This window comes from Trachemys scripta, chromosome 18 (genome assembly GCF_013100865.1).
Source record: "Trachemys scripta elegans isolate TJP31775 chromosome 18, CAS_Tse_1.0, whole genome shotgun sequence".
NCBI lineage: Eukaryota > Metazoa > Chordata > Testudines > Emydidae > Trachemys > Trachemys scripta.
The window spans coordinates 1127192-1193898 of record NC_048315.1 but is presented as its reverse complement, the minus strand read 5'-3'; the positions used below and the strand labels follow the sequence as shown (position 1 = coordinate 1193898).

Here is a 66707-nt window from a genome sequence, read left to right as displayed (position 1 = left end):
GGGATGGGGTGGCATACAGAACTTACCCCTTTGGCAGCTGTATACCGCAGTCTTTTCTGAATATATCACAGAACCCACTTCTATATTGGTCATGCTACATGCTGTCTACAAACTGCTACTTCCACTGCAGATGGTTTTGGCCTGATGGTGCCACATTGGTATGTTTCCGGATGTACTGAAAGCAAAAGGGCAGTTAGACACTTGAATTTAGCTCTGATTAAAAGTACTGGATTAACAGCTTTCAAGGCCGAAGTTCTCTCTCTGTTCCCCGAACAGGTACAGCATGTGCTCCGGCAAAGCAATTTTTTTCCATACTTCCCTCCAGTGTGCCTCATCCCTGACATGGAAGGACCACTTCTAAGCAAGAGAGAGGAGTTCAGTTTCCATGATCCATTCAGTATCTGGCCTCTCTATGGAGACTGTCCACCAGACAATTAGTTCTAGTTGTGGTGGGTATTTTTAGTATGGATACCTGTCTACCAAGAATTGGATTGAGATTTCCAATTCACTTCACTCACAACACTGAATGGCCATCAGATAAGTAACGACTTTCACTGCCAACGAGAGGAGAAAAGCTTTCCACTCCAGTCTGTCAGCCTGCAGGATCCCTTGAGCCATCCAGCCCCTGAAAGTCATATGAACAAGTATCAGAGATGTTACAATTTTAATCTGACCGGGATGATAAAGATTTGAAAGAAATTACACAGACCATGTCAAGGGGAAGAGGTGGTATCTCTTGGGGTTGTGCTGCCTTTTCAGTAGCAGTGGTTGCTCTTGGTATCACAAAGCCCTTTGATCAGCTCTGCAGAAAGAAGTGATAGGAAGAGCACAGGTGCAAGGAAGCCTGCTTTGTACAACTGTGGTATCTGCAATACAGGCAAATGATTTATGATTGTATATTTCATGTGGCAGGAATGATATTGCCAGAGATAGAACAAGGAAGAAAATCCAAACTTGCTTCAGGGGACAGACGTCTTACAAATAAATCAAATCCTTTTGAATTTTCTGGCAAGTCTCATCAGGACAATCCTGCGGCACAGGGGGAAACTTGGCTTTCTCTTTAGAATCCCAACAGTGACAGCAGCACAACCATTACTGTCTGCCCAGGGCCCACTTGATAGACAACAGGAGAGCTGCTGCCCTGACAGCAGTCTGCACTGGAGGTGTATTCCTTTTGTGTTTGCACACAGCTTGTTCCTTTGACATCCTCTGCGAGGGTCCATCTTAATATGGAGCCTAATTATAGAGACATTTCTAACTACTTCTCACTTTGCTTTATTGAAGAAGCAAAACACCACGTAAAGTCTGAGATTCATGAAATTTTGGCTCCATGTTGATATTGGTATGAACCAAACCAGTCTAGCTGTTCTAGATCAGAATTGGGAAGGTTGTCTAACCAGTTTTGGGCACGTGATCATTGGTGAAAGCCGCTTGGTTGATTTGGGAATGGACATTTGGGGTCTCTGCTTGGTTTAGACTGGGCATTGAGTGAGGGAAAACACTACACTGCAAGTCTGAGCTCAGACACAGAGCATTGTGGGGTGATGGAGCTAGAAGGAAATCCTGTAACACTGCAGTACAGGTCTGACATGGGCAGCAGAGAATAGGGGAGAAGAGGAGCAAGATTTTAATATTATTATTCATAGTTATTTATATTACAGTAGCACCTACAAGTAGCCATCAAGATTCAGGCTCCACTGTGCTAGGTGCTGTACACACATTCAAAGACATGTCCCTGCCCTGAAAAACTGACAATAACAAACCCAGGTGTTCTTCATCACAGGATTGATGGAACCCTTGGATGAGCTGTTCTTTGCCTTTGTTCTTTCTCTTCAGTTTTGTGTCCATTCAGTTTCTCATTCCGGCTCTGACTCAGTTCTTATTCAGTTGAATGATTATTTTATTTTTATTTCAGCAGAAGTTCTGCAATGCAGCTCCTCTGACAAATATTACCAGTTAAACTTTTCTTCATCTCATGTGTTTTCCTACTGGCACTTCGAGGATGTTTTCAGGTGAAAATTGGCACCAAAATCTCTAGATGACAAATAGCTCCACTCAGGAATGTGCATTAGGAGAACTATCTCCAGCCACTAGATGGCACATTGCACACGAATCCGTCCAGGGTCTCTGATTAGCAGCTGAACCAGGGTGAGCAAACTATGGCCGGGGGGGGGGGCCGCATCCGGCCCTTCGGATGTTTAAATCTGGCCCTCGAGCTCCTGCCAGGGAGTGGAGTCCAGGGCTTGTCCTGCTCCAGCTGGGGAGCGGGGTTGGAGGCTTGCCCCGCTCTGCACATACCATGGATCTGTGTGGCTCCCGGAAGCAGTGGCATGTCCCACCTCTGGCTCCTATGCATAGGGGAAGCCAGGGGCCTCTGCACACTGCCCCCACCCCAAGCGTCGCCCCTGCAGCTCCCATTGGCCAGGAACCACAGCCAATGGGAGATGCAAGGGTGGCACCTGTGGACAGGGCAGTGCACAGAGCTGCCTGGCCGTGCCTCCACGTAGGAGCTGGAGGGGGGACATGCTGCTGTTTCTGGGAGCTGCTTGAGGTAAGCGCTACCTGGAGCCTGCACCCCTGACCCCCTTTGATGCCCCAACCCCCTGCTCCAGCTCTCATCCCCCTTCTGCCCTCCAAACCCCTCGGTCCCAGTCTGAAGCACCTTCCTGCACCCCCATCCCAGAGCCCTCACCACCACCCCTGCACTCCAACCCCCTGCCCCAGCCTGGAGCCCCCTCCCAAATCCTGAATTCATTTCTGGCCCCACCTCAGAGCCCGCTCCCCCAGCCAGAGCCCTCACCCCCTCCTGCACCCCTACCCCCAATTTCGTGAGCATTCATGGCCCACCATACAATTTCCATACCCAGATGTGGCCCTCGGACCAAAATGTTTGCCCACCCCTGAGCTGAACTTTACATTTCCAAAGTCTTGTAATATGATTAATGGATAAATTAACAATAAACGTGTTTAATAAGAGAAAATGCCCAGCATTGGCAGTACTGATTAAGGTTCATTAAGTGGTTCTTCTTTTGGACACCTGGTGATTAGTGCACGGCAACCACTTTATTTCCAGGCTTTGGCACCTTGGTCATTATTAACTCAAGTCATAAAGTTGAATGAATCACAGTGCAAGTCATTTTATTGGTTCCATGTTGGAAAGGATTCCAGGTTTCTGAAATTCCTTGATGAGTTGAAGTTTCAGATTTCCCAATTCCCTGCATTACTGATTCTCTTCCTCTCCCTCCCCCATCTCCAAGCTCTGTTATTCCTCAGTACAAACATTTAAAATCACTTTCTGCTTCAAAAAACATTGAACGAGAATACTCTGCAGCCAAACTGACAGCCACAGAACCTGAAGCTCTTTATCCCCAGAACAGGTAAAGCAAGCCAAGAGAATGCAAGCTTCCCACCACTGCCTATGTGTCTCACCTGTGCCCTAGCGGAACCATTTCCAGGGAGGAGAGGAGAAATCCCTCTCCATATGCTCTGCTAGGAAAGGGACCTATTGTGGTGGTGGGGTGTGTGTGTGTGTGGGGGGGGTGTTCTTGTCCTGTAGGAATGGGACAATAATACAACATATAATATTGCAGTGACTCACAATAATGCAGTATACAGCCTGAAGCACAGGGGTGCTTGGGGTATGGCAGCACCCGCTAGCTTGAAGAAGTAGTAACAGACACCAAATACAGTTTCCATCAGTAGCACCCCTACTATAAAAATGGTTTCAGCACCCCTGCTAAACCAGGCTAAAAACTCACAAGCTGTGGAGAGAAGGCTCCCTGCCTGCCTGCACAAACCAAGTTCTCTTCACTTCCCTCCCTCTGGGGAAGGGAAAATCAACATTGGGATACATCTCTGGGGACTGTAGTGAATTCCCTGCCCCTCCCTCAAGGGATATCTATTTGTGAGAGAGAAGTTTAGGACACAGCTATGTTTCCACTTCACATAGCTTCGATAGAACACACCACTGTGGCTTTTGAATGCACTCCAGGATCCTCAGAGGCTGTGATTAAAAAAAAGCATATCTTTGACTGGCTGAGGTTCTCGGTAATGTCTTTCTGCAGGATCAAGAGGCTATAGGATTGCACTTCCCCTGTTCCAAACTCTGTTGTAGTATGGCTTTGTATTCCAGGATAGCTATTGCAGTCTATCCCTGACGTGACAGAATTTCCTGTGCACCGTTTGCATATCCCTTTAAAAGTGCTTTTGGATCCTTTATGACGAAATGCACTCTATAAATGGAAGTTATTTGTATTGTTTTATTATTTGGCATAGTGCCCATCATATTCCCTGGTGTTTTCCTGTACAATGGCTATGTGTGTGTCAGAGTAAATCCTTCGGATTCTTGTGTGTGTATACGTGTGTGTGCCTGTAGCTGCATGGGTAGGTGTGTGTCTGGGCATGGCAAGGCTCAACATTATAACTCTAAGGGGATATGGAGGAGCTAACTGCGAGCTACCCACTTACTCATTGGCATGTGCTGTGGGAAACCTGTGTTTTGTGGTTTTGCAGTGCCCTTGCTTTTTAGCCAGACAGACATGCAGACAACCATCCTCTCATTAACAAATATAGCACTTACCTCTCTTATGCAAAGCAAATTCAGTGTCAGCTCTGAGACATAGAGCAGCTTTGTGAATCACACGCTCGGCAGCAGGTGCTGAGCTGACAGTTTCAGGAAAGATTGTGAAATTTGATCATAGGGTAGGGAAGTCAGAGCCACCCCTTGAGGACAATAGCAATGGAGACACAAAGGGGAGCCGCCCCTTGAGAGTGACCACAGTAACCGTGTGGCTTAGAAACACTTGCCACGTGCTTGGGACAGAACACTGGGATGAGGGTTGGTGATGTGTTATAGGTTTTTTGCACAGGTACATTGTACTCAGCTGTACCTCAATCTGCTTTAACCTTAGCCACACCCCGGGCAATAAAAGTGCCCTGCATGTACTTGCTGCCAACACACCCATTAGTTCAGGTTGGAATCAGTTCTTAGATCTCTCTGGGACAAATACAGGTCTGAACTTTGCCCTTTGACAGCGCTCCTCCTCACTTTGTAGCATCACTGTGAGTGTTTCATTAGCAGTGCCCAGGTTTCAGTAGGCTAGGGCCTGTCACATCTCTCCTTTCAGAAGACGGAGGGTCCCTTTTGGGATTTCTGACCCCCTCTGTGTCCCTGATCCTGCAGCGTCTGCTGGAGCCATTTCCTAGGGGATGCTGATCCTGGGTACTCATGTGCTGATGACACTGGGAATACACAACATTAACCCACTTGCCCCTGGGCACCCCAGGCTGCATCTTTCTTCTGACTCTAATGACCTCAAGAACTGTCTTAATACTGCATTTACTTTTGAACAACTCGGCACCTTAAAGATGTAGACACGAAGGAAAGAAGTCAGAGAATCATATGGAGGATTTAAGAGTCTGGAAGGACAGAGTTATTGGGACATACTATAAGAATTAAATATTTATAGCTTAGCTAAACAGCAATTTAGAGGGATATGAAAACCATTTGTAAGAACGGAGAAGAAAAATACAAAACAAACAAACCCACACACCCTCCTGTTCCTGGAAGTGAAGAGCAAAGAGGGAATACGGGTCTGTGATAAACCATCTGTTTGGCTTTTTCATTCTGGTAGGCACTCAGATTCCATGGTGATGCTTGTAGTGCAAATACTAAGATTAAATGGATAATATTGGATAGGTCTAAACACAGGGAGGGAAGGTGAATGGTTTAGCATGGTACAAGAGCACTCTGAAAAAGCTCCATTGTCACAGAAAACAGTTGCCTGACTATTCTATGGGAAAGGAAAATGCAAACCCTTCAGCCCTGTCTTCTAGCTATTACATTGGTTCCATACCCAATCAAATTCAAGATCCTGGTCATAATTTTTAAAGCCCTGAGGAGCTGTCAACACAAGGAGTGAGACTGACAGGAGCAGGAACCTGAGCTGTTGTGGCACCTGGCCCCCGGGAGGGAACTCCCTCCATTAATACTCAGACTGACAGTGAAACCTGCCACTTTTAGATGCTCACCTCTTCATCAGGGGATACATCTATATTGAGAAAAAAGTGAGTCTCAGCGCCCAGGTTAGCTGACTCAGATCTGTGCTATGGGGCCAGAATTAGCAGTGTAGACACTGCTGCTCAGGCGGGAGCCTGGGCTCTAAGACCCTCCCCCCATTGCCAGGTTTCAGAGCCCAGGCTCCAGCACAAGCTAGAACATCTACAGTGCTATTTTTAGCCGCTTAGTGCGAGCTCCGTGAATCAGATGACCCAGACTCTGAGACTCGCTGATGTGGGTTTTTGTTGTTGCAGTATATACATACCTTTAGTCTTCTAATCATGATGATAATAAGTTGGAGAGAAGAAACATTCAGAGGAGTTGGAGTCATGTCTCAGGATAAAATTCACAGGGTGGAGAAATAAATCGGCACCAACATCAAAGCCACCTCCAGATAATAAGATAACTTGGATTCTCAATTTTTCCTGGGTGGATCCCCTGTCTTTCACCACCATGCTGTCTGGCAGAAGGCCTTCAGTCACCAATTTCATCTCAAAATATGGCCCCTCAGGGTTCCTAGCCACATACCTATTGTAGAAGTTTGCTTCGCAGTCTTGAACCAGCCCATGAGAACGCTCTGTCTGCTGCACACACCAGCTTTACCTTTGTGGTACCGAGTCCCATTGTGACCGAGGAGTGGAGATGTCGCCCATAGCACTCATTCTGGAGCTTTAAGCAATCTTTTAAATATGCTGGTCCCACATCATTGAGCACCTTGCAGGTAGGGATGGAGACCTTGAACTTGACTCAGTATTCTATGGGAAGCCAACATAAAGACCGTCGGCCAGGCTTGATGTGTTCACAGCAGCCTATGTTGCTGAGGAGATGTGTTCTGTTCTAGTTGGAGTTTCCTCAGGATTGATGGCTTTGTGCCCAGGTATGATTGCTGTAGTCCAGACAAGAGGTGACCAAGGCATGTATAAGTAAATCCAAGTCATCGTCCGCCAGAATAGGACAGAATGTTCTAGCCAACAAGAGATAGCAGAAAGTGTTACTACATGTGGAAGATGCTTAGCATCAGTGAGGAAGCCAGGAGCACACCAATTATGGGTGTGTATCTTAACCAAAGGAGGCAGTACTGTGGCAGCAAACGCCACCAAGTGCTTTCCTCTGCCCACCAGCACCACCTCCATTTTACTTGGATTCAGCTTCAACCAGCTGTTCTTCATCTATGAGCTGATCTTCTCCAAGCCCTGAGCCATCTTGGTGGTAATAGTAGAGTTGTACATCGTGAAGGATAAGTAGAGATGTGTGTCATTTGAGTCATCTACATATTGCTGACACACTTAGGCCCATGTTGGGTTACTGTTTCATCTAGAAGCTGCATGTATGTGTTGAATACAACTGGAGGGAGAATCCTTGCGGGACTCCACAAGTGAGTAGTCCAGTGACAGAGGTGCCGTTTCTCATCAGTACTCTTTGTGTCCCCCTCCAGGAAAGACTTAAGACATTTTATCACGTTCCCCTGGAGCGCTGCTGCTTCTCTTAGGTGAGACAATTGGTTGAGAGTGTATTGGCTGAATATTGCAGAGGGGAGAGAATAGATGTCTGCCCTCCATCCATAGGTAACAGGAAACCATCCATCAGTGCCACTGAAGCTGTTTCCAACTCATGTCCTGGCTTGAATCCAGGCTTCAATTAGATGAGCTTGCAGTTAGCCTTTGGCTAGCTTCTCCATGGACTTGCTCAGGAATGGAAGGTTTGATACAGGATAGTGCATGGCTAGCATCAATGTATACAGAGTGGGTTTCTTCAGTATGGGTAGAATTACTGCATATTTGAAGGAGGAGGAGAAGATTCCTTCTCTGAATAAGGCATTGGTTATTGTAGTCATCTCACACAGGACTACAGAAGTAAATGTTCGAGCAAATCATAAACCCTCTCTGTGCAGACTGCCGGGACCTTGGTAGATGGCATCAAATATTTGTTTGTATAAATCTGAATTCTGCCAGATGGGTCAGGTCATCTGACTTCTAACACTGCACACAAATGAAATGGCAGGTCATTAGCAGAACAGGATAAACCTTTTCTAGCCTACGGTTTTAGAGGCACCTGCTCTCCAGCTGGCACATTGTGTACCTGTAGACTGATACTTGTTTTACCAGCTGGGTGATTAGAATCAAACCTGGAGGAGTGGGAGTGGGGGGAAGGGTGTGCTCTGGAGTGTATGGTGCAGAAATACCTGAACAAGGCAGATTTTATGCAAATACATCAGGAGTGTTCTGTGAACCTGTAGCCTGATTTTCCCAAAGACAGGCAAGGAAGTGGCCTGTCAAAATGAATCCTGATTTTCCATTTCTCTGTGCTCTTTCCTGCATTCGGTATGGCTTCTGTATGAGACAATGGTTTCTCTCTCAAAAATGTGCAGATAACATTCTGCATTTCCCTACTAATGGCCGTGGTAATTATCATATACTCCTCTCCTCCCAGAGATAAATAGTACTGTCCATCTTCTCTCTAGTGGACATGGTAAATAGAGAGATGAAAGGTAACCTTTTCAGAAGTGCCTATATGACTTTGGGCCAGGCTTTCAAAGGTATTTTGGTGCTTAGAGACGCACATAGGCGTCCATCCTGATGGAATTTTCAAAGGCACCTAAGTAGGGTAGATGCTAAACTCTCATTGATTTCAGTTTCAATAGCTTTAGGCATCTAACCTGTTTAGGTGCTTTTGAAAATCCCACCAGGTGCCTATGTGCATTGTTAGGCACCTACGCATCTTTGAAAATCTTCCTCTTCGGAATGTGGTAAGTCTCACTGAAAGTCAGTGCATGCTTACGTTCCTACGTCACGTAGGCACTATTGTAATTTGACCTGAAAGCTGAAAACCAAGGGATATTCCATAATTGTTTCCTTGGTGTTAAAAGAAATGTTGGTTATGGTGGTTCTGCCGTGGGGAGGGGGGCAAGGGTTTGGGGAGCTGACACGTGCAAGATGGCAGCAGAAAGATTGGTTTCTTACAGAAAAACTAGCCAGAATGTAGGATTTGCATACACATTCTTTAATTCAACCAATACTTTAGGAAACAAGAATTTTCCCATTCTCAGGAGAATGCTAGAGTTCGTGTCATGTTGTTACAGCAGGGGTAGTCAATAGGCGGACCGTGGGCCAAATCCGGACTGCCAGACACTTTTGAATGAACCCCAAAATCTTTTTATGTACTTATTATTATAATTGTTGTTGTTGTTTTTTTCTTTTTTGTTATTTTCTCTGGAGTTTGGACCTTGACTATACCTTGACCAACAAATTTGGATCTTGACAAAAAAATAGACTACCCCTGCACAGTTTTTGAGCCTCCATAAATAGTCATAGTGAAAACAGCCTCTTACTTTCAGAAGCTCTTAGGAACTTCAACTACAGAGTGAATTTAAAATAAATAAATTACAGAGAAATAGAATGGGCTAGATAGTGTTTTGATTTGTCCATAACTGTTACAATACATACATTGCCAGAGTGCTTGCAGATCACACTTACCTTTTTATGTTCACCATGCCCATGCACAAGCACACATACACAGAGAGGTCTGTACCTACAAACAGAGGTTTCAAATACACACAGTTGCATACACAACATCAGGTGCAAATGTCTCCCTCCAACCTCTTACATACACTTCTCTGTCACACTTCCTTTCCTCTTCTTGTACACTCAAAACAAACACTGAATTTGCAGGCAAAATCTGAGAGCCAATGGATGTGCCTGATACTGGGGGAAATTTCCCCTGGTTCTCAAGAGAGAGGTAGCCTGGGACCCCAGCAAGGGTTGCACAGCACAAGGCAATATCTTTTGCATACAGCAGAAGAGTCAGATAATTGTGTTGCTGTTAACATCTGGGTGACTTTGTTTCTAGATGTTGTGTCTGGTCCAGTACAACACCAAAGCTTGAGTAGATGGTGCTGCTGGTCAGAGTGAACAATACTGCTCCATCAGACACCGCTATTGGTTTCATTGTCCATCTGTATTAGTAACAGGAAGCTGCTGACGTGCTGTTTGCCCATACTGGAAATCGATTCAAATTGAACAAGGGGTAGCCCCAGGTGTTTATGGCAAGCATGATTGTCAGGACACCCAAGATGTTGAGAACACTCCCAGCTTTAGCCTAGAATTGTAAAGAAACAGTGTCAATAGTTGAACTAAGTCTGTTTTTTCTTTCCATTCTGCTGATCAGGAGTAGGGAGTTTGTATGGATGGCTTTTGTGGCTTGATTTGTAGATCCTTATTCTGGCACCCAGGCTGGGCAGCCGTGTCCATCTGAGGAAGATGGCCTGGGTGGAATGGCTCGGCTTTGTGCTGGGGATATAGAGGCCCAGGTGGGGAAGGGGTTGTAAATTTGGGATCCCTTGTTTCCTGTAGCAGTGTGCAGAGCAAAACAAACAGGAATCAAGGGATCGGATTCTGAGTGGAGCCTCTTCGAGGCATACCACGCACTTCTCAGCCTAGGGGGAGGGAGGCCTGAGATGACTTTATGCCACCTTTGTGCCTTCCCAATGGTAAGCTGCTTTGAAGGCTGGAGTGGCCCCTGCATAATGCTGTGGAGCTGCGGCCTCTCCTCCAGCCCACCTCTCCCAGCCCTACCAGCATGGCCCCATAGCAGGTCTTGTGAGGAATCCTCACAGTACAGTCTGTGGCTGTGCTCCTCAGTTCCTGCACTGGGGGCAATTCTCCCCCAGCTTGCTCTGGGAATCTTAGAGCCCCTTTATGCATCTCTGGGCCTTTCGTCTGTCATAAATTAAACCCAAGAAGTTTAATTTCAATACCACTGTTTTTGCCTGTAGCTAATGCTAAATCACTTAACCCAGACCATTAATCTGGTTTTCTTTCCAAAACCTCATTCACATCAGAGTAAACTGGCTCCATATCCTAGCTGTTAAGAAGACTTTGAGTATTTATTTGGATAGGGCTAAGTCTTTTCAGAAGACCTGGAATCCCAGCCACACACTTACGCAGCCCTTTCTTGATTTGGCATCTAGATTTGATGTTCACTTTGGGGGGGGCAATGCTGCTGCCCTTATATGTCAATTTTAAAGATGCCCTTCTCTTTCTGTGCTATCATGAGAAAGGCAAGTCCAGCCATGGTGGAATGCACTGAATAACTGGCAGAGACAAACATCTGAGGCTTTGCCTAAGCTGTGCAGAAAAGCAGTATGATAGGAACCCTTCTGCCATTATCACGGTTTGTATTTAGTTTATCTGCACAGCTTCACATGTCCATTTCCCATCAATTCCCGGGTGCTGTTGGAGCACCCTAAGAAACTCTTTCCATGCAGTGTCTCTGACTGTTTTCTAAGAGCTCAACAGCAGTTCTTGTTCATATGGCTCGGAGTGTACTTCATGGTCCCAGTGACCTATGTTAATGCACAGGTCTAGGCTCTTTATTCCATTTGATTTTAGCAGGGTACAATCCGCTCTGTAATACCTTGTCAAGGAAAAACTAAGACAAAAAAGGAGAAAGGTAAAAAACAGTGTAAGTGAAAATCGGAGGGGTGCCCTGCTGCTCACCATGTCAATAACCTTGAGCTGTCCATAGGAGAAGGCAATGGCATTGGGAGGAGTAGCCACTGGGAGCATGAATGCCAATGATGCGGAGAGTGTGCATGGCAGCATGACGTAGAGCGGATTGAGGCAGATGGCTTGAGCCTGTGCAGGAGGTGAGAAGAACGGAGACCGTTTTAATACCAGCAAAGTTCATAGGGAGTCTGGGCCAGAAGAATCTGGCTGTGTTTAGCCGTGACACGTGCCCCACCCTTCCCTTTCCCAGACACTCCGGGACACTTTCCGTCCTGCTTCAGAAGCTTCCAGTCACTCCTGCAGAGCTCAGGAAGCAGGAGCTCCTAGTGACCAGCACTCTGGGGCCCTGATCCCGCTACTACTGTAATATAAATTGTTAATCACAATTATCACAGTCCAGTCCAGACTCCGTAAACAAAGGGAAAAAGTCATCAAAGTCCTTCGTCAACAGCTAAGTAAATGTACCACTTGAAAGAAGAGCCCCCAAGCTCTGAGGGGCAGTGGTTGGGTAAGGGGGAATTTGGCTCTCTTCAGTAAAGAATTACAGGTCATACTGTTCAGTGTCTTATGCAAAATATGTCTGGTGATTCTTACTCCAGTTCCTGATGGGGCCAGATTTTCACATCCTAAAACTACCCCCACAGCTGGCACTAGTGGTCTCCTTATAGCCACTCTCAGTGCAAAGGTTTGACTGGATTGTGGAGACTGATCTATGCTGTCACCCCTAGAGGTGACCCTGAAGGTCACGATGAGGCACACTGATGTGGTGGTATGGGAAAGTTAACACTGCCATTGCCTTTGCTGTGAATAAAAGGACTGCAGTTGCCTGACCTATCAGTCCTGTTATTTTCACCTGCACACATTATTTTAGAATATATGTAATAAATCTATATCCTAAACCTTATCACGTGATCAAGGGCATGAGCCTGTGGTTGGCTCTGTTAGAGTTTTTGAGTAACTGAGTAGGTTTGTACTTGGAACATGATTGAAGGTTCTTTTACTTTTCCGGCAGAAGCAATCTGAAAAGGTGGCACTTACCATGGAAGCCAGTATAGGAAGGAAGAGGGTGGTGGTAGCCACATTACTGGTGCATTCGGTGAAAGTGGCCACCAGGAGACATAACAGCAAAGCAATAGCAGGAGATGGGATATTCTGCAAAGGGGTCAGTTTGCTACCTAGCCATACAGACAAACCAGATTCCTGAAAGAGAGGGATAGAGAGAGGTCAGTCAGCACAGTGGACATGTCCTTGGGCAAGTGCCATAACGAGCTACACTCAGTAAACGTATTTCCCCTGCCAATCCCACTGTCTCACTCAAAGACTGCTCTCTGGAGAAAAGCAGCTAGTCTTTATTCACAAGCAACAGAACTCAAGGGAATGAATAAGACACGCACACTTTTTTCATCCTAACGCCACTGAGAGGGAAAGAATTCTGTATTGTCCCTTATTTGTATAAAGGAGTTCTTTCCCATTACACTGTGCAGGGCATTAGTTGTACGTGATCACTACTTGGACCTGTCTCCTGTCCAAATAACAATCTCAGCCCCTCTTTCTGACAGGCCCTTGTTGGTGTCCAGCTGCCAACTTCAATGCAACATAGTCAAAACTGAGTTCTTACTCCTTCTGACCCCTCCTCCTTCCTTTCTCAGTGACTGTAGACAATACCAGCATCCGCCCTGTTACACAGGCCTGTAAGTTGGACAACAGTTTTGACTTAGCTCTCTCTGTAGACTCACACACCCTGACTATGTCTGTATCTTGATGATTCTTCCTGAATAACGTCTCTGTGATCCAGCCTTTCCTCTGTCCACACAGCTAAAATTTTCACGCATTCTCATTCCACATCTTGACTACTATGACCTCCTCCTTTCTGGTCTTGACAAATGCCACCTTGCCCCTCCAGCTCCTCCAAATCCATTAAAAGCACTTCCACTAAGATGATCTTCCTGCCTTGTCACTCTGACCACATCCTCTCACTCTTTGCAGCCTTCCACTGGCTCCCTCTTTCCCACCACATCAAACACAAACAACGTGTCTTCGCCTGTAACTTCCTTCGTGGCCTATCCCTGCTTTATTTATTATCTCTTACACAGCACGGAGCCATCAACCACCTCTTCTGGACCACCAGTGGTACAAGTCTTTATTTCCTATTCATCAGATTGTTCCATAAACAGTTTCTCCTATGCCACTTCTGATGTATGAGGGTAGTTCCCCATTAACATCTGCACAGTACTACATTATCCTCCTCCAAACCTCTCCTTAAACCTCACCCTGCTGCAATGCCTACAAAACTCAACAATAACCAGGCTGTTGGTGTGCTGCGACCATTGCTTTACTACACTAATCATAATCCTCTCGCTGTTTCCATGTGTTTCACCGCACCATCTGTTTGGTGTAGCCACCCATTGTTTCTTGTGTTATATGAAGATCTTTTTGTTATCGGTGTGTGCAATGCCTAGCAAAATAGGATCCTAATCCCTGACTGGGGCTTCTCGTTGTTACCACAAAACAAATGACTATTTGTTAGACATGATACTTTCTTACATTCAATTCAATTCAGTATCTCACTGTTCTCCATCAATTTCCAATATTTGGTTTCCAAATCTGAGGTGAGAGAGGAACAAGTTGTCCATGGTTGGCTCATCAGTTGCACATATTGCTACTCATGTTCTCCGAATCACAGTGGAAAAGTCTTCTGACTTAGACTCTGCACTACGTTCTACCATCTTCCTTCTGTTCTTTTCTATTCCCTTTCACAGTCACGCTTGCTAACAACTGTATATGGGGATGCAAGTCACACCTGCTGCACAACTTCTGTTTAATGGGAGGTGTCTGCATCAGGCGGCCTTTAGCCCAGCTGGCTTCTAGGTGGCAATGCTGCATTGCACAGATCCAGCACTGAACAGTAAAGAACCTGAAATCGTTTGGAATCCCATCATGGCAGATCTTGCCTGCCTGTGTCTCCTCACACTTGGGCAACACTTGGGCAGCTTGTCATGCCAAGAAATCGTCATTGACTTGCATTATTTGATGTGTTTGGCCCTTCCCACATGAGTCCCCTGCTCAGAATCACAGTTAGTTGTTCTGCCTCCCTGGGTAGTGGCTGTGTCACCTGTGCACAGCAGCAGTAGAAACTCAGGAGTGAGCACAAGATGTGTTCTTAATGCTGGTCTCCAGCTGAGAGAATGGGCATTTGGTGCTACTAGAGTGCCCTCTGGTGTTCCACAGGGTGCAAACAAAAATAAAGGGCAAAATAAAACCTTGTCCAGTTAGATAAATGTTTCCGGTAAGCAGACAGATGAAGTTACCTCACTGCCTTTGGCCAGGGCAAAGCCACCTCCCAGCAAAATCACAATGTTCCAGGGCATCTTCTGATTAACCGTCTTCCAGTCCAAGAGAGCAGGGAGCACTGGAATCTGCCTTGTGCTATCTAAAATCCAGAACCAATCTGTGAGCCACAGGGATGGAGAGCACATCCAAGGGAGCATCTCTGCACGCCACTCCCAAGCACAAGGGGAAAGTGTTAGCTGCAGCAGCTTTGTGGGCATTGGTCCAGCTGTTCCTTTAGTTGCTCTGGTGCACATTGCTCCCCTGACAAACAGCAACAGTGCCCACAATATAGCCCTTCCCTCAGCTCCATGCTCCTAGCTTGTGCTAAAACACGGCAACACTACTAGTGTCTGATGCCTGTGAGACTCCCCACTTCTTGCATTTCCTCCCTGGAGTGGAGAGCTGGAGCAACACGGGATGGGGTCTACTAGACTATGGGATTGCCTCCTAAAGGAAGTGACGGAAGCTTCATCACTTCAAACTTTTTAAACTAGACTAGAGAAAACACTAGTGAGTAAGTCATAGGAAACTCGCCCTCACCCCCAGAAGGTGGAAGAACGGACTAGATGTGTGGGAACATATCCTCAGAGCTGCTAACTATCCCCCCAGGAAATCTTATGTCTCCTCCTTGACTCTCCAGCTTCAGCAGTGATGATTCATGCATATAATGCCCTTTGCTGGGCAAAAAGAACGAGGAGTCCTTGTGGCACCTTAGAAATGAACACATTGATTTGGGCATAAGCTTTCGTGGGCTACAGCCCACTTCATGGGATGCACCAGAAACAGACTCATTCTGTGATCAGCGAAATGCACAGTGGAAAGCATATAATTTCAGTCCTGCAGGAAACCACAAACAGCTCTGAAGATACCTCCCCAGCACTGTCCTTTGGCTCCTTGGAATTGTTAAGTGTTTGAAATTCCCCTTGTAAATCCAAGATGCAGGGAAACTTCCTGTGTCCTATTGTGATTTTCTGATGTACTGAGCTAGTTCTTACCTTGTTGTGGCGCTTGCTGAGCCCTATTATGCCATAGATAGGTGGGGATCTCTGAAGGGATTAGGAACATCAGAAGTGAAATGAAGATGACAACTGTCGCATCAGTCACATAACTGCAAGAGATTGATCCAGAAATGAGTCTAGTATGTTTGGCGGGGGTATTAAAGGAGCTAGGGCAGCACAATCTGGGGCAAGATTTTACATCTGGATTTGGCATGGTACTGCCGAAAGGCTAGGCCACAGACTATGCAGGATTTATCCAGATGGGAACAGAGAGCCAATGTGGTTTGAGCAGGTGAGAAGGCAGGATACTCTCCCGCACGCTCATACTGGATCTCTACTGTTCAGTGTTTGGCTGCTGTTTGGGGGGACAGGAAAAGCAATGATACCTTTCGCCATTCTTGTTGAAGACATTAGTTGCCCAGCCTGGCATGAACCCAGGGTCTCTGGTAAACCAAAGCACCACCAATAATAAGAAGAGGACTGTGACAGCTATCTCTGAAAATCTCATGGGGCCCAGCTTCTTGTGCTCATCCTTGATAACCCTGTAAGCCATTTTCTGCTTTGCCTTCGTAGATGCGTTAGCTCCACAACCAAAATTCTTCCGAAAGCTAGAATAAAACAGAGAAGCAGATGTCATAGCAATTCCCTGGGTATCTGCAGCATTTAAAAGAACATACTGAATTGGCATCCAAAGTCTGCATTTCTCGGAGTGCCAAAACCACTATTATTGATTTGTATGTCCATAGCGCCTGGGAGCCCTCATCAGGGACCAGGACCCCATTGTGCTAGGTGCTGCACAGGCACAGAATAAAAAGCCAGTCCCTGTGCCAAAGAGCATACAGGCTAAATGTGAGACAAAAGACACTAGATGGACAGAGAGAGAGAGAGATGGTGGGAACAAGGAAACAATGAGAAAATGGGCAGCTGTGGTCTCAGTGCACCATCAGGTTAACTGGTGTCAAGTTTTTTGTAGGCATTGAGGCAAAGGAGAGTTTTGAGGAGGGATTTGAAGATGGAGAATGAGGTAGCTTTGAGGATGAATATGGACAGATCCTCACCAGTGTGAGGAGAAGCCTGGGAGAAAGCACCAAGGGCCTTGTTTGAACATTTAACAAGTGGGCAATGGAGGCTGACATCACAGGCCCACTGGAGGCAGGAGTTGACATTTCAGTAGTGAATAAAAGATGATAGGTGGGGTCTGTGAAGTGAAAACAAGCAGCTTTTGTACGATGCGACAGAGAAGAGGGGAGCCAGTGGAAGGATTGAAGAAGAGGGATGACGTGCTTATAGCAACCATCTAGGAAAGTGATCTTTGCAGCAGCATTCTGAATGGATAGCAGCAGGGCAAGACTGCATTTGTCAAGATGAGAGAGCAGGTTGTTCCGGTAATGGAGATGCGAGATGCTAAGAGTATTAGCTGTGTGGATGGATAGGAACAGTTGCATCTTAGAGATGTCACGCAGAAAAAATCATCAAGATTTAGACATAGTCTGGATGTGAAGATCTAGTTGTTGAAGATGATGCCAAGGTCATGCGCCTGAATGACAGGCAGGCTGGGAACAGGTCATGAGAGACTTTGTCAGGAGTGGTTTCGGTGGAGTGGAAGAGGCAGAAGCCAGATTGGAGAGGGTCTAGGATGGAATTGGAGGAGAGGAACTCAAGATAGTGATTGTAAACAGTGCATTCAATGAGCTTAGAGATGACAGGGAAAAAGGGCAGTAGCTGGAGTGGCAAGTGGGCTCAAAGGTGTTGGGAGAAGGGGGTTAAGATGGGAGAGACGAAAGGTATTGCTACACTTTGGGATGGAGGTGTAATTTCCAGTTTGGGAAGACATTCCCAGGCTAGCTCTGATCAGACTAGTGCACTAAAAACAGAAATGTAGCCACAGCAGCACAATGGATAGGAGGGGTTAGGTGCCCTGACTTCATAAGAATGGTATACGGGTCAGAGATGGTCCATCTAGCCCAGTATTCTGTCTTCTGACTGTGGCCGGTGCTAGATGTCTCAGAAGGAATGAGCAGAACTGGGCAGTTATCAAGTGATCCCTCCCCTGTCATCCAGTTGCAGCTTCTGGCAGTCAAAGCTTTAGGGACACCCAGAGCATGGGTTGTGTCCCTGCCCAGCCTGGCGAATAGGGATTGATGGGCCTAGCCTCCATTAACTTATCTAGTTCTTTTTTTAACCCAGTTATACTTTTGGCCTTCACAACATCTCCTGGCAACAAGTTCCAGAGGGTGACTGTGCTTTGTGTGAAGAAATACTTCCTTGTGTTTGTTTTACACCTGCTGCTTATTAATTTCATTCAGTGGCCCCTGATTCTTGTGTTATGAGAAGGAGTAAATAACTCTTCCCTATTCACTTCCTCCACACCAGTCATGATTTTATAGGCCTCTGTCGTATCCCCCCCTTAGTTGTTGTTTTTCTAAGCTGAACAGTCCCAATCTTTTTACTCTCTCCTCATTCAGAATCTATTCCATATCCTGATTCGTTTTTGTTGCTCTTCTTTGTACCTTTTTCAATTCTAATATATCTTTTTTGAGGTGGGGCAACCAGGTGTACCAAGATGTGGGCGTACCAAGGATTTATATAGTGGCATTATGATATTTTCTCTCTTACTATCTATCCCTTTCCTAATGGTTCCTAACATGCTCTTAGGTTTTTTTGACTGCTGCTGTACACTGAGCACATGTTGTCAGATAGAGATCTCGGCGTCATCGTGGATAGTTTTCTTGAGAGGTATCAGCTAATTTAGACCCCATAATTGGATATACATAGTTAGGATTATGTTTTCTAACGTGCATAACTTTGCAGTTATTGACACTGAATTTTATCTGCTGGTTTGTTGCCCAGTTTTGTGAGATCCCTTTTTGAAACTTTTCACAATCATCTTTGGCTTAACTCAGTGGTCCCCAACCTTTTTCGTCTGGCGGGTGCCAGACAACGAGCCACCGCGGACCATGGCCGGCGGACTAGCATCCGCCGAAATGCCGCTGAGAAGCGGCAACGTCAATAGGTGTCGCCACCGAAATGCCGCTGACAAGCAACATCATCCAGAGGCGTCGCCGCCGAAATGCCATCAGAAATTGGCGGCATTTCGGCGGCGATGCTTCTGGTTGACGCTGCTTGTCAGCGCCATTTTGGCGGATGCTCGTCCGCCGGCCAGGATGCGGGCGCACATAGATGCCCCAGCGGGCACCATGGCGCCCGCGGGCACCGCGTTGGGGACCCCTGGCTTAACTGTTTTGAGTAATTTAGCATCATCTGCAAACTTTGCCCACCTCCCTGTTCACATCTTTTCCTAGATCATTTATGAATATGTTGACTAGGACTGGTCCCAATACAGACCCCTGGGGGACCCTCCTATTTGCCTCTTTCCATTGTGAAAACTGACCATTTATTCCTACTTTTTGTTTTCTGTCTTTTAACCAGTTACTGATCCATGAGAGGACCTTCCCTCTTATCCCATGACTGCTCACTTTGCATAAAAGCTTTTAGGGTGGGACCTTGTCAAATGCTTTCTGAAAATCCAAGTACACTATATCAACTGAATCACCCTTGTCCACATGCTTGTTGATACCCTGAAAGAATTCAAATAGATTGGCGAGGGATGATTTCCCTTTTCAAAAGTTGTGTTGACTCTTCCTCCACATATCTTATTCATCTATCTGTCTGATAATTCTGTTCTTTATTATAGTTACCTGGTACTGAAGTTAGGCTCATTGGCCGGTAATTGCCAGGAGCAGCTCTGGAGCCTTTTTTAAAAATCGCTGTTTAAAAATGTGGTACAGAGGCTGATTTAAGTGATAGGTTACATACCACAGTTAGGAGTTCCTTCAGAACTCTTGAGTGATACTCTCTGGCCCTGGTGATTTCTTACTGTTTAATTTATCAATTTGTTCCAAAACCTCCTCTACTGACACCTCAATCTGGGGCAGTTCCTCAGATCTGTCACCTAAAAAGAATGGCTCAGGTATGGGAATCTCCCCCACAACCTCTGCAGTGAAGAATGATACAAAGAAATCATTTACTTTCTCTGCAATGGTCTTGTGTTCCTTGAGTGCTCCTTTAGCACCTTGATCTTCCAGTGCCCCCACTGATGGTTTGGCAGGCTTCCTGCTTCTACTATTAGCTGTTAGTATTTGTGTCCCTTTCTCTGATCTTTAACTTCTTTTTTGGCCTGCCTAATTATGCTTTTACACTTGACTTGCCAAAGTTTATGTTCCTTTCTGTTTTCCTCAGTAGGATTTGACTTCCAGTTAGTCAAAGATGCCTTTTTGCCTCTAACTGCCTCTTTTACTTTGCTGTTTAGGCATAGTGACAATTTTTTGATCTTCTTCTTATTTTTTTTCTTCTAATTTTTATTTAGGCTATACATTTAGTTTGACCTTCTAGTATGGTGTTTTTAAAGAGTTTCCATGCAGCTGGCAGGCATTTCACTTGGGATTCTTCCTTTTAATTTCCTTTCAACTACTTTCTTCATTTTTGTGTCGTTCCCCTTTCTGAAGTTAAACGCTTCAGTGGTGGGTTTCTTTGGTATTCCCCCCCCCCCCAAGGATGTTAAATTTAATTACATTATGGTCGTTATTACTTACCAATTCAGCTATAGTTACCTCTTGGACCAGATCCTGTGCTCCACTTAGGACTGAGTCAAGAACTGCCTCTCCCCTTGTGGATTCCAGGACTAGCTGCCCCAAGAAGCAGTCCTTAATGATTCTAGAAAGTTTATCTCTGCACCCTGTTCTGAGGTGATATATATGTAGTCAATATGGGGATAGTTGAAATCGCTCATTATTTTGGCGTTTTCTTTTTTTGTAGCTTCTCGAATCTCCCTGAGCATTTCACAGTCCCATCACCATCCTGGTCAGGGAGTCAGTACTATATTCCTTCTGCTATATGCTTATTATTCAAGCAGGGAATTTCTCTCCATAGAGATTCTATGGTACAGTTTGGTCCATTTAAGATTTTTACTATATTTGACTCTATATTTTCTTTCACATGTAGGGCCACTCCCCCATGAGTGTGAGCATATTTTGTACCTTGGTATTACCGTCTCCCATTGATTGTCATCGTTCCACCAAGTTTCTGTGATGCCTGTTATATCAATATCCTCATTTAATACCAGGCCCTCAAGTTCACCCATCTTAGTATTTAGACTACTAGCATTTGTATACAAGCACTTAAAATGGGTCACTATTTAGTTGTTTGCCTTCATGTGATGGAACTGAATGGGACTCTTTTTTGTTTGACTGTTTCTCTGCAGTTCTTACCTGTATGGGTAAGTGGTAAGTGGATTTCCTGGGGAATCCTTGGGGAGTGGATAATACAAATTCTCTGATTATGCAAAACCCTCTTTTGAAGCTATGTCCAAAGGAGAAGGTGACTGCTGGGTGATTACCAGTTCCTGGAGATTGGAGATCAAAGGGATCTCTAGCAGGAGGGTTTCTGCCGATTGAAGTCACCTAAAACAGGATTGGGGACTTCAACAGCAGAGTCCAGGGAAGGGGTAGGGACGGTTTTATGGCCTGCAGCATGCAGGGGGTCAGACCAGATGATCATAATGGTCCCTTCTGACCTTAAAGTCTATGAGTCTATGAGTCTAAAGGCCCCAGCTGTAGAAAGAAACAGCTGATCTGCTCAGTCTGGATGCTGGTTCTGGATCTAAAGACTGTTGTGAACATGTAAACACAGGGAAAATCCTGCGGTGGGGTTTGAGGCAATGACCCCTATGTTGAAGTTGGGAGTGACTCTGGTCAGCTTTTTACCATGCGAGTAGTTTCTTTTATTGTATTTCTATGCATTCTCTGTCATGCTTTTACATTCAGAATAAATATGCTTGCTTAGAAGGAGCTGAGCGGTAACTTGTAACTGGTGATAGACTTGAAGAGAAAGCAAAGCCCAGGCGCTGACCTTTAGGCAGACTGGCTTGCTAAGGAGATCACAGTATAGATCAGGGAGTGTGCAGCCTTAAAACCCCTGGTCAGAAGGGAGTTGGACAAGGATTCCTACCCAGAAACAGGAGATGGCTGGAGACCTGAAACGTGACTGGGAACTCCTGGAGCAGATCACAGAGCAGGGAATACAGGTGTAGTTACTCTGAAACTGTGACAGGATCAATGGCAGAAGCATCAATTTATATTTGTTTCAATGAGCATAAAGTACTTACTCAAATCCCAAGAACATTATCTGGAGCCAAATCCAAGAAAGAGCCAGCAACAGTATCATGGTAGGGAAAGCAAACATGAACCAGGAAGCGAAGTTCACCACATTGTTATTGGCAGGAAAGAGCCTGGAAGTATAAACAGATGTCACTACAACAACTGCACTCATTTCTGTCTCATAATCTGTGGCCCAGAGAGGAGAGGGGGCTGTGGGGTCAGACCAAAAATGAGCTTGTCTGGGTTCTCCCTACCTCAGAACGGTGTCAAATTTACTTTTTCCTTCTCTGTTTTGGCTGCAGCTTAGCCCCAGCCCAAGGTTACTACTAACAGACAGCAATTCTGGGGGTGCAGTCCCAAACTCCTCTGTACTCACTCATCCATCTGTCCTTTCATCACCAGGTTGGGGGTAGTACCAGTCAAGGTTGCGATCCCTCCAATACTGGCCGCATAACAAACAGAGAGGCTCATTCCCTTGCAAAATGTCAGGTGCTTCTCCTCTTCCAGCTGCTTCAGATCTTTCAGTTTCTCTTCTTCCTCCACTGTGAGCACATGTCCGTTATCTGGGTGCAGAGGCAGGAACAGGAGAAGAGTTGCACAAGCTGGGCTAGACAGGAATGGGGAAGGTTGTTGTGCCTGCACAACACAGTATTCCCAGTTTAGGAACAACAGGCTATCCCAAGGTGAGGAATGGTATCGAGACATGGTCATTTCAGGGCAGACTTTGGCAGTTCTCTGAGCCTCAGTCCCATTTAATGTTTGCATTGATACAAAATCCCAAAACAGTTTTTTTTTTTAGAACATTGGAATAATACACAAAATGTGGATGTTTGATAACACCACGTGGCTACACTAGTAACTGGAATCAGCAATGTCTGAACGGGGCGGGGGGGAGTGGGAGAAGAAAACGCATTCAGGAACACAGGCAATTGGAGAACAGGCAGCTCATCCCACATCAGGACCTGATTAAGAAAAGCTTGTGATTAAAATTCAAGGACACTTGAGTAGAATCAAGGGGTCAGGAAAGAAGAGGAAGGCTGATAAAGAAAGGGAGCTGCCTGTTCACAAATTCAGAGATTTTAAGGCCAGTAGGAGACCACTGTGATCTTCCAACCTGACCTCCTTAATGAAACAGGCCAAAGAACTGCACACTGCCATCCATGTATCAAGCCCAATAATTTGTGATTGAGGTGCAGTATATTTTTAGAAAGACAAACAACTTGATTTAGGGAATCCAAGTGATGGAGAATTTGATACCTCCCTATGAAAGTTACTCCAGTGATTAATTACCCTCGCTTTACATTTGCACCTTATTTCCGGTTTGAATTTTTCTGACTTCAGCTTCCATCAACTGGGTCTTATTATACCTTTTTTTTTCTAGATTAAAGAGTTCTCTCATATCAGAAATCTTCTCTGATATAGTCTGGATGCCACAGACATCTTCCTCCCTTATGAAGTTAAAATTTAGAAGCAGAGATGAATGTTGAGGCCAGAAGCACCTAATGTGGAGATGGAGAAGGCACCTGCATATCCACCATTACTCCTAAAGGAGAAAACACCTACAGCTACGCACCTTGTTTTTGGGTCTCTTGAGAGGCATCTGATTTATCTGGCACCTCCTGCAGCTCGAAGGCTTTGTTGATGCTCTCAGCCACATGCCCCACTGGACTGGTCTCCTGCTCTGACTTGTGCAGCTGCTGCAGTACAGCTTGGGCTATTGGTATCATCATGGCAGTGGTGGCAGTATTGCTAATCCACATGGACAGGAATGCAGTCACAGACATGAAGCCCATAATTAGCCTGCAATGAAGAGGATTGATGTGAAGCTCACTTCAGAAGTCAAGGGCGCAAAGTCTTTCCTCAAAGTGCTCCATTTCTCTCCCACCCCACAGACACAAAGAAGAACAAAATTATCTTCAATTCTCTCAGTCACTTAATGGCCTGGATTTTGTTTGCATGTAAATTCACCACTAGCCCAGGATTCTTCTCAGGGGAGGATGAAAGTCAGGGAAGAAGAGGGAGCGAAAAGAGAGGATGGAGAGAAAAGAGGAGGAGAGGTTTCCAGGAGAAAAAGATACATATTGCAACAGTGTGTTTGGCAGGATCCATTCGTGACTACAATGAAGACCATTCCATGCTGTGGCTGGAATTCTGTATAGGTTTTATTATGGTATAAAGACTGTCCTGTCAGCTCCTGTTCCTCTGGGCAAATGCTTTAATTAGCTGTTGACTAGCTAATGTGTCCTGGGCTGGGGTACAGGGCATGGCCAGGGTGAGCATTTCCAGTGGTGGATCTCCTTAGAGAGACAGCTCTCTTTGCTAGGAAACGAAGTACAGTGCCTGCCATTAGCACTAGGGGAGAATAGCAGCACAGAGCTTTCGGCTTGTGATGTACAGTACATCCTATGCTGATCATCATTACAGAATGGTACCAAGGCCATGCATGAGCAGAGGGCCCTTAACACAAGATGAGATGAACTTTGCCCAGCTGAGCAGATCTGAAATTGGGGTGATAGTGACCTGGGGGAACAGCTAATCGTATAACCCTGTCGCCTGGGAGATAATTTATTTTTGAGCCCAGATAATGATCAATTAACATCCTTAAGCTTGAGGATCAATAATCTTTGTAATTTATCCCACCTCTTATCACTGCAGATTCCGTTCTGATTCATATAAAAGTCTAGTCCTCCTTTGGATCTTACTACGTTATTTTACAGCAATGAGATACACAAGCTGATTACAAACTGTGCACAAAGGTGTTTTGTGTTTTATTTATTTTTATCCTATTGTCTTATAATGTCCTCAAATGTTCCCTTGTTCTTGTGGTATGGGACAAAGTAGATAGGATCATATAGCTTTCTCTGTATATTTTATAGACCTCTGTAATTTTGCCTTACAATTATCATTTCAAAACCAAATTGCCCCTGATTTTCTAATCTCTTTAAATACAGAGACTCCAGTCCCCACTCCAGGATCGTAATCATTAACACAGTGCTTTTCTATGGTTCTGGTTATGATGTTCCCTTTCTCACTGTCATTTAGCTACATAATGTTAAATATTTCCTATTAAGTCAGTCCTTCCAGCCAAGATATAGAAAGGGGAAAGAAAGAGAGCTGGCTGCAGTACATATCGGAGAATACAGGAGTTCATTACTCATATCACTCTTCACCCAGAAGACTCCCTAGCCCCACATACCCCTCTGGCTGAAATGAGATGAGAACCAAATGCAAACAAAGGACCTGGATCAAGAAAGCTCTTAAATGATGGACGTTGGCATGTACTTTGGTGCTTTCCTGAATCAGGAACGAAAAGATTGCCAAACTCCTTCCCTGGGTGGAATCTGGTTTTCTCACTGAGCCCCCTTCTTCCCCCTCACACACACTTCTGAGGTTCTCACTCACAGGGCTGGTCTGACCCCAACGATTAACAAGACCCGCAGGGCAATGCGCTTGTGTAGGTTCCAGTGTTCAACAGCAATGGCCACCATCAGCCCCCCAATGAAGAGCATGTTGGTGTCCTTCAGATACTCCATACAGACCTGAAACAGAAAACAGTCAGAGAGAGAATGTTTGCTGAAGGAGGGTCAGAGACACTGTTATGCAGGCTACATGCATCCAATACTACTAATAATTTTCCTTTGGTTTCACTTCCGGAGCTGGACCCAGCATTCATTCCAGGTGGTCAGAGATATTCTTTGTTCTGTGAGCCTTCTCTCTGGGTGCCAGTCATGCAGTTTCCTCCTCCTCAACACTGCATGTTGGAACCATCGTGTTCCTGTGGACTGACCAGATGAGAGACACCCAGACACACCGAGACAGAGATTGATGGACACACACATAGGTAAGAGCCAGATCTCTTACTTTAGTCGAATCCATTATGTTCATGAGCGGGAATAGCACGACAGGAAAGAGGGCAGTAACACCCAATGGCAGGACTTCCATACACCAAAACAGCGCCATCAGGATGATAACATAACCACATTGGGCTTCCTGAAAGAGAACGCATACAATCAGAGCACACTGCACAGCTGACTGAGACACTAGCCCACAAGCTTATTCATACGCTCTTACTAGGCATTCAGTCAGAGGCCTGCTTCTAGCCTCTTTCTCCCAACTCTGCCACAGGTAGAGAAGGGGAACAGATCCCAGTTATCTGCCTCCTGTCATGGAGAAAAGGGCAAAGCATTCAGTGACCTTGTCAGAGATCTGGGATAGAAATAAGGGGGCAGCATATACAGTGACCTTGTGGAAGAGCCTTTATAGGGAAAGGCAAAACTTATACACTGACTGATTTCTTTTTCTATGACTTTGAACCCTGCCCAGATAAGAGGCTGGCAGTTCTTAACAGACTCCTTGATTTTGCTGCTGGTAGCAACTTCTCCCTGATTTACTTCTGTCTTTGAATGATTGAACAACTCAGTTAGTCATTGGTCCAGTTCACTTTTCTCCCGGCGTGTTTCATGCAGTGGCCCAGATGAACTTTGATTGGTTTCCGCAGCCTTGATTTTTAGCATTGTAAATCATTATATATTTACTTTTCATTTGATTTTTCACAACAAGCCACAGCCTTTGCATAGGCTATTTGACAAACTATAATCACAGTTCAACTTCCGCTCCTAATCACTGGGATTGCTTTTTTTTATTTTGTATTGTTGTAAAATGCCCTTTGCAATCCACAAAATTATCCAAAAGCTTCTTCCTTCCCCATGGTGAAACAATCCCAATGTTTGTACCCTACCCTTTCTCCAGGGGATTTTGGTTTACTTGTGCTCTGGACAATTCCAGCTTCTGAATTAAACATATTGACTTCATGACAAGACTTTGGGGTGATCTGAAATAGCATGGTGCCTGGGGGTTCTTTCCTGGGGGTGGGATAACGCAGAGAGGAAGAGACCATGGGCTGCAGGGTGCCCTCACCAGACGAGGGGTCTGATTTACCAGTGCGTTACTCCAATTTTTATGACAACATGCCTACATTTATTTCGGTGTAGTTCCTCAGGTGGTAACACAATGGTGACTCAGGCCTTGTGCTGGGGACTGAGGAGAGGTGGCTTACATCTCCCTCATTCTGTGACTGGCACAGAAGTGTGGGTTAATGCTGGAAAGTATGACTAGCAGGAAGTTTGCAGAGGGATTTGAAGGGGGAAAGAGTTATGTGGAATCTGGAATCAAGGAGATAATTTCAAACCTATCTGGCAGTGTGGGAGACAGCACAGCGATCTTCTGGTGAATGCTCTAAAGGGAGTGGGACGGACTGGTCTGAGCACAGGGACCAAGTGGATGAATAGCACTAGACAAGAGCTGAGAAGCAGGCATGGACAGACCCATGAAGACCCAGGAAAGCAAGAGGCAAGCATGACTATGGCATGGAAAGAGATGGAGAGCTTGTGACATGGAAAGATGAAAGGTGAGATTGAGTAGGCCGGAGAATAGAAAGTTGCAGTACTTTAGGTAGAGATTACCAGGTCCTGGATAAGGGTTTCAGCAGTAGGAATGGGCGGGGAAGACATGGATTTCTGAGGAGAGGAAAGGATGGATTTTGGCCCCCCATATTCAGTGGCAACCACAGAAACTTTAAAAAGTGCAGTTCCCTAGTTAAATATTCCATCAAGCCGAACATTAATTGGAGTTTCCCAATGTTGATTAATCCATCTCTCCCATTTACTGTTCCCGTGAGAAGCCACTGGGTTCTCTTGGCAAAGCTGTCAGTGAGAATCCCTGGCAAGTCCTGGGATGCTGGCACATTCCACCTGCATAGGGTCACCTCCAATAAAGCTGGTCAGGAACACAGCAACAGGAAAGGGAACGTATGGGGGGGCCTAATAATATTTCATATCGTACGGCTCCGACCCAGAGACAGTGAAGAATTCAGTGATTATGGGCCTTGGTTTAGACTCTCTCCTCAGAACAGTCCCCCACATCCTACTCCATTGGGATTTATAAAAATGAAAAATATAAACTGTCTGGAGGCCTGGAAAAGGGATATCAGTGCTATTGGCAATCAGTAGGGTCATCAGTTATCCCCAGGGACAGAGATACTTCTTTCTCCATTCACACACCCTCCTCTCTAGATCTTGCACATCCTGCTACTGCTCCGAATCTGTTTCATGCTCCAGGGGACCCCATGTCCTCCAGGCTGGCATTCAGGATATAAGCTTTTGAGATGTGTGAAAGTTTACACCCTCCTTCGAAGTCAAAGCTGGTTATCCTATTAGATGGACTAGTGAAGCTCCAGGCATCAGGCTCCACTTGGTGGCTGGGTTTCTGTGAGGTGTTGATTATTTGTCTTTTTATCTTTGTCAATTTCTCCTTCCTTTGGCTTTAGACAAAGCCTTTATAATTCTGTTTGTTTTACCCTTGTTCACGCAACAGTTTATCTCAGGGCCCCATCCATATCTCCCAATGGAGCAAGTTAATTACTAGAGAAGGTATGCTGGTTAATTGTGAGGGATCAGACATCTCAGTGTGGCATTATGTGTCCTGCTCCTTCCCCTTGTTTTTTTTTTTTTTTCCTTTTAGTGTAAGGTGTCAGCTTGACAGCCCTGTACACTGAAGATGCACCGCTGGGCCAATGTAAGAGTGCAAGCTTCTTCCATGTGGCCCAGCAGTGTGCCCAGTCTTAACCTGTAAAGGCCATGTTTAGACTTGGAGCGTCAGAAATATTCTGTCTCTCTCCATGGCCTAGTCAGTCCTTGGCCTCTGCTGAACACCAGATAGATGGCAGTTGGTGCCCTTTGTGACACTGAATTGAGATCCACCAAATCTTTCCACAAGAGACCTGATAAAATGGTAACTTCCAGGCACTACCAACTTTGGCTGGGTTTGAAGCCGTGACTTAGTAGTGAAAAGTTCTGGCTCCCACTCCCCAGCCACATAAGCAGTTATCTGAGTTAAGTCCCATTTAATTTCAGTAACTACTTTTTTTTGCTACTTCTCTTTACACTGTTAGAAAAACGTTTACGTAGTCATGTGTTATGTGTCTTCTTTCCATTATACTTTTACCTCTTTGTGTCTTATACTGTCCCAGAGCAGGAATCCCCAAGACTGCAGGGAGCACTGCTTTGTCTGTATTTATGCAGTGCCTAACACAACAGGGCCCAGACCCCAACTGGGACTCTGGGGGCTACTGCAATGCAAATAATAACAATCAAAAATCTTGGCATGCAAATGACTGAGAAATCAGACCTACAGAATAGTTGCTGACAAAACCATGATTCAGTTAGTTGTGGTTGTAAATAGCTATTACTGTAATACTAATAAGAAAAATAAAGCATTATTAAAATACTACAATTATATATCAATAGTTGAAAGTTAAGGTTCCTCACGGCCTGAACTCTGACCCTGTATCCTGACCACCTGTTCTCTGCAGACGCACCTGAATCATGTCAGAGGATTACATGTATGTGGGATATTCCACTGAGTCCATATTTTGGAGAGTAAAAGATGCAGACTGGTTCTTTGACCAAAATTTGCAAACGTGACAAGTGATTTTGGGTGAGATGTTCAAGGAGCATGATTTTCAGAGAGAGCTGAGTGCCTGTCTTCAGAAAATCAGGCTCCATTGAGGTGTCTCAGGTTGGACATCCAAAAACTTTAATCAGAGAGGGTGCAGAAAAGAGCCACAAAAATTATTTGAGGGCTGGAGAAAATGCCTTACACAGGGAGAGACTTAAAGAGATCAAGCTGTTTAGTTGATCAAAACAAAGATTGAGAGGTGTCTTGATTACAGTTCATAAATACTTGCATGGGGAGAAACTACCAGATCCTAAAGAGCTCTTCAATCTAGCAGAGAAAGGCAGAACAAGTACCAGTGGCTGGAAGCTGAAGCCAGACAAATTCAAATTAGAAATAAGGCATACATTTTTAACAGTTGAGGATGATTAACCATTGGAACAAGCTACTCAAGTAAACGGTAGATTCTCCCTCTCTTGATACCTTCAAATCAAGACTAAATACATTTCTGTAAGATATGTTTTAGTCAAACACAAGTCATTGATCTCAGTACAGCGGTAACTAGATGAAATTTAATGGCCTGCGATATACAGGAGGTCATTAGATGATCTAATGGTTCCTTCTGGCATTAAACTCTAAGAATCTATCATCACTTTTGAAATGCTTGGCTACAGGCAGGGCCCCTTGTACTCTGTGGCATGAGGGGACCAAATTCTGAAGCAATGTTAATCTAGTCTATTGCCATGAAATACCTTTCATTCCCATTTCCCTCATCACAACCTCCCCTACTCACACATAACTATGGCTCATTGTTGAAAATACTCTTTGTGTAAAAATTGTGAATGATTGTTTTTGACAGAAATGATTTTTCAAGGACAGGTTTGTCACTCTGCTTTCCAGCCCAGCTCCACTCCCTGGGCTTTGGTTCCCTTCATGATGCCTAGGTGGTCTGGCTAGGGAACTCCTTCCCATCATGTGTGCCAGGAAAGGAGGGGAGCTTGTAGCCAGCTGCAGCAGCTTACTGGGCGTCTCCAGGCTGGCCAGCCTATGTTTCTGGCGGCCCCACCTCACTGCAAGCTGAACTTCAGGTCTGGCTCCTTGACGCCCTGCTTCCTGATTCTATGCAACGGTGCAGGGAGCATGTCCCTTTGGGGAGTGCTGGAGGACAGGTCTCAGTGGGGTAGGGAAACAGAAAACAAAATGCCAGATGCCTGCCTGCATCAACATTTAGAGTTTTATACCCATGGAATAAGAGTTAGAGTCCCTCTGGCCTTGACTGAGATGAATGGGACAGGTTACACTGCTCAGATATATTGTTTCAGGATGTCTGCAGACTCAGGCAGGCAACATTGCATCAGTTTGCAATCTGTTCACATTTTAAGGTTATCTCTGCCACCATAAGGGCAATAAACATCAGAGGATATTTTCAAAGGCACAAAAAGAAGGTAGGCACCCAACTGCCATTGAAAATCAATGGGAATCAAGCACTTAATACACATTTGTGCACTGAAAGTCTCTCCCATAAGCTGAGATTCTGTAGCCAGGGGTGAATTCCCTGGTCACAAAATTGTGGAATACACAGGGCCCTGCCTCTTGGCCTTTGACCCTAACGGAGGTTGAGCGCTTGCAGCTCCCACTGCCTTCATTGGGGGTTGGGGGTATGCGCAGTATCCACTGTTGTTTCTAGACTGTATGTGGCAATATCTGAAGTGTAAGGTTGGTGTTTCTTGCTGTTAACAGGCAGCGGAACTACTTCTGTGTCTGTGTTTGGGAGCAGTGCCCCATATGTGCTGGAGGTGCTGGTGGAAATCTGTATCTACAGTATAGTGGTTGCTGGGATTTCTGGTGAGCTGGGGTTAGAATCTCATAACACCAATGTTCAGATAACTGAAGAGCTCTGGTTCTTTATATCATTATTGTATTTTACCAGATGGAGTTGATAGCTTATGGTCCATATTGGAAATATGGAGGAGGTTGGTGGCTGAGGAAAGAGAGTGCTGATGGACAGGGAGAGGAATGGTGTTGACAGAGTTAGAGTTAAGGGTGCTTCCATATCCGGACCTTTGAGTTTCTACACTTCCAAGCATTTACTTTATTTTTATCATTGCAACATCTAATAACGTTATTTCCATGCAACGGTATTAAATTAGAGCCAAACTGTATACACAATGTTTTGTCTGTGAATTTCTTTAGCTTTTTAAAGAAAAAGTATTTAAATATATGATTATAGGCAGGACTGCTGGCACCTGCTACTATTAAGATTGTGCACCACATCCCATTATAAGACCCTGTTTTCAGTTGCTCATAACTTTGCCAAACTTCAACCATTTGAGCTGAAATTTTACATGCCAGCTGTCTGCCTCAGGCTGAAGTTTTGTGTAAAATTTCAGCCAACATGAGTCAGACATTTCTGAGAACAAGGCTCGGGGAAAATACATTTTTTGTCCATGTTAAAAATTCTTGAGACCATTTTTGAACAGCTCTAGCGCTTTCCCCTCCCCCCCCCCCCCACTTTGGAGCAGGAAGCTGAAACTTGGCATTTGTCTCAGGGCTGTGCCTTGTGCTGTCCCTTGAAAATCCAAATGGAACCAAGATTCCTGAGTCTCATCATTCCTCTGCTGCCAGCAAATCCGTGAAACCCACTGGCAACGTGTATGTCTCATCTCCCTCTGTGCTAGTCCGCAGAGAGGATGACAATCTACTGCTGCTGTTGCTGTCAGTTACTTCATTTGCTTCAGTTGCAGAGATCTGTGCCATGGATCTAAAGGTTCCAACCCTGCTCATAACTCATGTGGGTGCCAATATGATGCCACGTGATGGAATTTATGGGGTTTTTTTCAATTTGCTTTTTTAAAAACCCAGGAAATTACTCAAAAATCTGAATAAATGTTAAGTTTACAAAGTCAAGCACTCAACAGTTAGGAAGTTATCATATGCAACCTTCATTCAGCCCCCTGATGTATATGCATTATGATGAAGTCTAATTACATGATCACATGCGATTTTTCAACAGGATCTGTAACTCATTTAGTGTGTAGGACAGACTGTGCTCTGGAGGTGAATCAGGGCTGTGTAGTGGAGGAGTATGTTTCTAGGACCCTGCCTCTTTTGTCGCAGAAGTTGGAAGGCGTGTAGTGAATGAGACAAAGGATTATTTCATGGTTAGGCAGTTAAATGCCACCCTTGAGAACTGGATTCTATCTCTGCCTCTGCCACAGAATCCCAGTGTGATGCTGGGCAAATCACTGAAACCAAACTTTTCACAGAGGGTCAGTAACTGTATGTTTCTCATTTTCTGGGGGCCCAACTTGACAGCCTGGGGTCTCATTTGCAGCAATGCTGAAAACTCACAGTTGCAACGGAAGTCAATAGGAGCTGTGCTTTAAACATGTAAAGTCAATATAATGCTAAGTACTCAAAAATATCAGGTCCCTGGTGTCTCAAATTGGCCACCCAAAATTAGTGGAATTTTTAACCTTAATCTGTGTGCCTCAGCTCGCTATCTGTAAAATGGGGATAATACCATCCCTGCACCACATAGGTGTGACTGAAACACAAGACAAAGGAGTATCCAAATCAAATCCTGCCAGCAGAGTTTGTAGTCTCTGAACCAGTGCAACTCGTTTGACAGTGTGTAAATACTGGATGGTGGCTGCACTCTGTTAGCAGATCTTCTAAACTCTAACAGACTTTTGGCAGAGTTTTTAAAGTCCAATGGAATATCTTGGCATGATCAGAATTTAAAAGTCTATAGTGACTAATTCCAACATTTGAACTTACCTTTGTCAGAAGTAATCATAAACGCTAAGTGTCCCCCAAGACTTTTGAAGATTCTAAACCAAATCATTCTTTAAAAACTATTTTCCATAAGGAAAAAAGTTTCAAAACTTTTAAAAAAGTGAAACACACCTTATTTTTGTCCCATAGCTCAGAAATGCCTTGTCCTGTTGACATATAAAACAAATAATCCTAACATTGTTTCCTCTGTCTCAAGACAACACTAGAAAAGTAGCAGAAAAGGATTTTTTTGAGAAAATCAGGAGGAAAGTTAAAAGTTGAGCATATAAGCCTCAACTCAGGAGCCATTTAAGCATGTGCTTAAGGTTAGGCACACAGGTATGGACTTTAAGCATGTGCAAAAATGCTTTGCTGAATCAGGGCCATTATCTGAAGCAAGTTACATTTTTACGGTAATTCAGTGACACATTTTCATGATAGACTGTCCAGTGAGGCTCTCCTTGCTGTAGTATTCCAGGTGCCCCATTAGTGGTCTAAGGGGACTTAGCTGGAAAGGTAACTGTCCAGCTCAGATACAATGGAAGTTAATCAGGGAACGGACCTGTGGTTCCCGCTTGGTTTTGTAATGTACAAGAAGCAGTGCTTTCCAAATAACTCGGAGTCTCTGAGTGCAGTTAAGAGTTCTTACCTTGGTAGGAACGACCAGCGGGAGAGGAAGAAGCAGAAAAGGTACTAGGAAAGCAATCAGGTAATTCCTGTGGGCCACAATCACTTTCCACACAGTAGTCATGGTGCTGAACTAGCCCAGTGCTGAAAGATGCACAGGTCTGTTCATGGGGACTATATAAAGGCTCTGAAACATTAAACATTGACCTTGGCAGGTAGGAGTTGTTTTTAGAACCGTGATCAGAGTGAAAGAGAAAAGAGAACAAAGGAGGGAGGGGACAGAGAAGGAAGGACAGACCAGGAACTTTCTAAGGGAAATCTTTCTGATGCTTGATAAATTCAGCAGAGAATTAACCCCTTGTGGCCCAACCAGTCTCACGTCACTACAAAGGGAAGGGTGGTCATGAGCACATTCAAATATCCTACTGCAAAACATATGTGCTCACTTTTCTGCTAGCAGTCAATCTGAATTGACAAAGACAGCTAACATTCCTATCTTTCATTTTATCTATCTAATAAAATGTTAGTCCCTGAATGGGAGAATCCTACAGAAGGTGAGAATCCTTCTACAGTCAGCTCAGAATTTTGTTTTAATAAAATACTTCAAATGATTAGGGAGCTTATCCATGTATGTAATACTCCAGCTGGAGTTCAGGAAAGTATGGCCTCTCCCTCAAACACTAAGGCAGCTGGGATTCCATCCAGGCTTTTTTGTGACAGCAAAAACCACCAGGGCAAAATTCAAATGACCAGAAGCCCTCACCCTATCAGAGATGGAATTCCAGCCCTAGCGCTCTGGGAGCAGGAACACTAGGTCCTACAGACCCACCATCTCCATCAGGGCCGTTCTTGGCACGGCCACAATGCCCTGCAGTTGATGAGTGGGAGTGCAGAGGTCTGCAGGGAGCCCAGATCCCCCACATAGCAGTTTTTTGTGCTGTAAACAAGGCATGGGGCTACAGAGGGAGACTGCAGAGATCCCAGCCTTCTGACCTCAGACTCTAGGAAGAGAATTGGACTCCTTTTATGGTGTCATTATTGCATCAGGTAATTAAGCTGTAAAGTTTCTACAGTAATTAAACCACAAAATGAGCCCAATTTGCTGCTGGTGTAAACTAGCACAGTTCCACTTACTTTTAGAGTAGCACCAGCTTACACCAGCGGAGTATGCTGCCCCTACTCTGGTCAGGTGATGTCACCTCACAAGAACCCAGATCTGAACTCCTCACTCACGCAGAACCTCCCCCTGAGCGGTTGGCCTGGAATTAGACGTTCAGGATTGGGGCCAAATTCACAAAAAAAGGAGATGCACTAGGAGCTTTTCTACACAATGCCTTAGTCTGCACTGGCTGGGATGTACATTCCAATGTGCACATTAACCCAGCACTGTTTGAAACGGGAGTATATTAATGTGCACTAGGGAACTTCAGCAGGGACCACAAAGGCCAGTTAGGGCACAACGCGCTAGCATGCACTAGAATTAACAGCCCAGCTAGTGCGGACTAAGGCCTTGTGTAGATAGATTTCACATTGATCTCACTAAGAAATGGATGGAACTGTTGATAGAAAGCTGGTCCCTACTATGGTATCACCAACAGTGGAAGAAGATGATGCCCTCAGGGAGCCCTTTAGGAACAATATTACTGAGACTAACATGTCTACGTTATAACGTTCAGTCATGTCTGAAGAAGGTTGTCAAGACTTGAGTTATCTGGCACGGTGCTGGCCAGGAGAGGCTCATCAGCACACACCACGACAAATCATGGCCAGCAACTTGTTGCTAAGTTGATTCTTCACAATCACATTCAAAGGAAACACAATAATATTACTTAATGTAGACAAGTCCTTACGCAAAACAGATTCAGGGAAACTTGGAGTCCTTGTGAAGCCGTTCATTTAAATCCCACAGCTTCCAGGTGCCGGATTCAGTGTGCAGTCTTCTTCAAATGTCTTTGCCACCGCTGCAAGAATGCTTCAGAAAGGCCACATGACTGGCAACAGTTCATACAGAATATAAATGTGGTCAGTGCTCTGTGTAAATCACAAGGCTGGCGTGTCTGGGATCTTAAAAGACTTCAGTCTCAGATTCTTTCCACCTCACTGTGGACACTTGATCCATAATGGCATTTTGGGGTCTATCAAGTTGAAATGTTGACTGTCTCTGAAAACGATGCTAACAGAGGAAAGCTTTTCTATTTGTTCACAATATAATTGATGAAACACAGTGACACAGAAATGTGGCCAAAAGCAGATGTGTCTTCCTTAAAAAGCCAGCTCAAGATAGTGGATATTGGGGTCCATGCCACAAAAGCAACATCTGAAATGGAGGACCAATTTGAGTTCCTGATTCCAGAAAGCACCCCTTTTTGGGACAGCACTGAAGCACATGCCAAAATTTAAGAATGTGCTTAAGTCCCACTGAACATGCTTCAGTACTGTCCTGAATAGGGATAGACATAAGCACAGACTTTCCTAAAGTAAGGCCTGAAGCATTAGTACAGTTCTGGCACCAGCAAAACAGCTACAAATAATGTCATGAAACCCAAAATCCAATGTGCAAAGACACTGAGGAAAATCAAACACAAGAACCTCACTGTCTTCAGAGGGACTCCCGCAACTCAGATTCTGAAAAGGATAAGTGCCATTGTTGTACTTATTGCGCAGAAAACCCTGTGTCAACTTTTGTTTTCTTGGGTGATGAGGTTAAGAGGGACCCAAAGGAACATTTCATACCTTAAAATGATGCTAGAGTAATCTCTTGTAATGTCAGAGCACGCAACAGGAATTCTTGGTGGAATACACAATAAACAGACGTAACACAGGTAAAGGCTCTTTGCGTTGATTTCATTGTTCCTCTTGTGTGTGTATATAGTGACATAAATATCCATTTCAATTTATCTGTTTTATAAAGTACCTGCAAATAGATATTGTCTGCAGTAATGTAAATTTCCTTCCAGGGTATATGCCTGGTTGCTTTACTGAGCTCAATAACGGACACATGATTACAGCTTTGTATAACATTCCTTAGCAATTAATCTTAACTTGTAACTACAGTAAAGTAAAGGTGGACTATACAATGCGCAGCAGGCCAAGGAGAGAAACAAGCTCTAGAAATCAGTCATTGATTCATGAACTTGCACTTGAAGTGTAACACAGCTGCAGGAGCCCTGTCTTAATGACTGCATATCTTGTAATCACCACTCATGGACACTGTCTGGGATACAGAGTGGGACACACAACTACATGAATCCAAGATTTCAGCAAGATTGTAGAAAAAATTGTATAATATTCACTTCCATTGTTTGAGAATCAGTGTCTGACAATGTGTCTGACGCATGACTGGCAACAGTTCATACAGGATATGAATGCGTCTGATCTCAGCATGCGTCTGACGAAGTGGGTATTCACCCACGAAAGCTTATGCTCCAATACGTCTGTTAGTCTATAAGGTGCCACAGGACTCTGTGTCACTTTTTACAGATCCAGACTAACATGGCTACCCCTCTGATAAGTGTCTGACAATGTAATTAAAGACTATATCATAATGCATGTGAACAGAATTAATCTTCACTTTGGTGCTTAATCAAGCAACCTAACATTCTTTAATCTAGTGATTTTCTCCAAATAGTATCCTATGCACATCTGCCTTGATATTAATGTTGTGTTTCTATAGTAATATTGCCAACATTTGTTTTATTGGAAAGTATTTTGTGTCTGGAAGAATTATGAGTTTTGGGAGTTTTCAACAGAAATTAGCAGGCCCATTAAACTCATCGATTACATAAGAACATAAGAACGGCCATACTGGGTCAGACCAAAGGTCCATCCAGCCTAGTATCCGTCTACCGACAGTGGCCAATGCCAAGTGCCCCAGAGGGAGCGAACCTAACAGGTAATGATCAAGTGATCTCTCTCCTTCCATCCATCTCCACCCTCTGACAAACAGAGGCTAGGGACACCATTCCTTACCTGTCCTGGCTAATAGCCATTAATGGACTTAGCCACCATGAATTTATCCAGTTCTCTTTTAAATGCTGTTATAGTCCTAGCCTTCACAACCTCCTCAGGCAAGGAGTTCCACAGGTTGACTGTGCACTGTGTGAAGAAGAACTTCCTTTTATTTGTTTTAAACCTGCTGCCCATTAATTTCATTTGGTGGCCCCTAGTTCTTATATTATGGGAACAAGTAAATAACTTTTCCTTATTCACTTTCTCCACACCACCCATGATTTTATATACCTCTATCATATCCCCCCTTAGTCTCCTCTTTTCCAAGCTGAAAAGACCTAGCCTCTTTAATCTCTCCTCATATGGGACCCATTCCAAACCCCTAATCATTTTAGTTGCCCTTTTCTGAACTTTTTCTAATGCCAGTATATCTTTTTTGAGATGAGGAGACCACATCTGTACGCAGTATTCAAGAGGTGGGCATATCATGGGTTTATATAAGGGCAATAAGATATTCCCCATCTTATTCTCTATCCCTTTTTAATGATTCCTAACATCCTGTTTGCTTTTATGACTGCCGCCAAACACTGTGTGGACGTCTTCAGAGAACTATCCATGATGACTCCAAGATCCCTTTCCTGATTCATTGTAGCTAAATTAGCCCCCATCATATTGTATGTATAGTTGGGGTTATTTTTTCCAATGTGCATTACTTTACATTTTTCCACATTAAATTTCATTTGCCATTTTGTTGCCCAATCACTTAGTTTTGTTAGATCTTTTTGAAGTTCTTCACAGTCTGCTTTGGTCTTAACTATCTTGAGCAGTTTAGTATTGTCTGCAAATTTTGCCACCTCACTATTTACCCCTTTCTCCAGATCATTTATGAATAAGTTGAATAGGATTGGTCCTAGGACTGGCCCTCGGGGAACACCACTAGTTACCCCTCTCCATTCTGAGAATTTACCATTTATTCCTACCCTTTGTTCCCTGTCTTTTAACCAGTTCTCAATCCATGAAAGGATCTTCCCTCTTGTCCCATGACAACTTAATTTACGTAAGAGCCTTTGGTGAGGGACCTTGTCAAAGGCTTTCTGGAAATCTAAGTACACTATGTCCATTGGATTCCCCTTGTCCACATGTTTGTTGACCCCTTCAAAGAACTCTAATAGATTAGTAAGACATGATTTCCCTTTACAGAAACTATGTTGACTTTTGCCCAAGTTATGTTCTTCTATGTGTCTGACAATTTTATTCTTTACTATTGTTTCAACTAATTTGCCCGGTACTAGACTTACCGGTCTGTAATTGCTGGGATCACCTCTAGAGCCCTTTTTAAATATTGGCGTTCTTCCAGTTATCTTCCAGTCATTGGGTACAGAAGCCAATTTAAAGGACAGGTTACAAACCATAGTTGTTAGTTCCGCAATTTCACATTTGAGTTCTTTCAGTTTCTTTGAGTTCTAACGTTACTTCTTAAAAATGTCACTCTTGTGAACTAATCTCATAGTTTTTCAGAAGCCCAAAAGGGAAGGTGGGTTTTTAATCTTGCCTTTTTTTTTCACTCAGTCACTGGAGAGAAAATGATCATGTCACTGCAGGACAGTCTCACGGTTGAATGAGGGCACTGGTAGTCAGGATACCTCAGTTTTGTTCTAAGCTCTTGGAGGCAATGCAGCATCCTGGTAATATGAGGAGTATGAGGCAGGAGGCTGAATTAATTAATAATATTTGCATAAAGCTTTAAGATCCTCAGATGGCAGATGTTAAATAACTACATTACCCAGCACAGTTACAATCTCATTGTGCAATTTACAAGCCCAATGTGTGAATGCTCTGAAAGAATCAGTGACCTACTACTGTTATGAGATTACTTTCCAGACAGAGTGAAAGTAAGCCACTACGGTCCAGTACGGCGTACCGGCAAGAGCCAGTACGCCGTGCCGGACTGCACCGGCTTCCGCAGCGGAGATTTCAAGGGCCCGGTGCTCTGGCCTCTGCAGGGAGCCCTGAGCCCTTTAAATCACTCCCCGCCCCCCCGGGTAGCGGCTGCCAGGCTGGGGCCGGGATTTAAAGGGCCCAGAGCTCCGCGGCGGCCAGAGCCCCGGGCCCTTTAATTTGCCCCTGAGCCCCGGGGGCTCTCAGCCACCTCTGCAGCTGGGAGCCCTGGGGTGATTTAAAGGCCCTGGGGCTCCCAGCCACAGCCGGTGCCCCAGGGCCTTTAAATCCTGAGCGGCCCTGCCTCTTCTGGTTGAGGCCACACCTCTTCCGGGTGAGGCAATGCCCCCGCTCAGGACTCTGGCCGTACTAGTAAGTCCTGTAAGTTACTTTCACCCCTGTTTCCAGACTCTGTAATCAGTCATTTGTCATTTTTTTTCAAAACTTCAATTGCCCAAAGAAATATGGTGGCTGTTGATGTAATATAGACGGGGCCTACTTCACTTACATTATAAAAACAGCCTGATTTCATAAGCAGGATGGAAGATGCAGAAAGCACAAGTGCAGTGGAGAGGAAGTTCTAAGGACAAGAAGAAATTAATTTCAATTCAGTGTAAGTCCGTGTATAGCAACAGCCATAAATAAGGGGCAAGCAGCTGATAAATACAGAGGGACATTGTTACCACACAAACAGTTCATAATGGAAACAGGATTTTTTAAAAAATCTCGTACCTCCCTTTACGTAACAGCTGATAGCAATTAAAGTGAATAAGAATGTTCTGATCATGGAACTGCAACCAAATCTGCATTTAGGAAACTACAGGGCCAGAGTCTTTGCTCAGGCCAAGCCGTGCTCAGTGTAGGCTCAAGAGTGGGTATGCAGACAGAGGCAGCTTTAAACTGCAGCTGACCCCATCCCTGCCTTAATTTAGACCAACCTGCCCTCTGCCCATGGCTCCAAGGGACTCCTGGATCAGTCAATGGCCAGGCGCAGAGGGTGGCATAAGAACTGTCGTAGTGGCTCACCACCACCAAAGGATCCCTCAACAAAGAATCCTCCTAGGGCAGTTACAATGGGCTGATGGACGCTTTGAGCTCCCAGAACTGCAGAAAAGCGAGTCAGATTGCTCCCTTGATTCAGACTCAGTGTGTGCAAGAGAAACACCCCATTGTGTTAAACAATCAATAGTCCCGAGTTTTAACATCTCCATCTTCCTAGGAGGGGCTTTAGACTGAACTATCATCCGTACACTTCAGCATCTTCTTACCCTGAAGTATTGTACAGCAGTGGTTCTCAACCAGGGGTCCAGAGCCGCCTGGGGGGCCACAAGCAGGTTGCAGGGGATCCACCAAGCAGGACCAGTGTTAAACTCGCTGGGGCACAGGGCAGACAGCTGAAGTCCCACTGCATGGGGCTGAAACCCGGGGCCCTGAACAACTTAGCTTCACGGTGTCCCCTGTGCCACGGGGCCCTGGGCACCAGCCCTGCTTGCTACCCCTTAATGCCAGCCCTGGCTTTTATATGCAGAAAACCAGTTATTGTGGCACAGGTGGGCTGTGGAGTTTTTATAGCATGTTTGGGGGGCCTCAGAAAGAAAAAGGTTGCGAACCCCTGTGTACAGTATCTGAGTGCATTGGTGGTGGGGAAGAGGGGCACTTTATTATTTTTTTAATGTATTATAAACCAAGAGACTAGTCAATGGCAAAGTATTTTTTCTTCATTATAGTACTTTATGCTTTTATTTCCTAAATTTGCAATCAGACTCCAAAAGGGAGTTTTATTGCCAGCTCTCTGTGGCTAGTGGGAAGTCAGCCCTCAGCTATAGGCCTGTCTCTGGGACAGAAATGACAGTGCAAAAAGACCTCAGCTTACAAATTCGTCTTCTTCCTCCATAGCCACACATCCCTGGAAGCTCCATTTCCACTCCTCATTTCCACCGAAGCTCCCACAATTCTTCCGGCTGAGACAAGGTGCCGTACATGGGTGTCTGCCTGCTGAGAGGTGAGTTAGTGGTGCCATTTGGCAGTAGTGGAATTAGGGGTCCTGCAGCTCTCTCCATCCAGAGCTTGTGGTTAGTGGGTAAAAGCTGCATATGCTTCCTGGGGAAAGCAACAGCAGGGGTAGACACACAAACATTATTCTCCCTCAAAAGAAGGATGACCTACTATTTCTGTATCTCAGCTGTGGGCTCAGGATAGACTCTTCCTGGCCTTGCATTCCTCTCCATTCCTAGTTGCTGAAACTATAAAAATACTGTAGCAAACATGGACAAGAATTGTAAATATCAGGCTCTTTTGGAAGATGAACATCTCCAGCAATAATGTCATCCACCCGAAGTGAAGGACAAAAGGGGCTTGCCCTAGCTCTAGTCTAGGGCCTGGGTGTTTTGACCTGTAGTTGAGGGGATTAGCATTCAGCAGCACCAATGAGACCCCATGGGGGGTGGGAAGGAATACAGTGGGCCAGATTCTCAGCTGGTGTAAATTGGCATATATTCATTGACTTGAGTGGAGCAACAACAGTTTACACCAGCTGAGGATCTGGCCCAGTTACATAAACTAGAGAGCAAAACAGGTCACAATAATAAGCAACAGAGGGTCCTGTGGCACCTTTGAGACTAACAGAAGTATTGGGAGCATAAGCTTTCGTGGGTAAGAACCTCACTTCTTCAGATGCAAGGTCACAATAATGTTAATCTAAAGGCCAGAGTCTGAAATGTCAGATGATCGCAAAGGACCCAGCAAAATGCTCTTCTGAGAGGGACAGAGGGCCTAAAAACCGGCTTGCCTTCCTCCTGCATTGTGAATTGCTGTGCAGACTCATGAGGAGAGGTTACCCACCTTGGGGTAACCATTCCAGCAAACTTATATGTGCACTATGCAAGAGTCTGCACACAGACAGTACATTGCTTTGAGTTGAGCTTTCCTCAGCTTTCAAGGACCCAGCATTTTTTACTTTCCTGAAATACAGCATTCTCCAGGTAAACGGGTTTAAATATCTTCCGATACAGCCAGGCTGGAGGGAAGATGAATGTTATTTAAATATCCTCAAATATGAAAGTAACTCAGCCAAAAATGGCTACAAGTTAAAGTTGCTAAGTTATTTTCAGCCTTTAAAAATAATTTCACGTATTATGTAGGCCTGGCTTGTGGGCCTAACTTGCTTCATTTCTTAGTGGGCATAACTGGGAAGGTGAATGGAAGGTTAAGTTGTAAATAGGGCTTGACAGACAGTGTGCTGGAGTCCAGGATTTCGGTGCTAGCTAGACAAGAAGCAACGGTTTGATGCTAGGGACTATGGACGAGATAAACCTGGAATATAAAGATCAGGGTCCACATGAGCAGCATATGGACAGAGCACACTGTATGGGACTGGCTCCTGCAAAGTAACCAATCCAATCCAAAAATGTGTGGTGTAACGTACAGCAAATGCAATGTAACATAGAAATGTATATAAAGGAAGAGGTTATCTTTGTAACTTTGGATGTGTGGAATGCCCTATACCCACCCCCTATGCTTGAGTCTGATCAACTCAGCGTAGCTTTGCTATATGCCAAACAAGGAACCTGAGTGACAAAATCCAGAGTCAAACTGAATGTTTTGGAATGACGTGTTCTCCCAGTACTAGACAAGGTGTTTGGGATACGCCAAATGGAAACGGTCTCAGAGGAAATCCCAACATATTATATTTTAATTGAAATTATTCCTGAATAACCTTAACAACAATCTGACTTTCCAGACTTTTGTTCAATTATTAACTATAACTTTATTTTACAACTGTTCTTTGAGAAGGGAGAAAACCTTACGGGGAAAATATTTTAATAAATTGTCAGTTTATCTTAAATGTATTCATCAATCACTAATGTGAATGTGGTTGAATGCTATCAAGTCTCAGAGGGGTAGCCGTGTTAGTCTGGATCTGTAAAAAGCGACAAAGAGGCCTGTGGCACCTTATAGACTAACAGATGTATTGGAGCATAAGCTTTCGTGGGTGAATACCCACTTCGTCAGCCATATTCACCCATGAAAGCTTATGCTCCCCCAGTACGTCTGTTAGTCTATAAGGTGCCACAGGACTCTTTGTCGTTGAATGCTATGTTATAAGTAAGTAGTGACACAACAGTAAGTTCAGTGATTCTGTTTCTAAGAAATAGAAAAATGTGAATGCTTAAAGTTCCATCTCCTTAGCTTTGCAACATACATTATTTTTGCCACCAAGAAGTACATGAAGTACAGCAAGTCTTCATAAGCAAACACAGTTATATCAGTTGTGGTAAAATTGCTGAAACAGATTTTTTTTATTGTCATGGTCATTAACCTGATAGCTAGCCTGTAACAAACACATTCATTGTAAAACATTTCATCACCAGCTTGTTGAAGATTAATCATTTAATCATAAACCTGGCCAAGGTAAAACTTAACTTTTTCATCACTAGAACATGCAAATTCACTTCTTGTTGATTCATGAACTCATTCAAGATTAATTAGTTCATCACCAGACAGGGCCCAGTCCTGCAAATGGTCAGAAACACACTGAAGTCACTTGGATTTCTTGTGTTGATCACTAGTTTAGGCCCTCAATTTGTAAGAAAACCTATAACAGGCTTTGGTTTTTTATTTTGAACCTGTGTTCTTCAAAACTAGCTTATGAACTAATAGGAAGGAGAAAATACAGAGGAAGTTTCATGGCATAAGTTTAAGTATTTGTTGCCCAAAAAAGACACAGTGCCAGTTCCAACATGTGTAATGTCATGTGAATTAGGCCCTGATCCTCAGAACACTTGCACATGTTCTTACCTTTCTTACCAGGAACAGGTCCTTCATTTGATGGCCTTAAACATTCCCCTTCCCCCTCAGATTCCAAAATCAGAGGGGCCCAGATCCCCAAAGATATTTAGGCCCTAACTTCTACTGGAATACCTTTATGGGTCTGGACCTGGGTGTTTCTCTCTTCGGTGCTTTTGAATTTTCACCCCTGCTCTGCAGGCTCTACCCCTATGGAACTAAATTTGTTAGTCTCTAAGGTGCCACAAGTACTCCTGTTCTTTTTGCGGATACAGACTAACACGGCTGCTACTCTGAACCCTATGGAACTGGAATCGTGCCTTGACTGGAAGAGCTCACAGCACGCTGCTGGCTGCCATATCAGATAATAGGAGCTGAGTGCAATTTATTCTTTACAACTCCCTCCCCCTCCCCCCCATTTTAAAAACAGCCTTTTTCGAAACTCAAGACTTCTGCAAAGCTTTTGTTTTCAGCAAAACTTGTGTGTTCCTTTGTCAAAACCAGAAATGCTGACATCTATTTCCCCCCCCCCCTTCTCCTGCCACTGAATTCAACAGAATGAATGTCTAAGGTTTAGGGGGGGGGGTTAGTTTCACTTTCCCTTTTTTCCCCTTTGGCTACTTTGAAACTTTTCCAAAGCTGAGGGAGGATTGAGCAGGTGAAGAGCAGTAAAGGGGAAAAACTGGAGGAAATGACCCCTGGCCCCCATTCATTGAACTGCCCTCGCTCCCAGGAGGGTGGGGAGGGGAGAAGGAGACGAAGGGAATTAACTCAAGGGGAAGCTGTGCTCCCAGATCCCGTGGACCCGGAGCGGAAGGGCAGAGCCGAGGGGCCGGGGTTAAATGGAGACGGGCAAGGGCAGAGCCTGGGCACGGGGGTTCATTGCGGGGAAGGGCTAAGCGCATCGCCCGGGGATCTGTGTCCCCAGCCCGCGGGGCAGCCCCGCGCTCTCCCATGGATGCTGCCGGCGGAGGCGGCCCCGGCCGCCGGGCATGGGGGCCCTGGCGGGGAGGCGTCTGGCCGCCCTGGCCCCGGTCCTCTGCCGTCCCCTCCGGGCGGAGCCTGCCTCTCCTCCGCCTCCTGCCTCTGCGGGCGGCGCGCCGCGCTCCTCCGGCCCCCGCTATGGCCGACAGCCCGGGCCCCGCTGGCGGGGGGCGGCCGCGCTGCCCCCGGGCCGCCCCCACGGTGGAGCCGGTTCTCTTCCTGGGCACCGTGGCGCTGGGCCTGCAGGCCCCGCTCTGCACCCAGTACCTGTGGGAGCGGCTCGGGGCCGAGCTCGGCTACAACGGCTCCGCGGGCAGCGGCTCGCCCGGCTGCGGCAACGCGAGCGGCGCGGGGGACCCTCGGCAGCAGGTGGGCGAGGCGGGCCGAGCCGGGCGGGGGTGGGTGCCCGGGAGCGGGCGGGCCCCAGAGGTGCTGGAACTAGTGGTGCTGGTTTGACGTGGCTGCCCCCCACCCCCTGTGCCCAGCCAGGCACAGCTGGGAGGAGCTGGGCCATATTTTCGCACTTCCCCGCAAGAGGCGGTTTCTGCAGGCCAGGGTCAGACCCCAAGGCGATGGGTGCCAATATAGACCTTGATGGACAGATATTGTGCCATCCGGGGCCTCACCTACCTGTGTCTGTCCTTCTGTCTCAGGAAGTGGAGACCCTGGCCTCCCATTGGAACCTCTACATCAACCTGGCAGGCTTCTTTGTGGGTCTCTTCTCAGTGACTCTCTTTGGGCCATGGAGTGACAGCGTGGGTCGGCGTCCAGCGCTCATCCTGCCCGCCGTGGGCATGGCCTTGCAGGCTGCCATCTATCTTCTTGTCATGTACCTGAGGCTACATGTTGGCTACTTCCTGCTTGGGCGCATCCTGTGTGGCCTCATGGGGGACTACAACCTCATCCTGGCCAGCTGCTTTGCCTACGTGGCTGACATCAGTGACCAGCGTTCCCGTACGTTCCGCGTCGCCATCCTGGAGGCGTGCCTGGGTGTGGCAGGCATGCTGGCCAGCATCATCGGAGGGCAGTGGCGCAAAGCTCAGGGCTACATCAATCCCTTCTGGCTTGTGTTTGCTGTCAGTCTTGCCACTGCCCTCTATGTTGCTCTTTGTCTCCAGGAATCGGTGAAGGAGAGGAAACCGGCCAAGCTGTTCACCCTCAGTCACTATATGTCTGTGTACAAGCTGTATGCTGCCCCAGGGTACCAGAGATCCAGGCAGAAGCTCGCTCTCTACTCTCTGACGTTCTTTCTCATTGTCACCATCCACTTTGGAGCCAGGGACGTCTTTGTCCTATACGAACTCAGCTCCCCACTCTGCTGGGGCTCTGATCTGATTGGTTATGGCTCAGCAGCTAGTTACCTGACTTACCTGAGCAGCCTGGCAGGGCTGCGGGCACTGCAGCTGTGCCTTGAAGACACCTGGGTAGCGGAGTTAGGATTGCTCTCCAACATCTCGGGCCTGGTTGTGATTTCACTTGCTTCTACAACACCACTGATGTTCACAGGTGATGCTGAATCCCAAAATCCAGGTAGCTTAAAAATTGCCAGAGGAGTGAGGAGAGGATGGCAGCCTCTTGGAAAGACAGAAAGGCAGAGTAGACGTCCCCAGAGTATCCACATACCAAAATTGCTGAGATCACCAGCCTGTCACACCTTGTATTTACTGTCACCACCAGGTGGTGGTGCTGCAGCTAGAGGGAGTCACTACAGACAGTTGTAGACCAACCAGAAGCCACACAAACCAGGTATCTTAAGCTATCCTCAAAGGGGCCATAGAAGGAGGCGGGCTGAAGGGCGCGCATGGGCTAATGGGCAGGAGGATGGCAGTCTCCCTGGCAGCTACAGGTGCTTTATTTGTGGGGTTGGTTTTGTTTTAAGCTAGCAATGTTATTCCACAGATAAGAAAACCTCCTGGGTGTGTCTTATTTCTCACTCACAGGTTATGGCATCCTGTTTCTTTCAATGGCAGCCACTCCAGTGATCCGGGCAAAGCTGTCCAAACTGGTGGATGAGAAAGATCAGGGTAAGTGATTAACCAGTATAACCCACAGCAGGCCGTGAAACATTCAACCTAGTGATGTCTGCGCGACACATTAAAAACCAAACAACCCAAGGAGTGTGCCTCAGCCTCTCCCGGCAGGAGGCACCAAAAGGACCAGGTCAGGGAATCTCTGCATTCTTCTGACCCCCTCCCCCCTGGCACATGCACACATCCCCAGGCCCTGCGCAGGACAGGCATTGTGGGCAGTTTTTCTAGGCAATACAGTGAACCTACTTGGGACTAAAATGTGCAGAGGAAGATGTAGTCAAAGTGAAAAGCATCACATTAAAGTTTGGGGCTGAGTCACTGATGACCTCCCCCTGGTCTCAAAACCTTTCACAGGAACAGGAGTTAGACTGGGTTGAAAAATAAACTCTGGAAACACTAGTAACCCCCGGTATGGCTTTGGCCTGTGTGAGCTGGCAACAACTGGAAGAACTCAGCACTACTAAAGGATGTGACCACAGGATGTAGGGTTACCCTTCTCCATAACACTGGGGAGAGCCGGGCCTCTTTGCCTCCTGTACATGGACCTGGCTGGAAATGCCACTGCAGAGTCAGGAGAGGGGAGGAGGGGCTTAGTGCAGTCACTTGCAGCCCAGAAATGGCTTCCCATGAAATGAAAGTCCTGGTTCCTCCAACCGGCTAACGTGGGCCCCGCTTAGAATGAAGCTAGTGTAAATTGGATTCCAAGGTTATAAAATGAAACCTGCAGTATCTCTGCTGTGTTTAATATTTATTGAATGATAAAATGTCCTGGGCACTTACATTGAACTAGTTTCTGCCTCATGGGATTTACAGTCCGTCTGATGCAGCATCCAAATTCAGCACTTGGTGAGTGCAACTCATGGAGGGCCGTGGAGTTATCCTACTCACACTCGGGCTGAACTTGGCCCATCATGCCTGTCTCTGCTCTCAGCCCTTGGCACCTGCACTGCAGAGAAAAAGGGCCACCTCCTGATCGGAGTGAAAATATTTTACTAAGATCCAGATTGAAATGCACCGAGATGGTCAGGTGTGTTCAGTCTAAGGGGGCCAAAAGAGGAGCCTCATTGCTAAGCTCTGACCTTGGTGTCCTTCCAGGTGCTCTTTTTGCCTCTGTTGCCTGCGTGGAAGGTCTCTGCTCACTTGTGGCCACAGGAGTGTTCAACTCTCTCTACCCTGCAAGCCTGCACTTCATGAAGGGATTCCCCTTTCTCTTTGGGGCAATCATTCTGCTCGTTCCAGCTGCTCTTATTGGGTAACTCAGATCCTGGTCTTCTAAGTCAGTCTAAAAGCCTTTGTATGTGGCTCTGTAGTGGCTGGTGGGGTCCCTTGCAGGACACTGGCTTGTGAGAGGCCTTTACAAGGCTTGTCTAAATGCTGCTAATTGGAAGAAGTTTGGTGCCACAGGAGGCAGATGTCCAAGTATCTCAACTGGGGAAACCTCTGCCAAGTTCTCTCTTGGCTCACAAGTAAATTGATTTCAGTGGGATTCTTCCTACTCACTGTGTGTCCACATTGCAGCCCCCCCTACACACAAACCCTGCACTCCATGTGAGTGTGGATGGTGGGGGGGCGGAAGCGGCTCAGAACGGAGTTGCATTTCAAGCGCTGAATGTGGGGCCTGGGAGTGGAACGGCAGGGGCTATGCCAGCTCAGGATTGAGGCACATTGTCCCAGCTACATATGCAATGCTCACGTGGCGCCTGCCTGCACTGCGCTGGCTCTAGCCACTAGCTGTCATTCCATTCAAACATGATCGTTTATTTTTCTTGCTTTATATCTTCCTGAGCCCTGTGCTGCCCCAGAAGTCAGCACCAATCCACAGAGCGCCGGCGGCGGTGCGAGGCGGGGAGCTGGGAGCTTTGGCGCAATATTGCTCTTTCACCCCTTCCTCCAGCAGCTGCTGTAGCGAAGAGCTTGGGCACCCTCAACAGCTTGTCTGCCTTCAATTGCCCCCCTAGTTAAAGCAAGAGAGTGAGGTTGCTTTTGACTTTGTCGGTGCTGGGAGGCCAGGGTGGGTTTACAGGAGAAGTGCATTAATGGCTGGCCCTAGGGAGTTTTTCTGGCAGGGCCATTTCCTCTCTGTTTCCTTGAGATTTTAAAGCCCTTGCTTTGTGCAGGCAGAGCTCTGACGCTGTCCATTCTCTCTTAGGTGGATAGAAATCTCGGACACCACGCCCGAATACGGTCACTTTACAGATGCTTCCTGATCCCCCACACAAGGCTAAGCACTGATTCACCAAAAGAAAATTATTTGTGTGGCTGAGCAAACCGGTCGGAAAGCTGCTGCTTATTCTGCTGGGACGATTTGACCAATGAGCATGAGAGATCTCTAAGGTTCTTGCTTATTTAAAGTTCCAAGTAGCTGGAAATCGTGGCTTTAATCAGCCAGTAAAAACACGATCCTGCCAGCAGGGCTAGGTCCTCATGGTCCTGCTGGCTCGGCCTGTCGGGGAAAACACCAGTGAGTTTAAAAATAAAGGGGTAGAAAGAGCTGCTGTTGATGCCCATTTGCAGGTGACAGAGGAGTGAAGACTAACAGGGTATGCTGGCGGCCCAGGGGGGAATGTACGCTCCTGCTGAGGGCTTGCGAGTGATGCCAGGGAGCAACTTCCCCTCTGAACAGAGTGAGCTCTTCCCTGTTGAGTGGCCAATAAGCCATTAGTATGGAAGAAGAAACTCGCGACCAAATGCACCTCCCTCCAGGAAGAGATGGCTCCTGAAGGGCACAATGGAAGTAGAGGAAGCCCAGCACTGGCTGAATAGACTGTAGAAAGAGGGAGGCAGGCCCCTGGCCCCCGTCTGCACCAGGGTAACAGACTTGTTTTGCACGTTACTGCTCAGGCCAGGCTCTTGTAGCAGTGCTGAGAGTGAGAAGCAAGTCTTCCCAGGAGTGTGTGAGCGTCTGGAGGGACATTCTCCCTTCCTGCCTGTCTAGCTGCAGAACCCATTCATGGGGCCCTTTGGAAGCACTAATGGCACTGCACACAAGTCCCGTGGAGCTCAGCTGTTAGCATCAGGTGCAGTGCAGTGTGTGCCGCTGAGCGGGGAAGAGCCAAGGCCCTTCCCCTAGTGCCTTTCAACCCAGGATTTCAAAGTTCTTTGCAAAGGTGGGCTGTGCAGGTTGTAACCTGAGGTAGACGGGTTAAAGCTAAACCTGTCCCATCATCCATAACTGTGGGCACCTAAGTTCAATAACTGTGGATTAAGTGACTTCCCAAGGCCACAGAGTAAGTGAATGGCAGAGCCAGGACCAGTCTCATCCCATCATTAGGCTGAGCTGGATGCGGGAGCAGGGCGGGGGGTGTATTTGCAGGGAGAAAATATATGTTCTGTGGGACGTACTCTTCTGTCAGCGAGCTGACTGCTGCTCCTCTTCCCAGAGGGTGACAGGTGCCATCATGTCTTCACATTGTCACTCGCTCAGCTATCCCCTGCTGGGGTAGTACCACCTCTCCCCAGCCCATGGTGTTCAAAGCCTTCACAGCTGTTCTTCTAACAGCTGTTAAATTTGTTTCCTCTTGAATATATGATCTGTACAGTAACTAAGTGTCACTGCTGATAACAAACCCCTTATGCAAGGCTTCAAGGTGCTGCGGGTGCCGTTTTCTAATCAGATTTATGACAAGGACAAGATTGCTCATTCCCAGAATAGCAAGTCCCTAGTTCCTCTCGTGGTCCATAAAGGCTGGCCTTGGCAGCAGAGTTCTTTTATAGAATCATAAACGTTTAAGGGTGGAAGGGACCTTGAGCGGTTGTTTTCTAGCTCAGCCCCCTGTGCTGAGGCAGGACTAAGGAAACCTTGACCAGCTGGGGCAGGTGTCTGCTTATAAACACTTCTAGGGATGGGGATCCTACAGGGTAACACATTCCAATACTTAACTATCCTTACCATTAGAACGTTTTCCCTAATGTCCAACCTAAATCTCCCTGGCTGCAGATTAAGCCCATTACTTCTTGTCCTACATGGAGAACAATTGATCACCGTCCTCTTTATAACAGCCCTGAACACATTTGAAGACTGTCGTCTTTTCTCAAAACTAAACATACCCATTTTCTAAATGTTTCCTCATAGGTCAGGTTTTCTAAACCTTTTATCATTTGTGTTGCTATCCTGTGGACTCTCTCCAGTTTGTCCAGACTTCCTTCCCCGCTTATCTCTCTCCGTTATTCTCCTGCTTTTCTCTCTTGGGTTGAAGACTTTGGAGAGAAAAGCAGCAGCGAATAATCTGATGCCAGGTGAAGAATGAGCTCATCAAAGAGCCTGGAGCCATAAAGATTAGAGATGATCCCCTGAGACTTGCTAGCAGCAGCTACACACTGGGTTAACCTTTTCCTGGGCACTGGAGTGAAGCTCACAGCAGCTCTGTTTCCGTTACCTGCCTGTAAATATAATAGGCAGTGTTTGCCAAATCAGCCCAAGCTCTTGTTTCGCCTCTGCTGGAGTGGGGAGTGGGGAGAGAAGGAGCAGGCAGCAGGAAGGTGCGTGAGGGGAGAATGGGAGAAGCAGAGCCGTGGTCGGATGCTTTATGTCAATATAAAGCTCAGTGCTGGGGCTGCCTGTGCAACTCTGAGCTTAGGGCCAATGCTGACTTTCTCTACAAACGGGGCATGCCGGGAGTTCAGGGCTGTGGATGAATTTGTATCTGAATTCCTCAAGGCAGCATCAGGCCACTAAATCCTAGCTGGTCCCCTTGGGCTGCAGGTCCGTTTTCCTGGCCAGGATCACCAGCTGGCAGTGTCTGTGCAGTTCGATTTCACTGGTCCCACCATGCTCGCTTTGTGTGTCAGTCACCCACTGTGTGTAAAGGAAGAATCCAATAGGATTTATGGAAGAACAACAGCTCTTTTTGTTGGCTCTCCTCCCAGATCCTCAAGCATGGGGCCAATGCACGACCTACCACAGCGTGGCTGTGAGCAGCAGGTATGGGTGTCCTTAGAATACAATGGGTACCATGCTCACTCACATTAATCCCAAACCTGCCCGGGACATCCAGGGCCAGGGTAAAAGGGAGGCTGGGAGCCTTTCTAGTCTATATTACACAGGTTCTTGTATTGCCCTCAGCACCTTTACTCGCGCATGAAGCAACACGGCTAGCAGCTGCCTCCTGTGGTTTATTCTGTCTCTCACCCTCTTTCCGGGAGAGAATATGTGGGCAGTGGAATGTTTTGGTAGGGTTCCCCCCTCGCTATAGCCACGCTGCTCGGTCTGCGTTAGAGAAGGCAGGTCGGCGCAGTGCCTCGGGGAGTGGGAATTTGGGCTGATCCTTAGCTCCCTGAGGAGTTTGTGCACAGTCTCCGACCAGCCCCCCAGCAAGCTCTGTCTCCCACACAGACCAACTTTATCCTCATGGTAGGAAGTTCCACTGTGCCTGAGAGGTGGAGTTGTTTGCCATGGCTCTCATCCTGTGCCTTAGGCTTTACAGGTCCTTGTCTTTGACTCTCTTGGCTATGGGAAGCCAATGTAAAGGGTGGAGGACAGGCTGAATGGGCTCACAGTAGCCCGTGATGCTGAGGAGACGTACTGCAGCATCTTGTACTAGCTGGAGTTTCCTAAGGCCTGATGGTTCGTGCCTTCCCAAGGGAGAAGTCTGGCTGGCCTTGATGAACAATGGTGCTCTCTTGCCCTAAAATCCACGCAGGTGCCTCTGGGCCAGTGCAGCGTACAACAGGCTCCACCCCTTCATTCAGCACATGGGGAGGAGAGGCCTGAGTGGGGCCTGCAGTGCTGCTGGGGTTAGACTCTCCAGTCGGGTCCCAAAGTGACATGCGCTGGGCTCCTCCCCACCCCCTAGGCCTGGGTGGCAGAGAAGGTGCAGGCCGGAGGGAGCAGAGCCTAGGCAGGCCGTGTCCCTGTGCCTATGGCTGTCTCCGATCACATCAGCTGCAGACGCATTGCTGTGCCACCCCACCTGCTGCTGGCCCATGGCATTACTCACTCAAACCCCAATGCCTCTAATTGAAAGCAATTCTTCATTCAGGAGCCCATCATCTCCACTCATTAATAATGAATGTTCCTTCACCGCATCCCATTTTCTTTGGACCCATCTCGTGTGGCTGGAGCCTGCCGGCTTGTGGGCAGAGAGGGCTCGGCGGCTGTAACTGCTCCACAGCGTTGCTGGGACTAAGCAACCCGCTCAGTGCTCGAGTGGGTGACTCCTATACCCAGAGTGCTGTGCAGAGGCCCCCGGGCGTTTACCCGCCGTGGGCCTGACGCTCCAGCCAGGCTTGAAGCGTTTGCGCTGCGCTCTGCGGGGGCTGCTGCAGGAGCTGCCCTGTGAATGGAAGCAGGAAGGAACAGGCAGGAGAGCTGCAGTGAAGATGGGGATGAGAAGTGATGTCTGTGGTACCCGAGGAGCGCCCTCTGTTGGCCATCTGGTCACAGTGTGTCACCTGGAGCTGGAAGTCTGTCTCGCTGGGTGTGCAGCGGGACCGTGCTGTCACTGCTCAATAGGCCAATGACCTTTCCTTTCCTAGGGCAGGGCTGGGCTTGGTGTGGCCCTAAGCAGCCAGCTTCAGCCTGCAGAGTGGGGACCCCTTTGGAGGAGATGAAATCTCCTCCAAGAAAAGCCCCGGCCAGTTCCTGTGTCAGAAAGGGGCCTGTTAAGAGCAACTTCCAGCAGCAGCCAAAGATCAGAGGTGTAGGTGCAGGGTGAGGTCCAGGCCCTAGCACAGCGAGCTGAGACCATCTCGCATTGGCTGCCTGACATCAGGCTTCTCCCTGCACCCACAGATGCCACAGAAAGGGGCAAAGTAAAGCAAACAAGCCCTGTGTTTGAGCTCCAGCTGCAGTACAGCCCCCGCTCCCCCGGTGAACGGGGCCCAGAGTACATGGGCCAACTGTGCCTGGCCCCACATCTTGCAAGGTCCTGCTGTCAGCCCATCCCCACACCCAGGAAACCCCCGTCAGCCTCGGCAATGGCCTCTGCTCCCATCCCCAATACCCTGCTGGCCGATTCTGAATGTGCAGAGGATCTGGCTTGTGAGCGGGATGGGGGAGGTGAGGAAACGGCCTGTCACTTAACGCTGGAGCCAACAAAGCCTAATCTGGAGGGAAGCTCACGCAGACCCCTCCCTCTGAGCGGAGCAGGAGCCATGACCAATCTGGGATGAAGAGCAGAGCCGGCAGGAATAAAACACAGCCACAGCCCAGTGCCTTGCCGGTGTATAATGATCCCACAGGTACAATGCAGCAGCTAACGTCCTTCCACGCCGCGCCCAGCAGCGCACTCCGGGCCCCGGGCAGCTTTGTGCCCTGCATACATGGGCCTGACAATGCTTTACAAGGGCACCAGAGTGGCAAGAACTGAGACATCAGGTGATCAAAACAAGATGCACTTTGCAAAGGCCCCCGGGAAAGATTTCTACCTGAGCTAGAAGCAAAGGGCTCCCCAGGCTGGGCAGCGTGTGGAGAGAGGCCGCGTGGAGGTGGCAGGAGCTGCTGTTTGGGGTGGGGGGAGGGGAGGTCTCCACCTAGGCAGGTTGTAGGGACCTGACATAAAACAAGGGGATTTCTCCAGGGCTTTGCTTTCATTTGGCCTCTCCTGCCCATTGGCACTTTGTGGTGCCACTCGCTCCCTGAGCTGCTGCCCTTGGTAATGGTCCCCAGGCACCAGCAAGTGCAGGAGCTGGAGTCCACATGGCAGCCTGTGCCAGCTGCGTGATGCTCCCTTGTGAAGTCCTCGTGAATACACAGCTCGTGGGTAAGGGTGCGAGTCTTTCACGGAGGTGACGGAGTCCATGACTTTCTGGGACCTCTGTAACTTCTGCAGCTGCAGCGGCTGGTGCGGCTGAGCCCAGGGCCGCCCGAGCAGCTGGGGCGGCCCTAGGACCAGCCACGCTGGTCGCTGCTCAGGCGACCCCAGGCAACTGGTCCCAGGCACTGCCCGGAGGAGTGGCGGTGGGGCCCCAGGCTGATCCCACCCCCAGGAGCAGCAGCGACTGCCAGAGCACCCCTGCCCCCCTCAGCACCTAAGATTTAGGCATGGTTGTTTTTAGTAAAAGTCACGGACAGATCACTGGCCATGACTTTTATTGTCTCTGACCTGTCCGTGACTCACTAAAAATACCTGTGACTAAATCGTAGCCTTATGCATGGGCCACTTCCTCTCAACTGCCCCTTCCTCCCCCTCCCCTCCTTCCTGCAAACATCTCTGGGTGGGGTCTGCGTTCTCCATCACTTTCTCTGCAGGCTGGGGGAGTCAGACGAGTGGGTGTCATGGCGAGGGAAGGGGAACAGCTGTCTCCCTGCCCCGGGGGCATTGGGACGGGCCCTCTTGTCTGGCCCCCACAGGCTCAGGCTGTAGGAGGCAGATAGGAAGTGTTCTTTGCTCTTAAGGGGAGAACATCCCTTTTGGTGCCGGGGCTGGATTCAAGGATGGGAGGGTAATTAGAGAGTTGATATTCGGCTGCTGCCCCAGCCAAGGGCCCTTCCTCTTGCACTGTCTGAGCCAGGGAAGTGGTCCAGGTCCCTTAGGGGTAGGCCCAGGGCACAGCCCTGGAAGCAGGAAGCTCTAACAGGAAGGATTTAACCCCACTTGGGGAGAGCGCTTCTGGGAAGTGCCTAGCACCGTGTTTCTCAGCTGCCGGGCTGAGGACCGGCGCCACGCCCTGAGATCTCCCTGATGCAGTGTAGGAAAGCAGCAAGCCGGTCCCTGGTTGAACAACACTGCCCTAGAGGATATGGGGCGGCCCTGCCTGGCTGTAGGTCTGCCCGAGAGGGGCTGCACACTCCAGGCTGTTCTCTGAGCCAGCTGAAGAATCCCGGGATGAGCGGCCCTGGAGGAAGCGGATAATCTTCTCGATTGTGGCCTCCTGGTACTCATGGGACCATCTGCATCCAGGGGAGAAAACGGACTATCACACCCTGCTCAATGGACTCGAAAGTCTGCAGGTGAGCTCGATGCGTCAGCCACGGGCACTGTCAGACCCCCCTCCCCCCCGGATGCTGTTCATGTGCCCGGGCCACAGGTACTGTCAGACTGGGCCACGGGTGCTGTTCAGTGTGCCCGGGTTATGGGCACTGTCAGACCCCCCCCCCCGATGCCATTGTGACCAAAGAACCTCGATACCAACTGGCAGAGGGCACAGAGGTGCATACGGGTTACAGGAAACCCTGGGGCTGGTGTTTACATTCTAGTTCCCCAGCGCTCACGTACGGGTGTTACATCATCCCCTTGCCAATAGGGTGACCAGATGTCCTGATTTTATAGGGACAGTCCCGATTTTTGGGTCTTTTTCTTATATAGGCTCATATTACCCCCCACCCCTGTCCTGATTTTTCACACTTGCTGTCTGGTCACCCTACTTGCCAACGGGCCGTGCGGGTCCTGTGAAAGGAGGCATGTCTCTGTCTACGCTGGGCACTGTAGCTACAGGCAGGTCACCCACAGGCAGCGTCCCTAAGTCAGGTCCCACCACTTCTCTCCCCCATAGGCCATTGTGTGTTGTGTGTCTCCCAGTGGGAGTCTGGCAGCATGTGGAGTCACCCGCTACGGGGGAGCTCATGAGGTAACCAGGGGTCTGTTTTCCAGTGAAGAGCAAAGGAGGAGAGAGGATCTATCTGGGGGTGCAGACAGCAGGCTGGGCCTCATGAAAGCAGGGTCTTGGCCATCCCAGTGGGACAGCGCAGGGGAAAGACTTCGGGGTGACAGCAGCTCAGCAGAGCAGGGCTCAGGCATGTGAAGATTTGATTTTACGAGTAACCCTTTGTTTCCAGTGTTTCTATTGGCTGCCCTATGACTCTCTGTTCTCTGCTACTTACACTTGCTTTCTCAGGAAGCAAACCTGAGTGCTGTGTGTGACGCAGAGCAGGGTCTCAGGTCACTGGGAAGCTGGCGTGCTGTTCCTTTGGGAACATCCCGAGTGACCAGTGCCCCGGGGCTGGGCACTGCGGGGGTTGAAGTGTCCTATCGGCACCTGCATGGGGGCCAGTGGAGCCCACGTGGGCTGAGAGGCAGGGTTTGGGTTGCCTGTGGCTAGCAGAGGCAGGGAGCTGAACCCCAGCAGCACAGAAAAGGCTCCTTCATGCTATGGCCCCGTGGTAGCAACCCTGGGAAGCCTGGGCCACGGGCACAGTAGGGACCCCCCCACTCCTCCTGGGATGCCATTCAAAGTGCCAAGGGGCCACGGCTGCTGGGACGCGTCTGGGATCCTACACGAGTGGCAAGCAGAGCTCAGGGAAGAAGAGGAGAAGCAATGAAGGAGCTGGAGCGATTGGGTCAGGAGGAGGGATGGACAGAGCTCAGTCTGCCCTGCTCGGCTGAAGGATAACAGGAGACACGAGATCTGCCTGCAGGTAGCTGAGGGGCCAAAACGCCAAGGAGGGAGGAGAATTATTCAAGGGAGACCAGGAGAAGAAAATTCCACCTCCCAGATGAGATGGGTCCCAGCTGCAGAGAGGCCGGCACCCCCTGCCCTGAACTGGTGACGTTCAGCGGCCTGCGTCTGCTGTCTCACCCGCCCACCACCTCAGATTGCATCGCACTGCCTGCACGCCACACAAGTCAGCAGCCACCACAAGAGCATGTCTGGGACAGGGCCCCGACTGCACTTACTTGATGCCGTTAAATTTCAGGACAGCCCTCATGTCCTCGGGAAGATCCTGGGGATCAGGCCACTCAAAATGGTCAGCCACAGGGATGATGTTCTTCCCACAGCTCAGGGCCGTCACGATCTCCTGAGGGGAAAGCCCAGAGCTTACCTCATGGCTCCCACGTGGCAGCCAGAGCCATCTCCAGCCCCTCCCACTCCCGCGGTGCCACCAAGTCCCTCTGCGCTCCTGCCCGGGGGTTCTCACCTTGTGCACCCAGTCCTTGCGGTCAGGGTCCCCCATGCACTTATCCAGCGTGTTTGGCGAGAGAACCAGCACGAAGTTGCGGGCGCTCATCACGCTCTGGATCAGCTTGTCCTCAAACTTCCCCGCCTCCAGCTTCTCCACATCTATGAACACGCTGAAGCCATGCAGCTGCAGATGGACCTTCAGCAGGCTGGGGGCAAGAGAGGCACCATCAGGGCACCCCCTGTCCTTGTCATCTCAGCCAGGGGCACCGAGAGAACAGGCTTCCACAGAGCCAACTGCAGCCTCCAGACGGTAGCTGCTGGCTCAGGCCTGCGCAGGCTCGAGGCGTGTGGGCTGTCACAGAACTAACAGGGAGGGAGGCTTTAAGCCCTGCTCCGACTGGGCCACCAGGGGGGTAGAATGAGGAAGGTGCAAGTCAGCATCAGCAGGGAAGCAGGATGGGGTTTGGGGGCTGAATTCCCCTTCCAGTCTGCTCTGCTCTCACTGAGCCTCAGGCACTGTCCCCTCCAGATTCTGCTCTGTCCTTCTCTGCCCACAGAGAGATCCTGGGTCATTCCTCAGCCATCAGCACCATGACACAGACCCCTGGAGTGGGTCCACGTGGGGCGATCCCCTCGGCACTCACCTGGCCAGCTGGGAGCCAGTGCTCCGTCGGTAGCTGATAAACACATCAGGCCCCTCAGAGGTGGATTTGCAGCCACTGCACGGCAGGGGAGAGTGAAGCATTTCTAGATATGAGAGTGGATAGCAGCGAAGAGTTAATGGTGATCTGTGAATGGTCACCCGGCAGTCAGACTAGTCCCATCCGGCCCCCGACCCAGTGAGCTGACCAGCCCTGGCCAGGTCTGACCAGTGACCAGACTGGGCCCCGGTGTCTCTGTGCTGAGAAGGGAACAGGTCCTTACCCCTGGCGGCAGAGAGAATGCGCACGCGGTGGAAGCCCACATTGATGCGGCAGTCCTCCTGCAGCTGCTCCTCCGTCACACGGTGCAGGAAGTTGCGGTCGATGCCACAAGTCACCAGGTTGTACGTGTACTGGCGGAACTTGGGGTCAACGCTGCCCAGCCAGTCGGCCAGGTTGCTGCGGTCGCAGGTGGAGTAATTTGCATATGTCTTCAGCTCCGTCAGCTCCCGGAAAAACCTGGCAAGTCAATGGATGTAAGCATAGGGGGAGAGGGATTTGATGGGGCTCGGGGTCAGGCAGGCACTCAGGAAGAGAAGAGAGTGCCCAGATGCTGTGGTGAAGGGTGCATGAGAGAGATGGACAGACAGACAGATGATTGATTGATGGAACATCTCTGCATTGAGACGTGAAGGGGCAGGACCTGCAGCCGGGGGAGCAGAATCCAGGGTCAGTCTGCAGCTTTCTGAGTAGCACACAGGGCCCCAGCCCAGTTCCTGTGCTGAGGAGAGCCCCTCCCCCTGACCCTCCCATTCAGCCACTCCCTGTGGCATTGGCCACCTTGTGAGAACTCCCCCAGCAGCAGGATGGAGTCACAGCTGGGCACAGGGCCTTTGGTGGTGTTTCTCTAGGTCCATTTTGTGTACAGTAGAACCTCAGAGTTCATAGAATTTCAGGGTTGGAAGGGACCTCAGGAGGTCATCTAGTCCAACCCCCTGCTCAAAGCAGGACCAATCCCCAGACTGATTTTTGCCCCAGCTCCCTAAATGGCCCCCTCAAGGATTGAACTCACAACCCTGGCTTTAGCAGGCCAATGCTCAAACCACTGAGCTATCCCTCCCCAAGAGCCCAGCCTCTCCCAGTGTGAGGTCAGAGGCAGCTGCCTCTGGTGCTCCTGTCACAGCAGGGAACGGAGGGGAGAGTCGAAGAGCTTTGCCCTGGACTCTCCCACTTGTCTCTGCAGCAACTGCTGTTGGACACAAGGGTCCTACCTCTTCCGGATGATGCTAGAGGCCATCCCCAGATCTTCCCGCAGATCCGTCTCCGTCAGTCGCAGCAGCAAGTCCCCATCCACCTCATGCTCCTGCCAAGAGAGGAGGTGTCAGAGCAGCCCACCAAGGCCTGCTGCACAATGCACATGGAGCCCTGAGCCAGGGAGGAGACTCAGCCTGGGGGCATGGATGAGATGCTCATGCAGTGCACGGTGGGCAGCCCCACATGGGGGCTCACGGGCAGCTCCGGTGCCCTAAGCCATTCTCTTTGCCATCCAGAGATGGGACTGCTCGTCGACAGCCTCTCCCTCCACACTCCTGCTCTGTGATTCCAGCGTGCTCTGGCTATCGGGTCTGGGTGAGATGTGACACACGGCGGCCTATTGCCCCAGCTGTGATCAGGCAGGATTCTGCCCTGGGATGCCCGTGCATGAGGATGGAGGGCTGGCCTCCTGCTCTGGGGCTTGCAGCACTGGTGAGACAAGACACGGGCCTAGTCCCGTCTAGCTCTCCTCAAGGCTGAAGGTGCCAGGTGGAGACGTTGCCCTGGAGTGGCAGTGGCCATGAATTGCTCCATTGCTCTGGGTGACGTTGGATCTATAGGGTTCCTTATTACAGACAGTTACAAGGTGGGTTCTTTGTGTGTTCCCAGCAAAGGGCCTTTCCATTGCCCTTTTCCCCGCAAGCATGGCCCTACCAGGAAGCTCTGGCAGTATTTGTTGAATCCAGTCTGTTGCAGCCACGTCTGCACCTCAATGGGTTTCCAGCTGGAGACAGTGGGCAGGATCCGTCGAGGCACCTCCTCACCCATCATGCGCAGCGCCTTCTTGGCCAGCGACGAGGCGGTGGTGTTGGTGGAGTAACACACTATCCTCTTCAGGCTCTGGGCAGCCCCAATTTCACTGAAAATCTGGGCACAGAAGAGCAGGAGCAATCACATCCTTGTTTCCCCGAGTGCCTTCCCGCTGGTTCGTGCTGCGCAGTCCTGGCACGTGGGCATTTCAGGACTACCACAGCACCCTAATAGGCAGAACTGTGAGCACACAGGGGGAGCAAGCGATGCCCCATTTCCCAGAGGCTGCAGGGCTGCTTGGATGCAACCTCAGTGCCCCTCCTCCTCCCACATCTACTTGTCCCAGGTAACCCTGCCTCCCCAAACCCAGCCATACCTTGGTTTTCTTCTGCCTGGCTTTGATGGTGGCCTCTATGCACAGGTAGAAGAGAGCGATGCACTGCGCCTCCAGCCGCGAGCTGTCCAGCAAGGGCACCAGATGCTGCAGGTCCTTTGCTGTCCTTCCCTGACTGTTGTCACTGCTGTCCAGCAAGTCGCATGCAAACCGCTCCGGGTCCAGAGAGGCGATGAAGGGCTCCACCAGCGCCAAGGTCCCCGACCGCTCCACCTCTTTCTCGATCTCTTTGTTGGTGGCCAGCACTGTGATGGCCAGGCATGCATGCAGGCGGATCAGCTCGTCATCTTTGGAGAACACCAGTGGGAAGAGCCACTCTGCCGTGTTCTTCTCGATCATCAGCCGCTGGTTGGCTTGCCCGCCATACATGGCGCAGTTGGCCAGGGCCATGGCGCAGTGGCGCAGTACAACAAGGTCGGTCCAGCGGCACCAGTAGAGGATGGCATCCAGGCCCCCATCAGAAATGAGCTGGAAACAGGTCTCCTCAGTGTGTTTGAACATGTGCTCCAGGATACCCGAGAGGCTGCGTGCCACCTGGGGGCTGTCTCGCTCCTTGGTCAGATTCAGGATCACCCCCAGCCCAATCCGGGCAATCCGGTCCCTGAGTGAAAGAGAAGCAGGGGTGAAATCAAAGAGAATGGCAGTGCCAGGGCAACCAGAGACTGAACCCGTCACCTTTACATGGCACTAAGAGACCAGTATGTGCTCCAGGAGGGACAGAGGTTTCTATTGGCAGTGGAATGGCTCCAAGGGGCACAGATGGCGGAATGCTGTCTCCCGTGTAGACTGGCTGCCAGGATACCTGCCCCTCCATAGTGTGGCTAGATACATACAGGGCTGGTACTAAAGAACCACTTTGTTCTCATGCCTGAAGAGCCTTACAAATCCTCTTGGATCCAGAGAGCACCGGGATCCCCCTGAGGAAGCATGACCCAGAGACCCAGCTCCCAAGGGATCCCATTCCAGGCCATCACATGAGCAGCAAGTGAATTTTCTGGTTTACACCTCACCTGACTCCCCTCCCCCAATGAGGCTTGTCCCTAAAATCCTCCAGCCTTCCCCATCTTCTCAGCAAAGCTCCCACCAACTATCAGCCATCTCCCTGCTCCGTAGATTCAAACCTTCTTCATGGGTCCTCAGAACCCGGACGGGCCCATTGTGCCCGGCTCTGTTAATGCTCTGGAAGTGGTCTGGAGTCACCCTGGAGTTAACGGGAGAGAGACAGATAGACACACACACGAGCAGAGTCCCACACTCCCTTCCCCTGGCATGTTAGCTGGATTGTCCACGATTCGCTGTCCCCACTGTGAGCAGGAAGGTGTAAGGACACGCTCCCCTGGGGCATACAGACACGGTTACACTTCTCATGCTCCTGCACGTGTTCCTCAGCTGGTTCTGTCCGTTTGACTGGCACAGGTGGTTACAACCCTCGGCAAAGCCCTCTCTGTCCGTCAGTCTCATCCCAGCTCCCTAGAGCACCAGGTTTGCTGCGGTTTGGCTCTCTGCTCCAGGCCATTGTGGTACCACCAGCCAGGCCCTTATTCAAAGGCTCTTGAGTTTGTGCTTTGCAGGCCTGTTTGCTGTCCAGGGCCGGCTCCAGGGTTTTGGCCGCCCCAAGCAGCCAAAAAAAAAGCCGCGATCGCGATCTGCGGCGGCAATTCGGCAGGAGGTCCTTCACTCCCAGGCGGAGTGAGGGACCGTCCGCCGAATTGCCGCCGAATACCTGGACCTGCCGCCCCTCTCCGGAGCAGCCGCCCCAAGCACCTGCTTGAGAAGCTGGTGCCTGGAGCCGGCCCTGTTCCTGTCTGTGCTTCTTGTTTCCCTTCTCGCTTGCCTCTGAGCCCAAGGGGGGCGTTCGCGCGATGAAAGCTGGGAGCAGCCTCTGGTAGCAACACTTGCTCCCCAGCCAGGTCTCCAGTGCTTGTCCAGGGGCTTTCTCGCCACGTCACAGAGCCTCCTTGCTTCCCAGCACCCTGACTAGGGATGGGTTACTTGGGGCGTGTCCTGCTGGGGCCCACAGCTCGTGCCCATGACTCACTTCTGATGTCTGTCCAGGAACTGTGTAGCATGTGATGGGGGTGGAGGGCATATGTCGTAGTAAACTGTAAGCGCCACTGTCTCCTTGTCCTTAGCCTGTCCCCGGTTCTGGTTGTGCCCACGAGAACATGGTCTGTTAGGCCGCAGTCCAACCAGGTGCCCATCCCAGAAAAGTCCTGGACGCTGAGCTGAATGACTGTGACTGAGAAGTCGTGACAAGCAATCTGGGGCCATCATAACTGACAGCTGGCCCAAGAACAATGAATTGTGTGTGCAGACGTCTGACTGGGGGAAGGAGATGGACTTTCTCCGTCTGGCCACATGGCAAACAGAGACTGTATTTAGCCACCCACCATGACATGCTAGAGGCACTGGCTGGGGGTGGGGGCGGGGAGGGACTCTCCCCAGCTGGAAACGCTGACCAGTCCTTGGTCTCCCAGGAGATGAGGGATCAGATTGGTGGGGTGGGAATGGAAGGTCGGGATTTTGGTTATTTGCAAAGATCTGTAGCTCTCTAGTGCTCTTGGAGTAAAGTCGATGTGGGTAGGAAGCTCCTTGCATCCCTGTCCCATTGTCCCTGAAGGGGTTAAACCAGGAGTCCAGCGCTCTGGGAGAGCGTGTGGAAGCAGCCGGGGCGGCAGGTTCCAGGGTCTGGGGCAACAGGACTATGGAGACCCTCATCCTAAGGAAGGGCTCGGACAAGAGACCGGAAGCTGGGAGTGAGCCCTGGAGACCCAGAGCTAGAAACAGTGCCAGGGTGCCACGCAGCTCCAGTACAAGTGGTGGGGCCCCTCCCAGCAGACCGGTGTCTGGCCAGGTTGTGACAGAGTGCGTGGGGCCTCTGCACCATGCCACCAACAGGCTAATGCGGAGTGCAGGTCCAGTACAAGCGTGGCTGGGGCGCTGGAGCAGTCAGTACTGATCACAGCTCCAGGCACTGGCTGGGACAAACCACTGCGTTTCTGGCCCACGAAGCCCACAGAGGGGTGGGCTGGAGGGTCAGCAAAGTCTCTGTCTGCCAAATTCGAGGGATGCAACGCAGGCAGCCCCTCTTTCCCCTCAGTGCAGGTGAGATGGGTGGTTCTGGGAACTCCTGTTCTCTGTGCTGCTCCCAGTGACCGTGGGCTAAATCGGACAGCAATCCACTCAGATAGCTCTGGAAAACGGACTCAGGCTAGGGTCCAGAGTCCAGGCCCTTCCACCCAGGCTCCAGGCTCACCAGGGGCTCGGAGATTCTCCGCATCTCTGGCTAGGGCAGGGCACTGTCAGCCGGAGCTTGTTGCAGCATGGGAACCATTGCAAAGGATTCTGGGGAGGAGCGGCTGCACCTGGCAGCTTGTGCGGCCATGGCAGGAACCAGGCTGAGAACCTGAGTTTAGTGTGAAGTGCTGCGGCTCGGTGGTCAGCCTGGGAATGCTGGGGCGAGGGGTACCTTGGTCTCACCCCCATGGGGTTCTGGGCTCAATGACCCTCCAAGCCTGCATTTGCTAGGGGAGAGCACAGCCTGCTAGACTGCAGCAAGGGGTCTGGCTGGGAACAGAATGAACAGACTTGTCTCCTGGCCCAGATGCAGGACGTGTGGTTCTGGCTGAGTCCGACAGCGGGGCCAAACGGCCGCTCCCTCTTGCCAGGAACCGAGGGGCTGAATTCAAACTCTCTGAGCTGACGTTTTCTCCCATGTTAATGACATCCTAATGCATTCTCCTCATTAACCTCTTTGCCTATCTGGGCCCCACTGTTACCACTGGGCGCAGTGGAGGGGGCAGAATAGGCTGTAAATTTGGATGAGCCCCAGACCGCATAGCAGGGCCAGCTGCAGTACGTGCTGATGGATACTTGCACCAAGCAGCGTTTGCAGAGACCTTGCCCTCAGAAATGTCCCCTGCTCCTGCGCTGAACGTGCACATTACAGCCGTTCCCCGACAGCAACGAGTCCCACTACGCTCACACACAGATGCGTGTGCAAAGAACGTGCCTCGTGCATTCACCTTCTAAGCATGAATCCTTCTGCCTCCGTTCCTGTCCTAGAAAAGCGAGTCCTGACCGTCGGTGGCAGCCTCTTTGGACACCCAGCTGTGCAGACCCGCGGTGGTGGGAGCTCTGCGTCTCCTCAGCTGCACAGTCAAGGCAGTGTCCGTCTCAACTACCTGCTGGTGCCTGGACTCAGTGCCACTCTAGCAGGCAGGAGCTGAGGGTGCGCGCAGAGCACAATGGCTCAGGCATTGAGTCCTGGAAAAGGAGGCAGAACGGCGGCTGGGTAGAAACCTGCTGGAGACCAGGAGAGGAAGGGGAATTGTGGATGAAAATGTCCAAGCTGGCGTGAGCTGCCATGTGGGGCAGCTGGCAGGACTGGTGGGCTAGACGACGTGATTGTCAGGTTTGCAGGAACCATTAAAAGAAGAAGTTCAGGTCAGATTGCAGAGTCTTCCTGCCTCGGCCTCCTCCGCGCAGGGTCCAAGACCCTAGGTTTGCATTGTCCAGAACAGACGAGAGCAGATACAGTCCAGTCTGGGAGCAAGGAACCAGGCTTGGGACTCTGGGCAGCCAGCACAGGGGTCAGGGAAAGGTTGTGGGGATAATTGGTAGGGAACCAGAGAAACCAACAGCCTAGCTCACAGACGGGGCAGAAAGGCCAATGTCAGCAGCCAGGAGGGAACCGCTAGAGTAGGGTGACCAGACGTCCGGATTTTATCGGGACTGTCCTGATATTTGCTTATTTGTCCCGCATCCCGACCGAAGGTAGGTCGGGAGCCGAATTGTCCTGATATTTTGCCTTCACTCACAAGCAGAGCGGAGCCTGGAGGGGGCTCGCGCCCCCCCCCGACTCCGCCCCCTCCTTCTCCCATTGGATCCCTCCCCAAATCCCCGCCCTAGCCCCGCGTCCCCAGCCCTGCCCCCTCACTGCCCCATTGGATCCCTCCCCAAATCCCCGCCCTGGCCCCGTGCCCCCAGCCCTGCCCCCTCACTGCCCCATTGGATCCCTCCCCAAATCCCCGCCCTGGCCCCCCACCCCCCGCCCTGCCCCCTCACTGCCCCATTGGATCCTTCCCCAAATCCCCGCCCTGGCCCCGCCTCTTCCCCAAGCACACCGCATTCCTCCTCCTCCCCCCTCCCTCCCAGGCTTGCGCTGATCAGCTGTATGGCGGCGCAAGCGCTGGAGGGAGGGGGGAGGTGGAGACGGAGTGGAGGCAAGCTGGTGGGGGGGG

General features: G+C 48.7%; 3 protein-coding genes across 5 annotated transcripts in view; 1 reads left to right on the top strand and 2 right to left on the bottom strand.

Annotated features, from left to right (window-relative positions):
• Positions 1–9061: 9061 nt before the first annotated feature.
• SLC13A2 (solute carrier family 13 member 2) lies at positions 9062–34188 on the bottom strand. The gene is made up of 12 exons (XM_034752835.1): positions 33924–34188; positions 25907–26035; positions 25448–25584; positions 23619–23845; positions 22422–22608; positions 22054–22176; positions 16277–16498; positions 15888–16000; positions 14871–14992; positions 12601–12762; positions 11554–11691; positions 9062–10153 (listed from the first exon to the last, which is right to left on the bottom strand). Exons 1-12 carry the CDS (start codon positions 34023–34025, stop codon positions 10016–10018), a joined length of 1800 nt encoding a protein of 599 aa, XP_034608726.1. The 5' UTR covers positions 34026–34188; the 3' UTR covers positions 9062–10015.
• Positions 34189–45644: 11456 nt separating this feature from the next.
• Positions 45645–51128, top strand: SLC46A1 (solute carrier family 46 member 1). Its single transcript, XM_034752975.1, has 5 exons — positions 45645–45925; positions 46210–47062; positions 47497–47580; positions 48682–48838; positions 49736–51128. The coding sequence occupies exons 1-5, from the start codon at positions 45695–45697 to the stop codon at positions 49791–49793; spliced, it is 1383 nt and encodes a 460-aa protein (XP_034608866.1). The 5' UTR covers positions 45645–45694; the 3' UTR covers positions 49794–51128.
• Positions 51129–54531: 3403 nt separating this feature from the next.
• SARM1 (sterile alpha and TIR motif containing 1) overlaps positions 54532–66707 on the bottom strand; it is a 15127-nt gene continuing 2951 nt past the window's right edge. Inside the window, exons 1-9 of one of the 3 annotated variants that reach the window (XM_034752973.1) lie at positions 62586–63064; positions 61447–62065; positions 60975–61187; positions 60278–60369; positions 59290–59525; positions 59010–59112; positions 58382–58571; positions 58140–58261; positions 54534–56416 (exon numbers count right to left, since the gene is read on the bottom strand). In XM_034752973.1, coding sequence (XP_034608864.1) covers positions 56257–56416; positions 58140–58261; positions 58382–58571; positions 59010–59112; positions 59290–59525; positions 60278–60369; positions 60975–61187; positions 61447–61965 — 1635 coding nt within the window. In that variant the 5' untranslated portion in view covers positions 61966–62065; positions 62586–63064 and the 3' untranslated portion in view covers positions 54534–56256. Of the gene's footprint in view, positions 56417–58139; positions 58262–58381; positions 58572–59009; positions 59113–59289; positions 59526–60277; positions 60370–60974; positions 61188–61446; positions 62066–62585; positions 63065–65489; positions 66334–66707 lie in introns of those variants that run through there. The other 2 variants (XM_034752972.1, XM_034752971.1) reach the window with 2 other exon arrangements.

Excerpts from the sequence above, each read along its gene's own strand:
- SLC13A2 (XM_034752835.1), bottom strand. The coding sequence starts at position 34,025 with ATGACTACTGTGTGGAAAGTGATTGTGGCCCACAGGAATTACCTGATT. Across the intron at positions 23,846-25,447 it reads GTTGGGGTCAGACCAGCCCT|GCTAATTATGGGCTTCATGT; the intron begins GTGAGTGAGAAC and ends TCTTCATTGCAG. Across the intron at positions 14,993-15,887 it reads TCAGCAAGCGCCACAACAAG|ATAGCACAAGGCAGATTCCA; the intron begins GTAAGAACTAGC and ends TCTGGATTTTAG.
- SLC46A1 (XM_034752975.1), top strand. The coding sequence starts at position 45,695 with ATGGCCGACAGCCCGGGCCCCGCTGGCGGGGGGCGGCCGCGCTGCCCC. Across the intron at positions 47,063-47,496 it reads AACACCACTGATGTTCACAG|GTTATGGCATCCTGTTTCTT; the intron begins GTGATGCTGAAT and ends TCTCACTCACAG. Across the intron at positions 48,839-49,735 it reads GTTCCAGCTGCTCTTATTGG|GTGGATAGAAATCTCGGACA; the intron begins GTAACTCAGATC and ends ATTCTCTCTTAG.